Source organism: Copadichromis virginalis, linkage group LG14, assembly GCF_057382275.1.
Source record: "Copadichromis virginalis isolate Kocher_CV1m ecotype Utaka linkage group LG14, C_Virginalis_male_GT1.1, whole genome shotgun sequence".
Lineage (NCBI taxonomy): Eukaryota > Metazoa > Chordata > Actinopteri > Cichliformes > Cichlidae > Copadichromis > Copadichromis virginalis.
Genome location: NC_140631.1, coordinates 19,146,834 through 19,218,922, shown reverse-complemented (window position 1 = coordinate 19,218,922; position 72,089 = coordinate 19,146,834). Strand labels below are relative to the sequence as shown.

The following is a 72,089-nucleotide window of genomic DNA, read 5'->3' as shown; positions in this document are numbered from 1 at the left end:
CCACCCCACCCACCCACCCACACACACACACACACACACACCCCCACCCCAAAAACAAAGCTTCTCTCTAAACTCCTGCAGCTTGCTGAACTACTTAACCCACTATTACATCATCCTGGATGTATGCCAGACAATACTTGGCTACCAGCCAAGCTACGTTTTTTCTTCCATTCTCTCTCTTTTTTTTCTAGCACCACACACGGGATGAAAACAGCACTTTTAGTTCTTCTTATATACTTTGTGCTTTTCAACACCCGGCGTGCACGGCGCTTTGCCACTAGTTGCTGACAGCTGTTCTGTCCTCCTGGTAAGGTTGGCAGGTTTTCCTTTATTTATGCCACTGCTCACCTCGTGTATGCCACTTGAGAGACAGATGGACGTGTGGAACAACAGATTCTCCTGGATGGCAAATTGTATGTTTCTCCAAGTAATCCCTGCAGGAGAATGCATGCTGAAAGATTGCCTCCTCCTTATCAGTCAATGGGCATTAAGTCTATCAACAGCTAAGGCCTGCAGGAAAGTTGCTTTTTTTTTTTTTTAAGTTAAAGTCATTCTTCATTTTATTTTTTTCATTAACCCTCTTCCCCAAGGCAGGTGCCCTTAAATCTCTGTCTGATGACCAGAACCAGCACTCCTAAGACAGAAGGACTGAGAGAAATAAACCTGCGTAAGAAACTATGAAATACTAAGCATTTCAGTGTTTTACTTAGTTTTGAATGCTGAAAGGCATCTTTGAAGGTCTTTGGACTCCACTGCTGCTTTTGACTTTCAGCTGCAAACATGGCTAAAACCCCCCAAAACAGATCATGCAAAGCATATCTGTAAAGTGCAATAAATTCTTTCTTTCTTACTACAGCAAAAGCATGTATTGATAATACAGTATTAATGATATTTCATATAGCCCTGAATTAGGCACTTTGCTAAGTATGACACAGTAAAATCTGGCAAACTACAAAAAAAAATAATGTTCAAAAGTCCTCCTTTGCAAATATTACTAAAGTTAGTAACTAAGATTAGCTACTTTCTCATTATTCCATAAAGTCACCTGAAACGAACTGTCTCGTAGTTACCAGTTAATGACATAAAACTCTAGGCTTCAGTCACACACACCAACCCAAATCCCTATGCTAATGAGGACACACAAAGTCGACTTGGCTAGCTTTTTGTTAGCATGCTGTCTGTGAAGCTTGCAAAAAGCCTTAGTTATGTTAGGAGTAAAATGCAGTTGTTTATGTGTCAGATACAGTTTGCACTTTAAAATTGTGTTCATGTCCTTTTGTGCCATAAAAATAAAAGTAATGTCCCTATCGCTGCTGCAGACTGCACCAGCATTTTCCTTCCCATCTGTGTTTTTTTCTCTCCATCTGCCCGACCTGCAGATAACTGAAGAACCTTTGTAATGTAAGTAATGATACAGTTACAACTGTAATATTGTTACTATACAGTAATGCTTTATATCACTGTGGTACTTAAAAAATGTAGTGTGATTACAGTGATGCATTACTTTGTAATGTTTTACACCGAACACTTCACACAAGTGTGCTCCCCTGGAAAAAATGTAATAGCATATTAAGTAAAAGTACTCATAATGTAGCAGAATGACAAGTGATTGTGATATCACAGAATTAATCAGTCTAGTATTGGAACAAAGAAATATTCAAAGGAATTAGTCTCAAGAATGTAAGTGGAAAAGTTTTCTTCTGCCTGATCCAGTAAGGGACTGGAAATTCTATAACTGGACCTTTTCCATTAATATGAAAAGTATATAATACATTTTTACAGCGATACTTAATACCATGTGTTTATTTAATCACTGTTATGCTTTTATTTTATCTGGTATTTACCAGTCACTTTTATTCATTCTAACAACCATTATAAATTATTCAGTGTATTGTATTGTAAAGCAGTGTGATGATAAATGTCACTGCTGACTGCTGCAGTCTTTACTGTACACTGTTTGTATAGTTAGATGCATAAGTATAAATCTGTCCTCAATGGATCATTGAAACTTACCGTGAAATACATTTTAACTCTATCTACACTGGTATCAGAGAGTTCTAGTTATTCTCAACTATGCATATCTGTGCAAGGCAAATACTACACATTGTTTAGACAGGACCCCACTTAGGTCATATTTGTAAGTTTTCTTAACTTGTCAAGAAAAACAATGCCTGATGGCTCCAAGTGGAAATACTTGCAATGCTTGATTTATTAGCAATAACTCCTAAATTCCCATCACTCTTCCTGTCTTAAAAAGAAATGAGTGATGTGTATTAACGGGGAAAGATGGGATCCTGTGAATGCACTGGGAAAATTGGCATCACAGTAACAGTGAAAAATAACACTGAGCAGTGGAAAAAGACACAGTATACCTCTCTTGTAAAATAAAGACAACCTCTAATTCACCTGGTGAGAAAAGCATGTCCAGTCCTGAGTGTCAATGCCAATGCGGTGATCTCACCAGTCTGATCGAGCTTGTGGAAAACAGTTTATACTTGATAATAGGTGCCATAAGTGCCATAATCTTAATCTTTATTGATTTGAGATCAATTAAAAAGAAGTGAGGGATTACTGTAACTGTAAAGGAGGGAGAAAACAAGGGCAGCAGGAGTTCTTCCGTGCTAATATTTTGTAGGTGTCGTGAAGCAAAGCTCTGCCGTAAGCACAGAGAGGTTGATTTACAAACTGCTGCTCACACCCAGCATGATGTGTTGACAGCCATGTCAAAATGTCAAGCTTCGCACAGATGCACAAACCCTGTGTTTTGTCAACCAGTCGTATACTTGTTATTTAATTTATAGACATGCAATGCCTCAGAGGCAAGGCTGAAGCTGCAAACGCAGGCTGCAAGGAGCTTACAGACAGAATTTGACAAGGGGTTTTATGCATGACATTTTGCACGTATCACCCCAGCTGGGGATGACGGATGCTCCTGCTCATGTAGAAAACATATATATATATGCGTATATCACATTACATTCAGGACAGGTGTATCCATCCCACTGATTACATCACATCAACATTTTTGTGCTGCTTAAGGAATTCATCCTAGGTCCTCAGACACATTTCTTTCTGTATATTTATGGGGGAGTCACCTGGAGGCCAAACAGTAATGCCACATTACAACTCTTACATTTTGTTTTGCATCGCTTTCAGTGTTAATATTTGCATTACTACACCCAAAACTAATTTAGCTTTGTTTTTGAGTAAAATGTGCATGATTATAGTCAATACACTGTGTATTTGTGTGTTTAGTAACTTCTGATCAAATATGATATGACTTAAGAACACAGTAGAAAATCTGCACCTGAACTTACCGTGTTCAGCAGAGCAGTTGCATGTGCTAGAGACACTTCAAGGACCCTGCAGAGGAGCTCAGCGAGCAGCGAAAGCTCCATTTGAAGGATACACCTGGGCCTTTAGGAAAGACTTGTCAACGATTTTCAAGTAGAGCCATGAAATCTCAAGGGACACTCTCTCGTCTGAATGGCTTTATTAGTGCCTCTGCAGTCATTTCGGCTTCTCTTAAATGGAGCAACACTTAGAAGTGCGATGAAGTAACTCGGGGCCCATTAGCTCACTTCGCAGCACGGCACCATGCCGCTGGTGCCGAGTGATATTGCCAGCAGCTGGGTTAACAACATCCAGCTCACATGAGGTTAGGAGTGATATGGAAAGAAAAGCAAGCGGCACACTTCCTTTTCTTGGTTTTTGAACACAGAGATATTAAAGTGTGACTTGTAACAGGTTAATTGAATTGATAAACAAACATGTATTCATGTCTGGGGTTGACTTTTTCTTTAACGTTTCCTGCACACCAGCTTTGATAAAAATCTTTTTGCTTCCCAGCCTATAAATAGCACACATTATCAGTGAGCATACTTTTGTGATCACTAGAACCACGCGTTAGTTTGTAATCTGAGACTTAACTTCTTTGAAGTTTTATCTGTAAATGGGCAGATTCAAGATCAGAAAACAAAGTTGTTGTTTTTATTTTACAGTTGAAGATGACCCAGTTGAATATATTTGGATGTTAATACATGAAGTATAAGTTTCTTTTACTGACGTTATATAAGTGGTGGTTAATAAAGCATCTGTGTTTCAATGCAAAGAGGTGTGTGTGGTCATTTATGAACGCCTGTCACACTGTCACGATCCACATGTACTGTTTGTAAAAAAGAAAAAAAAACAGCCACTAAGCCTCCTCGAGGCCTTAACCATCTCTTCGTGCACATTTCACAGCTTAACATGTCAAGAGAAGAAACACATTACGAGATCTTGCTGCCTCTGTGGGTATAAATTAAGCTTGTGACAGGGGTGTGTGCAAGTATGTTTAAGAGTGCCCTGTTCATTTGAGGAATGTCCCCAGTCCATCCGGTCGAGCGGAACTCTCCAGCGAAACTGGAGAACAAGTATCACTTAAGTTGAGCAGAGATACCGAGAGGTTAAGAGCAGACACCTACACGTCGCGTGCTTTTCACTTTACCCGTTCAACTCTTCTGTCATCTGCTGGCGCAAGTTAAGCGAAAAGAAAATTACATGCTGCGAGATAAGAGCTGATGACTCGCGCAAAGTTCATGCGTTCTGCTGCGAGGCCGTTCTCAAATTTAAAAAGGATATCATATAGTTGTTTGAAGGGGTCAAATGAAATTGTTAACCTCCCACGTGCCGACGTGAAATGGTTTTGCTTTTAAACGCCCCAGAACGGGCTAAGTGAACAATAATTAAGATTTATGATTAAAATATGACAGGCTAATTTCAAGCTGCCACATTTCTTGAAGAAAGATTATTGCTGGAAAATAACTACATGGATTGGATGACTATATTTAGAAGCAAAACCCATCCCTTAATTGCACAGGCACATCATAAACTGCACTGTGCATCTTTTCCACTGATAAACTATTAAAAGTTTACACCCTCAAGCCAGCATGGGGGAAGTGATTAAGGACTCTTTTCCATAAACCACATTTTAAAAATATCAAATAAATGAAACTTATCATTACAGAAAAAATTGAAGAAATAATTATGCACTCTCATTTATAAGAGGAAATGATAACAAAGACTGATGGATATCAAGAAAAAGAGAACAATGGTGAGAAAGAAACAGGAAGAAATACTCAGCTAGGCCTTCCTTGAAACTGGCTCACTGCTTCAGTGACTGGGCCCTTGTCCCTTCAGGCTGATTTACACCCAACCACCTTTTGACTATGCTCTGTTTGTTTGCCAGTTCCTTAGCAACTGCCGGTTGTTTTCAGTATGTACTATTACCTGTCCTGTTTGTCTTTTGACAAGCAAGCTGGAATGTTTCATTTTATTTATTGCCCAATATCATTGTTGTTTGTGGGGACAGGACGACTGGTTACATCTCAGTGAAGAAAAAGCTTTTGTCTTTCTGCACTCGGACCATTTCTTGCAGACAGTTTTAAAACACCCTTCCTAAACACTACATGTATTACAAGTGCACTTCTATTTAAGTAGTTGTTTGATTTGGGGTAATTGCAGTATTTCAGTTAACATATACCTTGTAATTTCGTGTTTTTATAAGCTTTAACGCTCAAATAACTGTGTCATATGCTTTTAATTCCTTATCAAAACAACGTAAAAAGAGCAGCTACGCTCTGATTGACAGGCTGTGGGGCTCGCTGATTCAGCCGCAGTGCTTTTGTGTTAAACCATTACGTGCTTGCACAACTCATCTTGGCATGAGTTAACCGTTGTCCATGTAAATACTTGGTTGGAGAGTAAAGTTTTTGCTAGGGGTAGGTGCGGTCATTCTGAGGTTGTGAAATCTACATTTGTAGAGAAGGAAGAAAGCACAAGGGTGTGTTCAGTGGCTTTACTTCTTGATCCTTTAATGCTGTTATTGTCTTGTTATTTAATCGCTAAATCTAATTTTTTATTCCAGCCATTAATTATCCTCTCTTCACCAAGCTCTCAGTGAGTGAGCACAACGTGAGTCCACTGAGTTAAGTCTGCTTTTCAGCGCTGATGTCGTTGATAGCCCACCGGCAGGAAGTTTTTGAAAACACGTTGAAATGAAACTGAAAAGATATTGAAGACTACTTGTGTTCTTAAAAAGTGAAAGGTTGTTGAAACATAGTTTTGATTATGCAGACGCCTGTACAAATAAGCTACCCGTGCAACACACAATGAAACACAACACAGTGAGATGCATAATTTAAATGTAGACAGTCGGTGAGATAATGATTTGATTCTTTGAAGTTTACTTTGATAGGAACTATAAATGGACTGTAGCCGGGTGGAAGTTCGATATTATGGGACATGCCACTGGATGGCACTGTTTTTCTTTTGGGGTACCTCTGAGAGCGGAAGGGATCATGGGGATCTACGGAGACATGCACGAGTGCTAGCTTGCATTGGTGTTATGTGGGTGTGCAATGCCTTTTTTCGCTGCGTGATCTGTTTTGAACGCAAAGTGTGCAACAGTTAAGGCACCAGGAGTAGCTGCCACCAACTTCGCCGTTCGTCTCAGAGGGATCCATATTCCGTTTTCTGCTGGATTAATGCACTGTATGTATTTGAGTTCACACTTGTATTATACTATCTCTGTGGGTAAGAGGGAAATGTACCGTGTTAACTGTTTAATCTTGGCTCTGTATCTATGCAGGAGAAGCCACTACAGTTATTTTTGCACTGCTAAGTTTTGTTTTATTTATGTTTGGGTTTATATCAGACACGAAATGACGCTAGATGTCCTTGAGTTCCAGATGCTGATAAAGTTGGGGAAATAACCTGCAGTAGCAGTGGGTTACCAGAGCACAAAGCTGTTACTGGATAGGAGCTGTCTGTAACAATTTTATTTCTTTATTTTTACAACCTTGTTATTTTCTTCTGAGCACTTACTTTATCATTCAGATTAAAAGAACCCCAAAGATAATCTGTGTTCTGGGCTGGTTAATTTAGCCAGGCTACACAATTTGGTACCAGGAGTGGGGTATCTGCAAAAGTGGCAGCTCAGCGATTTTGTTTTTTATGGGTTTCCGTTTAAGTAGGTTATTTTACGGTGCAAGAAATAACTGTAGTGGTGGTCACCTGCGACGCGAGGGATTGGAAAGGATCGGACGATTGAGGCCATACCAGAGGTGTGCAGAGGAGCAGTGGCCAGTCTTTCCAGAAGAGGGTGATTTCGATTGAGGGAAGGATTCTTTCCAGAGGAGAAGAGGACATCAGTGGCACCTAGCTGAATAGACTGCTAAGGCAATTTCTGCATCCTGACCAAAGACTAATCTGGACACAGACATTTCATTATGTCAGACACAAACAGTGACGATGACCAGGGTTTGGCGGGGGCCACCGCAAGGGACCCTGTCACTGAGCTTCAGGCAAAATTGTCAGAACTGAGTAACAAACATGACCAGGCTATGGCCAGGATAACTGCTTTGAGTGACGGGGCAAGTAGGTCATATGTATATCTGCCGCGAGAGCGACCTATTCAACCCTTTAGTGGGGATGCAACCGTAGATGGACGTTCTGTAGAGGAGTTTATTGATGAAGTACAGAGGGGTATCAGAACTAGAGGCTTGGGTAATGATGATCAGGTTGACTTCATTTTTTCCCTCCTCAGGGGTTCTGCACTTGAAGAGATCAAGTTATGTACTGGGGGAGAGCAAATTGAACCCGAAGAAATATTTTGTTTTCTCAGAGAAGCTTATGGTGAGAGGCGCAGTGTAGCACAGTTACTGCAAACCTTTTTTAGCCGTTTCCAGCTAGAAGGTGAAGATTTCTTTGAGTACTCACACGCTCTGTCCCAGATCCTCCGCTTAGCCCTTAAACAAAGGCCTGATGCAGTACGAGACACAAAGATGGCAGTTAGAGACCAGTTTGTGGAGGGAGTAAGAGACTCCACTCTGCGAAGGGAGCTTCGCAAGATGGTGAGGGAAAAGCCAGAGTCTACGCTTTTTGATGTACGTCAGGAAGCAATTGCTTGGTCGATGGAAGAAAAACCTAGTGGCACCAGAGTTGCCAAGAGCAGGCCCATATTAAGTGACAGTGCGGTTGCAAGGGATCAGAGTACCCGTGAAGCTCCAGATAGGTCATCTGCAACTCTAGATGAAATCCTTAAGGTGGTTTCTGAGCAGGGCAAGGCTATTGGGGAGTTACTCAGTGTGGTTAGGGAGAGTGTTACATCCGGAGAAAGGGCCCCTAAACGTGGGATTCCCAGATCAAAGTTCCAGTTCACTGATGATGGGAAGCCCATCTGTTTCAAGTGTAAGGGAGTTGGACACATTGCTAGGGAGTGCAAAACCCTTAAGCAAGGAGCTTCTCCAGTTTCTGTTCCTGCACCTGGTCAGGGAAACTAGCCACCTCGGTTGCCAAGAGCCGGGCAATTCGAGGGGAGACTACTGGCTCAAAGACCCTAACTCGTGAGAGATTTTTTGACAGAGCAGTTGGTAAATGTCCTGAAGTTGAAATTGAGGTGGGAGGGATTAAGGCTAGAACCCTTTTGGATACAGGGAGCCAGGTTAGCACCATCTCAGAGGCATTTTTCCGACAACACCTAATGGGTGAAGATGATGATGTAACCCCTACAGCTAAATGGCTTAAATTGACTGCAGCTAACTCATTGCCAATTCCTTATATAGGTTACATTGAGCTGGATGTGCAGGTCATGGGGTTAACAGCGCAGGAGTGTGGGTTTTTGGTAGTCAGGGACCCCGCCCCAGAACCAGGAGGGCCACAGGACCAAGAGCTAATGTCAGCTAAAGTTAAGGTGCAGGAAAATGATGTGGAACAGCAGGTGGGAAAAGGTGCCAGCAGACTAGAGGGATCCCCCCCTGTTCTTGTTGGAATGAACATAATAAAGAGATGTAAGGAGCTAGCCATTGCTAGTTTTGATTCAACTCTCGGAGGAGAGTTAAATGCTGCTTGGGGAGAAGCTTTTCAGAGGGTGCAAGCCTGCGAAGTATTAGAGAGGTCATCCATCGCCCGGTTAGCTGGTAAAAATACTGTACACGTGCCAGCATCATCCGTGGCCACAGTATTTGCTAGAGGGCTTGGGAAAGTTTCAGATGACCAGACCTTAACCCTTTAAGACCTACCATAGAACCAAGTTCGCCAGAGCTTATATTATATTTTTACATGCTGTGGAGCCATTTTTGGGAGCATTTCAAGTTGCTATACATCAATACAACCATTATAGCCCAAACTTTAATAATATGTCTGCATTAGGTGCATAGTAATTACATAAATTGCAAAAAAGTGCAATAAACTACAAAAAAATTGAAAATCGTTTTTGTTTTTTTAACATATATTTCTAGTTAGAGAAATTTAAGAGGCTTATCCCTCAAAACTGTAAATACAAAAAAGTTACACAAACTAGTTTCCCACCACAGGAAATTTATTTTGAGTGTCTTCATAGTTTTATTTTTGAAATACACCAATTTTTATATACTGCAGGAAAAACGAAAATAAATATTATAGTGCAAATTTGCAAAATAACAGCATATGCATCAAAATAAACTATTTCCAGCAGTGCAATATGAGTCTTAAGCATCCCAGAAACGACACAGAAAGTCATAAAGTCAAACATAACTTTTTAAAACACATAACAAGTAAAACACAAGCTCATAAGGCCCCGATCGTAAAAAACTACATTTCCGCAAAATGACGTCACTTCCGGTTTCGGGCAGGTCATGCGGTCATGTGATAGTTCGCGCTGATGGACGTAGGAAGTGTTACAAACAGCTGATGGATCGGCGAAGCGTGTTTCTGGAATATCATGTTTTTGTTGCTGCAAGTGATTTTTATGCAGTTTTTGCAAAGCTATATGTGGAAGGAAACTGTGACCTAGGACAAGCTGATGGCATAAGATGTAAGTACAACTCCTCCAGTTTCATATGCAAAAAAAATTATTGCGCTAGCTTACTTGGTTGCAGAGCTACCGGGATTTAAAAATAGTTACGCAAAACAGAGCGTGCCCGCTCCGATCGGCTGTAAAGGGTTAATGTTACTTGAGCCAACCAACACGCTCGTTCCCAGTGGTTTGGTTGTTGTTCCTACTCTTGTTGAAACTGACAGGCACGTGTTTCCAGTTCAAGTTGTGAACTTCTCTCAGGAAGATGTGTGGTTGGCTCCCCGGACCAGACTTGGTATGCTTACTGTAGTGGAGTGTGTTGAAAATGCAGCTGAGGTGCAGTTTAATCGTATCTCTGCTGACCACGAGGAAGTGTCACTGAATAAGGAAGGGGCTAAAGAATCTGATGGTGAACTGAAATTGCTGATAGAGCAGCTGAGCATTAGTGGCTCCCAAGAGGAACAGACCAAATTAGCTGCACTTTTGGCTCAGTATGCAGATGTTTTTGCTTTCAAGGATGAAGATCTAGGTTATACAGAGAAGATCAGTCATGAGATACACCTAGTCGATGATGTCCCGGTCACTCAGGCCTACCGACGGATACCTCCAACACAGTACAAAGAGGTGCGAGAACACATAACCCAGCTTCTGAAAAAGGGTGTGATCAAAGAAAGCACTAGTGCCTATGCATCGCCCATTGTGCTGGTGAGGAAGACAGACAACAGCTTGAGGTTATGTGTCGATTACAGGCGGCTAAATGCCAAGACCAGACGTGATGCCTTTCCTTTGCCCCGTATAGATGAATCCTTTGATGCATTACATGGTGCAAGGTTTTTCTCGACTATCGACCTGGCAAGTGGCTATCATCAAGTGGCAGTTCACGAAAGAGACAGGCACAAGACTGCTTTTACAACCCCATTTGGGTTGTTTGAATATACCAGATTGCCCTTTGGTGTGTGTAACGGTCCAGCCACTTTCCAAAGACTCATGCAGGCCACTATGAGTGACTTAATCCTTCAGATCATGCTCGTGTACCTAGATGACATATTAGTCTACTCATCAACTTTTGAAGACCATTTGACGCGTCTTCAGACAGTGTTGCAGAGACTCAGGGAAACTGGGCTGAAGGTTAAGGTGGAGAAATGTCATTTTCTCCAATCTAGTGTACGCTTTTTGGGTCACCAGATCTCAGCTGAAGGGATAGGTACGGACCCAGACAAGATAGCTGCAGTGAGGCAGTGGCCAGTACCCACCACAGTTAAAGAGCTGAGATCCTTCCTGGGTTTTTGCAGTTATTACAGGAGATTTCTCCATGGATTTTCGCAGCTGGCAGGTCCTTTGCATGATCTGATTAATGCATGGGGCAAGGAGGACAGTCCAGCTAAATATAAAAACTTGCTGGAAAGTGTGTGGACGCCATCTTGTCAAGAGTCATTTGAACAGCTGAAAGAGAAGCTCACGAGTGCCCCCCTACTTGCTTATGCTGATTTCTCACTGCCATTTGTTGTTGAGACGGATGCCAGCAGTTTAGGACTGGGAGCAGTTCTTTATCAGGTGCAGGGTGGCAGGAAACGTGTTATAGCATACGCCAGCCGAAGGTTGAGAAATGCAGAGAGAAATGACAGAAACTATAGCAGCATGAAATTAGAGCTCCTCGCCCTTAAATGGGCTGTGTCTGAGAAGTTTAGGGGGTATCTCTTAGGCTCCAAATTCACAGTTGTGACAGATAACAACCCCCTCTGCCACCTGAACTCAGCAAAGCTGGGAGCCATTGAACAGCGCTGGGTTGCCCAGTTAGCGCCATTTGACTTTGAGGTGCAGTATCGTCCTGGTCGGTGTAACACAGCAGCCGATACCCTCTCTAGACAGCCATTAGCAGGGGAGCCCCAGCCTGCAGGAGATGAGGAGGAGTTTGATGGATGCATATCCATCTGTAACCTTGTCAGCAGAGGGACAACGCTAGGCCTGGACTTAGTAAGTGCAGGTGTAAAATGTTGTCAGGTGAGGCAGGCCCGGGTCACAGCAGTTGAGCAAGACACCCATTTTACTGATTCCCAAGGGAATACACCCACTCTGCCAGGGTATTCTAAGGAAGAGTTGCGACAGTTTCAGTGCTCTGACCCTACTATCAAGTCCTTTAGGCAGTTTTGGGACAAAAAGAAGAAACCCACACACCAGCAGAGGAGAGGTTTGGCTAAGTCTGTGATTTCTCTGCTCCGGCAGTGGTCACGTATCATGGAGTTGGAGGGATTGTTGTATCGGGTCATTGAGGATGGACATTTGGGGAGGTGTCAGCAGCTCCTTTTGCCAGCTTGTTTAAAGGAAGCTGTACTGGGGAGTGTGCATGATCAGATGGGGCATCAGGGGGTGGAGCGGACCCAGAATCTGTTAAGACAGAGATGTTTTTGGGTTGGTATGTATGAAGAAGTGGACCAGTGGATTAAGAAATGCTACAGATGTGTGCTTACTAAGTTGCCACAGCCCAAGATTCATGCCCCTGTCAAGCCTTTTTTGGCCACTAGACCTCTTGAAGTGGTTGCAGTAGATTTTAGCATGTTGGAGCCAGCCTCAGATGGACGGGAAAATGTGTTGGTGGTTACAGATGTTTTCACCAAGTTCACACAAGCTTTCCCCACACGCGACCAGAAAGCTGATACAACTGCTAAGATTTTGCTTAGAGAGTGGTTCATGAGGTATGGCGTACCAGAGAGGTTACATTCTGATCAGGGCAGAAATTTTGAAAGTGATGTGATTCAGGAACTGTGCAAGTTATATGGGGTTAAAAAAAGCCGTACTACACCACATCATCCCCAAGGTAATGCACAATGTGAACGTTTCAATAGGACACTTCATGACCTATTGCGTACCCTCCCACCTGACAAGAAACGCCGTTGGCCTGAGTATTTGCCAGAATTGGTCTATGCGTACAATGTGACTCCCCATGCCACCACAGGGCACTCGCCGTATTACCTCATGTTTGGAGTGCACCCCCACCTTCCTGTAGATGCTTTACTGGGGCAGGAGCAGGTGCTTGATAAGAGACATGACTGGCTGGTTGTGCATCAGCAGCGCTTAAATGAAGCACATAACAGAGCAAGGCAGTACACGGAGCAGAAAGCAGCGGAAAGGCTTGAGCTGGACAAAACCCGAGTCTATTGCCCCCCTGTTGAAGTAGGTCAGTTAGTTTATCTGCGACACTGGCCCCAAGGCAGGAACAAAATTCAGGACGCCTGGAGCCCTGTGGTTTATAGGGTTGTCGAAGTCCAGGGCAGCACACATGCAGTGGAGCCGGTGGAGGGTGGGCCAGTAAAACGGGTTCACAGAGCTAACCTTAGACCTTGTATTGGCCCAATTCCTGCACCCAGGAAAAAGAAAAATAATGAATCCCCTGTGGTAGTGAGTCCTAGGACAGAAGAGAAAACAGGCTGTTCAGATCCAGATCCTGAGTATGTGTTGTTCGGAGAAACCTCATACCCAAGTGCAGAGCAGGGGTCTGATGAAGCAGTTCAAAGCAGTGACATTTCTGAGTCTGTAAACACTGATGATGCTCGTGTTACTGTACCATCTGACTCTGAGCAGGTGTCCACACCAGAGACAGTTGCTACTGAAACTAACAGGGATATTGGGGTCATTCCACCAACACCAGTGCCCCGTCGGAGTAAAAGAGCTAATGCTGGAGTGCATTCAAACCCTTACCATGTCCCTGTATCAGCATGTCATGCCATCACCTTGAGCCCTGAGGTACTGTCTCAGTTGTTGACTAATTTGGGTACTGCTCTCTTTAAGGAAGCAGTGCATGAGTTGAGATATACCAATTGAGTCACCGGGGACGTTGACTCTTAAGCAGGGGAGTATGTAGCCGGGTGGAAGTTCGATATTATGGGACATGCCACTGGATGGCACTGTTTTTCTTTTGGGGTACCTCTGAGAGCGGAAGGGATCATGGGGATCTACGGAGACATGCACGAGTGCTAGCTTGCATTGGTGTTATGTGGGTGTGCAATGCCTTTTTTCGCTGCGTGATCTGTTTTGAACGCAAAGTGTGCAACAGTTAAGGCACCAGGAGTAGCTGCCACCAACTTCGCCGTTCGTCTCAGAGGGATCCATATTCCGTTTTCTGCTGGATTAATGCACTGTATGTATTTGAGTTCACACTTGTATTATACTATCTCTGTGGGTAAGAGGGAAATGTACCGTGTTAACTGTTTAATCTTGGCTCTGTATCTATGCAGGAGAAGCCACTACAGTTATTTTTGCACTGCTAAGTTTTGTTTTATTTATGTTTGGGTTTATATCAGACACGAAATGACGCTAGATGTCCTTGAGTTCCAGATGCTGATAAAGTTGGGGAAATAACCTGCAGTAGCAGTGGGTTACCAGAGCACAAAGCTGTTACTGGATAGGAGCTGTCTGTAACAATTTTATTTCTTTATTTTTACAACCTTGTTATTTTCTTCTGAGCACTTACTTTATCATTCAGATTAAAAGAACCCCAAAGATAATCTGTGTTCTGGGCTGGTTAATTTAGCCAGGCTACAGGACCATTAATTGCCCTCGGTCTGGAGCTCCATGCAAGATCTTCGCTCGTGCAATGAGGTTGATCATGAGAAAGACACTGGATCCCAAAATTACATGGGAGGAGCTTGTTAGTGATTTGAAGACAGTTCAGACCACAGTCACCAAGAATACGAGTGCTAACGCATCAAACCGTAATGGATTTGGAGCGAAAGGTTTTCCCTACACAAAAAGGCACATGTACAGGCCTGTTTACAGTTTTCGTTGAAAATCTAAATGATTCAGAGAAAGCTTGAGAGAAAGCACTGTGGTCAGAGGAAACCAAAACTGAGCTCTTTGGCATCGACTCAACTCGCTGTGTTTGGAGATGGAGAAATGCAGAGTATAACCCAAAGAACACCATCTCCACAGTTAAGCATGGTGGAAACATGCTTTGGGGCCGATAAGGGTACCCGAGGACTTGAGGAGCCAGTGCACGGGATTATATACCATAAAATCTTGGACTAGAACACGGGTGGGAAACTCCAGGCCTCGAGGGCCGGTGTCCCTGCAGGTTTTAGATGTGTCCTTGAAACAACACAGCTGATTTAAATGGCTAAATTAGCTCCTGCAGTTCTCCGGAGGCCTAGTAATGAACTAATCATGTGATTCAGGTGTGTTGACCCAAGGTGAGATCTAAAACCTGCAGGACACCGGCCCTCGAGACCTGGAATTGCCCACCCCTGGACTAGAACCTCCTTCCCTCTGAACACTGAAGATGGATCTCCCAGCAAGAAAATGGCCCGGAACCAAGACAATAAAAATTGAGACAGAGGAAGAAGCACATTAGCGTCATGGAGTGGCCTAGCCAGGCCATCCATCAGCTATCCATCAGCCAAGACACTTAAAAGATTTAGAGAATTTCTGTAAAGAGGAGTGTGCCAAAATCCATCCTGAGATGTGTGCAAACTTGACCATCTACAAGAAACATCTTTCCACTGTGTTTGCCAAGGGTTTTCTTGTCCAACTACCAAGTCACTTTTTCTCTGGGATCACATATTTATTTTAGTACGGGCATTCAAATCTTATACTTTTTTAATGAGTTTTTTTTCTGGAATTTTGGTTAACATTCTGTCTATGTCGGTTAATTCTGTTCATCTGGACGCAGTGTTTTAATCACTCATCCAAGTGACTTCTTCAGTCTCAGCTGACTGCAGGTTACTCCAACCTTCTAAACACTACATTGCACGATGACTGAAACTAGCACCACTGAATGAACAATGGGCTGTGAGGTCAGTTCTCCCACTGAAAACGTTACGTCCAAATGAACAGAATCAACCTTTCGGGATTTACTTACCTGGATGATTGAGCATGCATCAAGACATTCTGTCCCTCTCCATTAAAAGGAAACTGCCATGAAAAATTAGAGACTGGGGATCAAATAATTTTCCCCCTACTCTACATGACCCTTCTCTTCTTCTTCCCTTTCACCTGACTGATAGCTCCCTCTTGAGCATGCTTTGTCCAATATATCCACTATCCCTCCTTTGTACATTTCTTAACCTCCCCAACCTTTGCACTCTTAATTTGTCTTTGAAACGCTTGACCCGAGCTGTCCCTCTTATATACTAATTTCTTATCTTGTCTATCCTGGTTACTCCCAGTGAAAATCCTAGCATCTTCAACTTTGCCACCTTCAGCTCTATATTTATACAATGCCATCTGTGTCTGTGTACATGGAGTGAATGGACTGATCATGGCTAATTAAAATGTCAATCAAAGGTCATATTGGAAAGAATTCACATAGAACATAGAAAAGTAATGTGTGAGGTAAACATCTAATAAACTTAAATATAAATAAACTTTTTTCCTGAAATTTTTTACTTTTTGATTTAAAAGGGGCACGTTTTTAAAGACCTTGACTGGCAGGCCAACGTCCATGGTCATGTGGTGCTTGATGGGTGGTACAAGATCAACTATTTCACGTACACAGTAATATGCAATTTTTCTTTATTCCCCAAAGATGCACGCATTTATAGGGCTTTGCGTGTTGCAAGTGCAAGTCGGCAGCACTTTTAAGAGAAGTAGTTAATCGTGAGCGCTTGCCACCGCCTCCCTTCCATTACAGCAGCATTAGCAGTCGTTATCCATGTAAATAACTCCTATTTTTATTAACTTTTCTTGACACCATTTTCTTGAAATTGCCTTTTTTATGGGCCTCTTTTTCAAGATAATTGCATTCAAGTGAATTACTGCACATACAGCTGGTTTTAAAGTGCTTGCAGGGACAATAAAGAACCTCTTGGGCCATGCACACATTCACATACTCTTGGAGGCATCTTTTGCCAGGGAATGAAGTAATGTTATAAAATCCAAAACACGTTTTGCATACAGCGTATTAAAGTACAATTGCTCCTTTGGAGAGGAAATATAAAAGGTTAAAGCAACACAGAATTTTATTATATGAATAATAAATTGAGGTTTTCTTGCTTTAAAATGTCCACAATATTTCCCAAAAATGGGACCTAAACTGTCCCTTTCCATATGGCTGTTGGGCAACAGGTGCGGCCCAGTGTCTCCACTGATGGATATGATAGCTGCTCTCTGGCTGGGATTCTTAGAGGCGGCATAATCCAAGCCTAATCTCCCTATAATTCAGGGAGTATTGGGTTCTTCAGATGAGCAAGTGGAAACCTTTGCCTGTGTGTGAGAGCTGAATGTCTAAACTGAGCTTAAATGAAAACCTGGCACAAGTTTTCTTTTTTCTTTCATGTCTTTATGGGTTGTTTTTAATCTGCTTTAGTCATGTTCGCTCAAAAGCCACATATGGGACTTTAGGTGTCAACTGCTGCTGTGTTGTTGCTACTTTCTTTGTCCTTCTTCCTTCTTTTTCAGCCAATGCTCATATGTAAATATGCACTGATGAAAACGTCAGTGTCAATGATATAACTGAAAAACAAAAACTCCATGTAAAACATTTAATGGAAATGTTTTTTAATCTAATTACAACAGTAATAAAACTTTTTTCTTGTAGCAATTTTCAAAACAAGTAAACATAGTAAAAGAAAAAGTAAATAAAAACATGGCATAAAACAGCGAGAGAGAGAAAATATCGCTACAGGTAAAATAAAAAAAATTAAATTAGTAAAAATAAAGATAGATAAGGGAGGATGGAAGGATTTAGAGTAAAAATATGTTCAATTTAATTCAGTTATATATATATCACAAATCACAACAATCATTGCCTCAAACAATCATGTGACCACCTTTGAGCAAGCACTTTGGGGACTGTTTCCACAGAAGAAGGGGCTTGAAAGCTGAGGGCTCTACCTCCCATTCTACTTTTAAATACATTAGAAATTAAAAGTATTCACTGAGCAGCTACTCAGTTGCTCTGATAAAGAGGTCCACAGTTTTGGAGCATTTACCAAAAATGTCTGCCTTACTTTTATAAAGAGGTGGGATGTGTGAACCTTTAGGAGAGTATGAGGCGTAATCCTAAATATTGAATGTTATTGGGCAGCAAGCAAGATTGACAGCGCACAATGTGCTTTGAGGTAGCAGCCAAGAAGGGTGTAGTTTGTGTCTGTGAACACCCGTGTGTACATCTGTGTGGGGTGTGTGGGGAGCCATAGACCCCCGTACCCCCAGGGCATGAAGCAGGCATGGAGGAGATCCAGGCACCAGACATCCAAAGTCCCCAGAGAGTGAGAACCCAAGGAGGATCATCGGAGGAGGGGCAACTGTGCCACCCTCCTGGGAGGAGCTGAGGAGAGCCCCAGACGGGCCATGTAAGGCTTTAATGTAATACAAGTTTAAAATCAATTTTACATCTAAGAGGTAGGAAGTTTTTGCATTGAGAGTTATGTGGACTTAGACCTTTGAATTTATTATGAGGTCTAGAGACTGATGAAGGATTTTTGTCTGTGAACCAAGTAGAGGGAATTACAAAAGTCCAAAAGCGATGAGATGAAGGCATGGCTGACTTTTCTCCAAGATCAAATCAAATCAAATCAAATCACTTTTTATTGTCACATCACATGTGCAGGCACACTGGCACAGCACATGCGAGTGAAATTCTTGTGTGCGAGCCCCACAAGCAACAGAGATGTGCAAACACAACAACACAAACGAGCAAAATACAAGAATGTCCAACCTGAAACTAATAAATATATGTACAATATATAATAGTGTATGCATTTCTGGATGTGTATACTAAATATTTTCCTACGTGTGTGTGTGTGTGTGTGTGTGTGTGTGTGTGTGTGTGTGTGTGTGTGTGTGTGTGTACACATTTTTACAAATTAAATAGTAAAAAAATAAAATAAAATAATAATAATAATAATAATAATAAAATATATAAAATATACGGAGTTGAATATGTGCAAAAGATCTGCTTGATATTAGAAGTTTTAAACATAAATACATTATTCCAGCAATTTCGTTGCCACAGCAAAGCTTCGAGTCAAAGATGTCGTCCAGATCACAGATCATTTTTCCTTTGTTTTCCTTCCAAATTACAGATCAGTTTGATCTTCTTTCATTTTCTGAATAAAAGGAAATCAAATTTGGAATCATTGTGCTAACAGAGGTTTTGTGACACTTAACATCAGAATAGACAAACCAAATCTCCTTCTATAGCAACATCACTGCAGAGTTCAACTCTAGTTCATGTTTACTTTTTTATTTTATGTTTCATGTACTACTTGTTCGCTGTGATCTTCAAGAAATTATTTTTTGGATCAACATTTCACTATCACTGTGATAGTGAAACTGTAGCTATCTGGTTTAAAATTGTGAAATGATTTTGTTGGAACAAACATCTTTGTCATTCTAAGTATGTGCTACTTATGCCCAACTGTATGTTCAACCTCCTCAGTATGTGTCAGTAAGTCTTTACATAGTCGTAATGACGGAACAGGATGCTTTCAGCTGACATGTGTCACAGTGTCATCGGTGCTACTCACCCAGCAGGTTGCTGTCGGCACACAGGTGCCCAAACTAATTTCACGCTAACAAACACCAACATACAGCAAACGCATACACCTAAGTACACACACACACACACACAAACACTCAGATCAGCAAGGATTACTGTCAGAGCTGTTCGTACATCATGACTGAGCAATCCATGGACATGTGCCAACAATTTCCTTTCACCTGGGAAAGGAGAGGGGAGGAGAAGTAAGATAAAAAAAATTACAGAAGATGATGGGGACGATACCATTTGTTTATTTATATGGAACATCTTTACTGAGGGGAAACGAGTGAAAGAAAAAAGGCTTGTATACCCTTCTGTATTGTAGAGATGATAGATTTACTGCCTCAATAAAATAAAGAATTTGTAACAAGGATCCCTTTCTAATAGCTATTGAGAAACTGAAGACCTTAAGAGATGGAAATCTGCAATGATACAGCTTGCTTTTTCCATTGCTTGGATGTGGGAGGTCTCCAAACTCACTTTGAGGTTTTAATCCAATTAAGAATACAATGATTTATGTCTGCATTGTACCAGGAAAGTCTGCAGGACCTTTGTTCTCAATAACTCAAGCCTAATGCTTCTTTTGCTCCTTTTATAAATCTTGACTGATTAAACTGCTGGAAAAAAAACACTTAAGCAACTGAACACAGTGTTGACTTATTCCTAGAATCCAGATACGAAGAGAAATTCAAGACAATCAAATATATTCAAATCTCGACAGTAAATAAAGAAATTTTGCTCTCTGTGTGGAAAGTGTGGAGTGTCAAGATGACGGTTAATGGAAAACGCAGAGGAGTCGGGTGTTTTTGTACTGTATCTTTTGGCTGCTGCTCTGTTTGTATAACCCCTGTGCATGGATAAAGACCTGCAATGACATGCATGGCTCCTCTATAAAGCCATAATACCAAATATGTACATTGAATATAATGCATGTGTTTGTTAATGCATATGCCTAGTGCGCATCATTAAAGGTCTGTTTGTGAAAAGCACGTACATCAGTCTGTACACAGTCGTACTGATTCAGAAAGTATATACAGAAATTTGCATAATATATATCTAGTAATGATGTGCAGATTTGTAAATGCAGACACAGTCTATTAAATCCACTGCGGTGTACTAAGAAAACAGCAAATTAGTTGGTCACAAATGAGCCAATCGGGTGAGAGAGAGAGCAATCTGCTAGCAAAAATAATGCGGAGCAGTGGTCGGCTTTGCTATTGTCTATAACAGCTATAGGATCCATAGAAGAAGAAAACGTTATTTACCGTCAGATCCTGGCTGATCCACCTGTTTGTGTGGCTGCTGCTGCTGTGCCTCATACTGCTCTCATTGTGTTCTGCATGTGGTGTGATAGTGAAGGGATTGATTAGAGTCCAAGAAAAGAAAATCTGTCTCACATTCAATTATATTCAGTTACACTGGAACAATATACACTACATGGACAAAAGTACTGGGCCACATACTCATTACACCTAAAGGAGCTTCTCGGCCATGAAAAAACATGCCATGAAGCTCCCGACACACAGTTTTTGTGCTGATGTTAATGGTAGAGGAACCTTGGATCTCTGCAGTTATTGAATCAGCTGAGCCAGTTTCTAAATGTTTCCATTTTCCAGTAATACTGCTTATAGTTGATGGGGGAATATCTAGGAGGGAAGACATTTCACACAAGTGCACGTTGAAATCTTATTACAATACCATGTGCTTTAGAATTAGAGGTGTGGCCTACCTTTGTCCGTATAGTGTATGTCCTTAACAGAAAAGCTTTTGGTTTAGGCATGTACACACACCCTGACCTGCCTCACTTAGCTCTTTCAAGCAGTGAACTATGACACAGAGGCATTAATTCATACTGTTACTTATGTTCAGAATTAGAACTTACACACTGTATATCCAAAAAAGAGGTTTATAAAGTAAGATGCACTGCAATAACGTTTTAACAATACAATAATGTGTATAATCCAATAGGCCACCTTTACAGGCTGCTTCAAACTACATCAAGGAGAGGTGAGGTGAGCATAATTAAAACCATAAGTGCATACTTGTGGCAATAGGACTGAAAAGACCTGAATTAAAAGATTAAGAGGTGTTACCCAATGCTTTTGTTCACATGGTTTATCACAGGATCCAGACATTTATTCTGACATGATTCAGATCTGCTTCAGTCATATTGATAGATGACACTGACATTTCAATATGTCATGTAATTGATCGTTCAACAGAAGTGAAAACCTCATTAAATAAATAACATCTTCGTGAGCTCACTGCTAAGTAAAACACAAGTGTTTGTGATCGCTGCGATTTCATTAAAGGTGCACCTCTGTGTAAAAATGCAGCTGATGCTGCAAAACACCCAGCTCACTGTAAAGCAACCTTTTTGTGTTCATAGCTTGAATGGATCTTGAATTGCTGAAGTATCCTGCCCTTGGTTTGAGATACAAATATACCAGTAGGACCAGAAATGTATGTGCCTGTCCTCTAAACATTAACGATGAGGACTCAGTAAAGAACTATAGGTCAGTAGTCAGTCAAAGCGCCGAGGCATCCACCCATGTTTATGCACTCCTTCTTGTCCAAAACATAGGAAAGCTATGTTTGCATGATTAATTAAAATGCTGTTCACCAACAAATGTCCCTCATGAGGAAAAATCTTACACATGTATATACAACAGCACCATATTTAAAAGTAAGTCTCCCCACACATACCAGTCACCAAGCTGTCACTGCGTCATCAGACATGAATTAAACTACATTCATAAACTCTAACCGAGGAATGAGGCTACATTTTTCCCCGAAATATCTAGTCTGTTTGCATTACGATAGTAGCGGTGGAGAGCTTGTTGCACATGGGGAGAGCAGACGATGGTCCTAAATCTTCCATAGATATTTAATTGTACTGACATACTCATGAATCCATTCAATGAACCCTCAGGCCCTGTGGATGGGTTATCAGGGTCACCACTGTGTTGACCCTAACAATCACAGCAGTATAGCAGTTCAGGGTTCCAGTTTTCCCTTCAATTTTTCACTTAGCAGCATGAAAAGGTTACTCACTTCAATTGTTTTGCTGGTTTGTTACACTGCACAACTAGGGGTGCCCTGCCCTGGTATTTAAAGCTAAGTAAATCATTTATGTCTTACATATTTTGTCAGTCAACACAGAACATTGCCTTTCTTTGTGTGCGGCCACTCAAGCTAACAGAAACTTACCAGTTGTGTTTTGAGGTATTGTTGATAAAAAATAGCAACCATTAGTCTGTATCCAAGGGCATCTTTGAACAATAGTCTCCATTGTGCGTACGACAGTCATCATGAGAGCCAGATAAAATGATGCATTATGACTGACAAGATGTAATGCTAAATTTGTTTGAATATCTTAGCAGATTAAATAAACATTAAATTATGACAATCAAACCAAAAGCGTAATTCTGACTACCAGGCCAGGCCACCTGTAGCGTACAGTTACAGTATTACAATGAGCATAAATCCATGTTTGCAGAATTAGGCAATTCTTTTTTCAGACCAGCCTTAGGATTGTTTTTAATTACTTACGCAAGCTAAACTGTGGTTGAAACTAAAATTATTTTATATGCGATCTTCACAAAGCATAGAAAAATAGATGAGGTTTATGAAGAATATGATCGTCAATGACTGTCAGATGCAGTTCCTTTCTTATATGTGCATTAACTGAATTTGTTATGAGGTCTTGTTTGCATATCATTCACTGCTCCTGATGCAATAACAGTCTGCATAGAAATTTGCAGTTCTTTGTCTCATTATCTTTACTATGTATCAGCAACTGTGCTTATCTGGATGAAAGGGTATGAGCCACAGAAACTGCGGTGTTGACAGCTAAACAGCAGGAAGTAGAGAGAAAAGAGATTCAAATACCAGGGGTTAAGAAATGTAAGAAAAGAAGAGACTTTTGTCCCCCTTTGGATAAACCTAAAAGTTGCAAATCCATCCATCAAAAACAAAAATGGGTATTTATTTTCAGACTCAGTGAAAAACAACCACAGTAGAGGTGAAGAGGGGTCAAAGCCACATTTAGACAACTACAAGTGACAAGCTGACCTTTGACTTGAGCACCCCGTAACTTCAACTGCTGGATGAGAAGTAAACCTAAGAAAACACTGTCCCCTACACCTTTCTGTTATTTTTGATCTCATTCTTCAGTCTAGCATGAAATCAGTTTGCCCCAGAGCCAACAGTCACAAATGCCTCTTGGATGAATCGTTGTGCATGTGTGTGTGCGTGTGCAAAGTTTTGTGTGTATACACTGGAGGGCCTGAAGGGTCATCGGTGTCTGCAGTCCCCTTTCTTCCCTCTCCGACATCCCAGAATGCCGTAGCACATGAGAGGACTGAGGATTAGAGAAAGTGTCCTCTCAGATGACTCGTCCATCTGTGCCCAGGATCGAGTTATAAGGAGTTGTGATATTGGGCCGATGCATTTCAATCAACAGCAGATCCAATTCAAATAAGCCCCTCAACTCCAAGGAAAATCCCTCCTGAGGCTGTGTTGCCATGTTCCCTTAGTGGAAGAAAAATGTTGCAGTGACTTATTTTCTTCTCCCTTTCAAGCACTTTTTGTTTTTCATTTGTTGATTGGGTTGTGGATCAACAAGCCTGGTTCTGTCTTTGCTGTCTTTGCTTCCTCATTCTCCCCCCCCCACACACACACACACACACACACACACACATCCCCACCCCCTCCAGTTTACTCACTAATCAGGAAGCACTTGGTCCCTATTTATCACGTAAATTGAATCATTACCACCCACACCACAGGAAAGAAAAACATCATCATCGCCTAATGCATTTTGTGGCTGCATTTATAGTGATTGCCATAATGCATTATAACAGATGTGAAGGTTTAATGATAATGTTTTGATCTTCTTCAAACGAGATGGCTTGTGATTTGACCTTTGAACTCTTTCATCATTTAACCCAAAAAACAGGGAAATCCCTGCATAGTATTATATCCTTCCAAACATGTGAAGAAAACTAATAAAAGGTATTATATAATATATTTATTATCCCTTATCACATGAAGCTCATTTGAATGTATAGCTTGTACGATCGGGGAGGTTTGTCTTCTTGTATCCTGAGCGGAAAATACTGTTTGTAACTGACCCCATTGATTCTTTAAACTATACATTACAAGAAAGACAAAATCAATAGAGACAATTAATTTTAGAGGCAGAAAGAAAGAAAGGTTCTCTATTCCTGACCAACAACAATTGATTCTGCATCTGAAACAGCAACTGTGTGGGGCAGATGTTCTCACCTACTTTGAAACAATTTCACACACTATTTAAGACACGTGACTTACACGTGTCTTAAAATTATTTACAGCTTAATTAAATCTTCCCCCCCTGACTTACAGTAATCATTTACAGTATTATTTATGTTTTCTCTCGGACACTGTACACTCTTAAAATTACTTATGTACAATTTAAAAGTATTAACAGCCTAATTATATCTTATCTTGGTATCATTGTGGGGTCTTTACCTCACAATATAAATCGCCTTGAGACAATTGTTGTTGTGATTTGGCGCTATGTAAATAAAATTTAATTTTACTTCATCACCTATAAAAAGTTGAATCAATACCCCCTGATTGTAGTGTATGTACAAACATATACTTAGCTAAAAACTTACAGGTAAATGTAACTACATTGTAATTACACCCTTAGACATGAGCTGTCTTATAAAGTGTTACCAATATGTTTTAATATTATTGAAAAGTATGCTTATTTCAGGGTTTTACCTGTTTGTTTGTGGTTGGAAAATTCTGTGTGAAATATTATGTAACACTTCTCTCTGCCTTCCTTGCATTAGAAAAAATGAATACTTGGTGTCTTGGTCTTGTATTAACTGCCCATCACCATGTCTACTAAATGAAATCAGCACCAATTACTAGTATTTCAATGAGGAGTGACTCTTGGGAGCAGTGCTGTGGCTTTGTCTGGTGTAAAGCATGATTAAGTATATAAAACAGACAGATGAGCTAAAATTTGCTTGAGGCGACTTTAGGCTCCTCTGGGGGTCCACTGCTGATTCTACACTGGCTGTCAAGTGCAAGTCTTGGACCTTTGACGGATGTTTTTGTTCCTCTGCCCAGTGCTGGGATGGGCCTCATCTCTAATGGTGGATTAAGGGGATTGACAGGGGAAAAAAATGAATGAACAAAAGGATTAAGCAAGTAGAAACTATGAATGAATGACTGCTGAACAGAGAATCGACACAGCCCAATACAGCAGTGTAGCAGCCTATATGAGGCTGCAAAAAAATAAAAAGAAAACAAAGCTGAAACACAAAGTAGGGGAGATTAGACCAACATATATATATATAAAAAAAGAAGTAGTATTGTTTGGAGATGTGTTGAGTATTGTCAAGGTTTTTCTTTCACTTGCTTTTCCTTTTGGCACGAGTTGACACTATGATAAAGTGTGTCTGTCTTTATGTCAGTTACACCCCTATGTGTCACTCTTCAAACTGCCATGCCCTCATGTTTCATCACCTTTAAGTGCTTATGAAATTATCTATATTCAGTGATGGCTCAGAGCCCGTTCCCTTTGCTTCACCAGCTAGCAATGTTGTTTGTTCAGTCAGTCCTGGGGGCAAAGAGAGCTCACCTTGTCAGAGCCAAGGACAGAGATACCACCTCTTCATCCATGCTGCACTCCCCCCATCGTATTTTCCGACTTTTCCCTCCACCTTCTTATGTACGCTTCCAACTCGCGAATGTACATTTTTTGCATGTCCGTGATGAAGTGCTCGTGAGTTTCAGCTTGTGCTTACAAACCCGTGTCCGTGGCGCAGCGCCAGATTCAGGCAGATAGCATCTCGAAGAAATTACAGTATTGTATACTCAATTCAAATTACTCAGATGTTTATAGCAACCAGTGCCACAACAGGTGGAGAGGGATGAACCTTTGGCAGGCTGGCAGGTCTTTTTCTTCATGGAGCTGTGGTTTCTGATGCCTTATGACAGCAAGTCGAGAAGAACTGACTCACCTGAGTGTAGCACGTATAAAGAAGTTTTTGTCTGCAGCAGAAAGAGAGAGAGAACTGAATGTGCACAATAAACTTGCCTTAATGCACACTCCCATATTACTTATGTATAATTTGTGTTTGCGAGCTTGTATTTATGCTCAAAACCGCACCTTGTAAAACAAATTGCACGTTGCTGTTGTTAAAACATCATTTTCATTGTTGTTTCGTCCGTTTCCTTCTTATTTGCCACTTGTTACTCATGGTGCATGCCTGGCTTTAAAAAAAAACTTATTACAGAACTTATGAAAACATCTAAGTGTGAATAATTTAACTTAAACTAATCATGATTTGTAATTTGCACTTGTCGTTTCTGACAGTCATGAGTAATATGTGGTATTATTTCTCTTTGAATAACCCACAGATTAGTCATGCCTGCTTCTGCCTTGCAAGTAGCTGCGTGTATGCGCCTTGCCATAAGCGCAGATGTTTTGGAACGTCTTGCCACAGCTCCGCAATTACCTCCACTGAATATAACTGATAATTAACAAGTAGATTTCATGAAATTATTTTGTTTTGTTTTGTTTTTATTTCATTCATAAAGCCACGTGTGTGATTCAGTAGCACTTAGCAAAAAGATGCCACTTTAACAGAGTAAATGAGGGGGCTCCACTCCTAGAGTTGACAGCTGACCCCTAGCTGCTCCCTGACATCAGCCAAGGCAGAAAAGCAGAGAGCCACTTCTCAGCATCACTGGCATGCTTTGCTGTCAGAGCGACTGACAGAGGAGAAGCTAAACATATTGAGAAAATAGCAGCTCCTCACAGCATGCCAATCACCAATACCATCATCTCTTGCTTTATTTATTTTTTCCCCAAGTGGAAATATTTGACGAGAGAACAGATCCCTCACCTGAGCTCATCGCCTGCCTGCCTGCGGTCCAACATTGCTCAGATAAAGTGACACTAAGTCCTTTTACAAACACACACACACATACACACACACACACACACACACACACTTTTCTATGTATTAAAAGGACCTAAATATGAGCATTTAGATAGAAAAGAAAATCTGACTCTGTCAGCACAGGAAAGCATCCCGGTGTGTGTTTTCTTGTTTTCTTGAGTCTTGTTTAAAGAAATTTGAACAGGGAGGAAGTTTTCCTTGCTGCTCTGTCAAAGAAGAAAAAGACAAACATGAGCCAGATAAACAGTGTCACAAAAAAAAGAATCGAACCAACTGCAGACACACACACACACACACACACACACACACACACACACACACACACACACACACACACACACATTTCCTTGGTTAACTTCATTTTACTTTGGTCAGGCACAGGCCTATGAAATGAGCTTTCAGCAAATACGTAATTGCTCAGTCATTCTGCCACTCGGCTGATCCCACATTACACAGCGACCGCTGTTGCACTTTTTCCCCCCAACTCTCGTTGACATTTCCTTGGCTTTCAGAGCGCCTTCCTTCATAAACTCCAGTCTTGGTGTAAAATGTGGATTACAAGCATACTGAGCTCAGTTTGTCATGTAGCCGAGATTAAAGTGCATTGAAATCTGCTTTTTATGAACAGGGGGCACACCGAGGGTGCAGGACGAGAGGGGAGAAAGGAGAGAAATGTAAAAGAAAGGTCGGAATAAGTAGGAAATGATCTTTTTGATCAAGAGGTCCTTACATATACAATATGTACAAAGAGGTCTGTGAAATACTTTTACATACTATTACTTACTATTACTTAATTGGTTGTGCAACAAACTAAATACCAGTCAGGTTCAAATCTTCCACATCGCTATTGAATTTTATTTCGGATAGTTTCAGCTTTCAAGTGACCGTTAAATCTGGGAGGTATGGAACAAAAAAACTCATATTCAGCATCAGAGTCACTCCCAGCTGTAAACAATCTCTCCTCTAAGCCATTTTTTTTTTTAATCTGAAAGGTCTGATTTGTTACTGTAAAGCAAAGCAAGGAACAGCACCATAAAATCCCCTGTCTAAATGGCAAATGAGAGTATATCTCTCAAAGGCCAGACCAGGTCACAGTGGGGGGAAAAAGAGAGAGAGAAAAAAAAAGAACAGCAGGCTTTGCTGGATTTTGTATGGATGACTCCCATGTTCTCAGCTGTGCCTGAGAATGAGTTATGATCACAGTGAGAAACTCTGACAGTACCCACCACCCACATGGTGGCCCTCACTTTTTTTTTGTTTTTTTATTTGGCTTTTGATGTTTGCTTATATCTTGTCATGAATAAAATATAGAGAGACATGCTGTAAGTAAGGGAAAAATATGGCAACTGAAAAAACCTCGGGCACCAAGTTTATTGCTGATATATATCTGGAAAGCAGCAAACAACAGAGCATTTACAATATGTGGTTGGATGATGACAAATATCTGTGACAGTTTGATACACTGCTATCTAAATCTTTATTCTGATTATGATTGATTCTGATTATTACGTGAATCTAAAGAAACAAAATCTATAAATTCCCATGTACGTTGTGTGACTTTAGCCATTTTTAAAGAGCACATAGGGGATTAGTTAAAGACATTATCCAAAGTTGCCTTTTCTCTTAGGAGCTGGCCCACTGCTTTTTCTTGAGGGTGCTGCCTGTATAGATGTTAGTGCTGGAGGCGAGAAAAGCATCCACTCGGTCACTGTGAGTTCATCTGACTGTTACCTGTTCTATTAGGCACAATTGGACACACAGACTTTGCACTGTGTGAGTGAAGACCGTTAACGTTTATGTTGCGCAATTCCATTCTGATGTACCCGAGTCGGGTAATTTTTTTACAAAGGTTTCAGGGCAGAAGTGCATGCATAAAATGGCTCTGATCAAGTGGGAGTGGACGATTGTGCAAGATAATAAATAACATACAGTGACAGTATGTAATCCAAAGGATTCTATAAATCTTTCTCTCTATGGTGTGTGCACCTTGCATCAGCTGTATGGCTAAGATGTGGCTTTAGCTCGGCTTAGATACGAAAAACGTAGTTATTTTGCTGCTGGACCATTCACCAGCTTGTGCTTACCACAACCTTTATTTTTGTAGCACAGAGAGCACACTTCCTGCACGGGCATGCATTACTGGACGTAAACCAAGATGTGCACAACATTTCAACACAACGTCTTGGGAAAAAAGGTTGGTTTGAAAGCTCTGAATCATTAGTAGGTGAACACTTCACATAAACTGTCTTTAGTTTAAAAAGCTAAAAAAAAGAAAAAAGAAAAAAAGGAAAAAAAAGAAATGTCGACATGCATTTGAAAATTTTTCAGCACAAAGCCAGTGGTTACAGGTTAACTCAGGTTTTCTTGAGTTTAACTATTCCACAGTGCAAAGTCCCCCAAATCCACACATTTCTAGGCTGTTTTCGGTGCTCATTATTGACGAGGATCTTCTCCAGGGCTTTTGGGCTAGTTTGCAGTCAGTTGGATATGGCAGCACTCAACAGCTCCTGGCCAAACCTGACAGTTCTATTACCATCTATTTCCTCAGTAGGCGGATATACAACACTGAGCCAGTGATTATGACTTCTATAACAGGCCCCTCAATATCCTTGCAGCAAAACACATATACGCACATGCTCAAAGGCTGATTTATGAGCTTGAGAGCCTGGAGGTGGGAGGCAGTGTGTCGTTACCCCAGACATGTTGACCAGAGCATGAGCTATTGAAAAGACAGGGAGGCGGGCAGCACTGTAATTAAGTCACTAAATACATTAGGCTGAAAGATCCCACAGTACATCAACAGGGGATGCATTGAGAAATGATTTCGGGCACTTATTCTTCTAGAATCTTTCTTACGGATGATTGTACAAATGACGGAAGTGATTTAAAGAAGAATTCTGACTCACGAGGTCCTGGCAACATTTGAAAGCTTCTTTGGGTCGTTTCCCAGTTTTGAATGCGGATGCTTTGAGGATGCTTCACTATCACAACAGATTTAGAGCGTTGTTGAAATCATCATTTATGATTTAAAAATGATTCATATCACCAGTTCTCTTAATGCACATTTGTGTGCACAAATGATGAAACAGGCTCTCGTGAAGTGCACGCACGTTGAGTCTTTTACTGACTGACACAACTCCACAGATCTAACATAGCAAAGCTCTCAAAGGCATCTAGATGTATAATCAGAGTCACGTCAAAGGAATGACAAGTGAAATGGAAAAAGCAAACAAGCAAAGAGCACAATGCTCACTCAGTCCTTGCTGCGTATTGTATTTCTGAGAGGTGTGTGGCAAAAAAAATAAAAAATTTAAGTCAAACTTTGCCCCAACACAAAGTAGCATCTGCAGTAAGGCGGGGCAGCTGTCAGTCAACTAAGTCCTGGCACATAGTCGTGCTCCTACCGCCCATATTTCTTCAATTGTTGTGGCCAAAAGAAAAATCACTGACAACTTTAAGGTTAGAACAATCAACCGAGAAGTGTTTTTTATGTTTGATCAGCCTTTAGGTTCATAGATGTATCAATTAAAAAGGGTGTACTGAATGTTGTCTTCATAATGGGTTGGTCTGCTTTGTAAGAGATGTGTATGAGAGCATGTAATCATTAATACTTTCACATGGAAACATTACAGAGTTTCATAAATACAATTAATTTACTCATTTCTAAGCAAAGCATGTCTTTGGAAAATTGCTAACCCCTTTTTTACTCATCGGCGTTTCCAACGTGTTTTTATGTTGCTGGTGATTCTTCCTCTTTCTGTTACTGTTATTGAAATCCAGATACAAGTATAACTTTGAGAATTACACTGTAAAAACAATTACGTACTGAAGCATTTGTTTCCTTTTGTTTTCTATGAGAAGTAATTTGTGACACAAATGCAATAGCTTCTTACACAATATGAATCATAGCAGCAGCTACAGCTGTCTCTCGTGTGCACCTTAGAGAGGGAGGTGTCCTTCATCGCTGCAGAGGATGACTGGTTCTCTTCAACTGTTATGGAAGACAATGGGGAGCATTGTGCATGTCATATAAAGCATCCGCCTTTATTGACTTAGGTAAGTCTCGCTGTTGTTGCTAGCACTCAGCGTTCAGAGATAACTTCCTCTGTCAAAACACAAACGCTATGCCCACTCCACGTCTCACATCAGCTCGTGCTAATTACCTGAGCATACCCTAAGCTGACAGGTGAAGGTGTGCGATGGATGTCTTAGTGGGTGGGGGGGAAAGGGGCTGGTTAAGGTTGACACCACTCCGGTGACCTACAGCTGAACTTGGACCTGTGAGAAAATAACAGGTTTTCCAATTAGGCCCAAAGTGTCTCACCTCAGGCATTTTCTTTTCTGGAAGTCTTTCTTACCTCTCCACACAACAATTAGGACCGAGGAGCTCCCCAGCCTGTGGAGACCTGCATCCCTGCCTGCCTACCCGCCGGGGCCTCTACTTTCACAAAGATATTCAACAGGAAAATGTTTCATACTCATACACTGCAATTAACGCAGTACCTGTTCCAAAAGCTTTTGTTGTTTTAGTCATAATTTAACCAGGTGGAGAAGCTGAGTCACAGCCCATTCCACATAGGCCTAGAAACTGGTATGACAAATTCTGAATGATCAGCACTGAGTTCATTCTGAACAAGTAACCATTGTGTGCACCAGCAGTTGTTTTCAGTTAATTAATTCTGACAGACTTAATGCAAGACTGGTTACCTCAACCATAACAAATAAGACTAAAAAACAAAAATACAAAATAGAAATGGATTTTTTAGGGAAATCTATGCCCACTGTTTTCTTCTATTATTTTAGACATTCAGGAAGCTTTTTGTTTCAGGTACAGAGCTCATTAATAGTGGTAGTAATACTGATTAGCATGTTAACACATCCAAACTACTTTTAGCAGTGTTGATCTCTAATAAAGTTTGTAGTACTCCTAGAAAGACTATTATACCTGACAGATGTTTTAATTGATCCTAATTATCTTACATGTTGTTTAATCAGATTGCTTTGTTATTCTTGGATGAAAAGTAAATGAATATATAATCAATAATCATTTCTAAAATGTCAAAAAATAATGTGTAAGTATGAGTCATTTCCAAGGAAATGAAAGAAAACATTCACAGGAATGAAAAGAACTTGTGGTGTGTGTTTTGTGCTTAACTGACAAACAGCAGGAAAAACATGAATGATGAACCAAACAGAAACAGGAAGTTTCTATAACCATTGATTTTTTTTTAATCTTGTCTCTGATTTATGCAAATACTGCAAAAGTTACAAAGAAATTCAACAATACTTCCTTCTTCCATACTTCCTTGCCTTCTATAGATTAATAAGTACTATATGAAGCATGCTTAAGAGTGTTTACACAAGGCGTAAAAACCCAGTGTACATTACTCAATGTTAACCTGTGCTGTTGGCTTAAGAAATCATCCATGTCCGGTATCAGTCACTAAAAATACACTTAAGACTGTTCCTGACTCGCTCAGCGACAGAGAGGAGCCCTTAGGTGCACTACGGGCCATCGTGTTCTCTGTACAGATAAAAGATGATAAATGTCACAACACAGCGTTTAAATGCTTTGTTCGCTTGACTGTGATTTATGATGAACTTTGACTGCTTTTAATATATCTTCAAAAGCTCCAACAGTAATGGATCTGCCTGAACTTCAGTCTGACAAAGCTACTGTAACTGCTTGATTTAGACGTGCTTAACATGACGTGACGGTACGTTTAGAAACCGGATCCTCTGGGTGATTTTCATTTGGTTGATTTAACTTTATAAGAGATGCACCAAAACAAACAGCAGAACTCGTTTGTGGTTGCAAATATGTAAATAGAATAAAAACTTTAAAAGTGCATTACATTGTGCTGTTCTGGACTTTGGAATTGAAGGTTTAATCAAAAGATAAAAAATTTATTTTAAAACCCTTATAGCCCCACACGTGGGAAATTTTTGTAGCCCTCTGCATTTGATCCATTCACTCAATGAAACAGTGGGCAGCTGCCAAACTAGCACCCGGGGAGCAGTGTGTAGAGATGGCACCTTGCTCAAGGGCACCTCAGGGTAGCTGTTCGGTGGATTCAAACCCCTGACCTTCCTGTCATGGGGCAACCTCTCTACCTACAGAGCTCTCACCACCCATAATTATAAAAAACCTGTACCTCAGTAAGACCACACAAAGCTTGAACGATAGCTATTTTATTAAGTGCATTTACGTACATAAACACACACTTGTATATAGTAAAAATAATTTTACACAAACCTAAAAAAAAAACAAAAACAAACAACAAACAACAAACAAGTTTACCAAACAAGCATTATATACATCGGAAAAATACTGCACGTTTCATCTTAAACAATGACAAATTAACGTAAATCTGCAAAACTCAACAGTCGAAACTCTGAAACATTTGAGATCTGTAACAGAACAGCGCAGAGTTTGATGTACATGGAGAAGTCACAGGCAGTTTAAAACTGTTATTTTAATTCAGGTCTAACGTACCAATTGGGGTAATCATGCAGAGCCTGCAGGCTGAAGACATATTGGAGACTTTATATGTGTGACGGGTATTGACGTGTGAGTCTAAACTGCTTTAGAGTTGTGGTTTCCTTGTGGTTGAAAATCATATGTACTTTCATTGAAAAAAAAAAATCAGGAACAGCTGAAACATCACATATATATATATATATATATATATATATATATATATATATATATATATATATATATATATATATATATATATATATACTATTTTTCATCCAATCCAATTAAAAAACAGCAGTTTATATACTTGTTCATACGTGTATATATTTGAAAGACCATATGTTTTCTACATGTTTCTATTGCATGATACAGTGTATGGCTTGGCAGAAACATTTCCTTTGATCTTTGAAAAAACAAAATAAAAATGCAAGCTTATATGAGCAAATAATAACCAGAGCTCTACAATCTGACTCCAAACTAAAAAATAGAGGTCTTCTTGTCTAAACTTTACAAATCCGTCTCGAAATATGGCACTTACAGTTAGAAATGATTATAAAAAATATACTGCATTTGATATTATTTTATTTAAAAAGCTTTCCTCTGAGACCAAGAAGGCACTGTAACCGTTTCATATTACAGAGTTTTGGCAGTGAAGTAATGTATAATACAAAGATTCATAGACACCTTTTTAATAAGGCATTGGTTGATATTTTGGCACCAACGATGACTGCTGAGATACACGTTAAGGCCAGACCGACCTTTTTTTTTTTTTTGATTACTACTCCTTACGCTGCAGGCTGAAGGCAAAAGGTTTACCAGTGCAATCAGTATTTATGGAGATTTGCTCTCAGTATGGCACAATTTCCAGTGAACGAAAAACTCAATGCTACACTGGGTAAAAGCTCTAGGCCACTAACGTGAAGCCGACGATATAGCTAAAGCAACTGGCTCTTAACACCACACAGGCTTTTTTACAGTGATCCTGAGGCACTATCTGTTTTCAGGTTGGCATTAGTCTTTGGTTTGTTCTTGCTTAGCTGGCTGTGTGAGTTTCTGACACAAGGAGTGGCAGCTCTCGCTCGGATCCCTCCACTGCTCCGGCTGGATTGTGACTTTCCGAACTGAGATCTTGAGGTTCCAGTTGAGGTGCTTCTCCTCCACTCTGCACCACCGCCGCTTTCTCAGCTAATCTCCTCATCCTCTCCTCTTCTTCAATTTTCAGTCGCCGCTCTTCAGCCTCTATTTCCTCCGTGGTGGGAATGGAGTTCTTCTTGGGTCTTCCCTTGGGCTTAGTCGGAGCCTCGTGACCTCCTTTGAGCACCTAGGATAACACACAGGCGGTCTTAGTGGACTCCTCTGGTGATAAATGGCAGCAGAAGTCAAAGGCAATGCTTGCTATTATAGTAATTAAGTGAAGACATATCGCTACTGGCTCCGCCTTGTGCACTCATTTATCTTTAACGATTTCAGGTCTTTTTTGTTCTCTCAGTTGTTGACCCTTCTACAAAAAGTGTTTGCTCTCGCTGCCGTCATCATCAGTCACACTACACTCTGCCTCTCCGCACCCTCCACTTCCTTCCATGTTGCTATATTTACTTAATATTGTAGCATAAAATAGTAGCAGCAAACATTTCTAAAACGGTGGTGTACAATGAAAACAAAATAATCCAAAATGAAAAGGAAGCAAAAAACAAATATTACTGGCCTGCATGCAAAAAGCATTCATAATAACACATTCAGTTTTTGTACTTAATTACAGATAATCCTTTTTCTCATAAAAGAATCAAACAACATTTAATCAAAATGCTTTTGTCCAAATAATCTGAATTTAGATTTGATTTACCCAAAACTAACATTGCCTTTGGCTTCAGTATTATTACTTTATTGGCTCATTTTGGCAAAGAAGATCATACACATTATTGCCAGTTGCAGTGTTAGTATAAGACGTTGTCATTTTTCCAATTCCACTACCGACGGCCTTTCCAGTTAAGAATATTTGTTGAATCTGACTTGTACAACTAAAAACACATCAAGCTTTACTTCAGAACTTACCATTTTCTTCCACTTCATACGCCTGTTTTGATACCATGTCTTCACCTGAAGCTGTGTGAGACCAAGCGACTGTGCCAGGTCTAACCTGCAGAAGCACAAAAAAAACAAGATAAAGTTTACTTATGTATATATTTTAGTGTGCTTGTTCCAGTACAGTCCTGGAACCTATCCAGGACATATATCATTACTGTTGGCATGCTTTAAACATCAGTTTCTCTTCACACGAACACAAAAATGAAGAAATCTTGACACTAATTGTGCTCTGTGAATTATAGACTATGATTTCAACTATATAATGCAATTTCATGCCTAAAGGTTCACAACACTGAAAACTTAAAAAGAGCGTTAGGCCACACTCTGTTTAAGCATCTCACGCCAGAGATTATATGCCAGGAACTCCAGTCTGACACTGTACACCTGCAGCCATCTATGCCAACATCGGTAATCCCATCATAGCGCTCGTAGCTGGATAATTGAGACCGTCGGAGAAAATTCAGAATGCATCCACCACATGTGGTGATCCATGACTAATAGGGCTATTTGTTGGTGTGTAATATAAAACCTCAGGAAGGGCCAGATAAAGTGGACAAGGCATCCATTAGTAGAAAGAAAAGTTCTTTTTTTTCTTAAATGAGATTTCCTCTTCCCTGATCTTACTCCAGGTCTTTAACAGCCAGATGAAGGATTTTTCACGACCAGCACCCCCCAGGGACAGGAGCTGACTTTCATTTGATGGTGATAGTGAAAACCAAGACAGCAAAAAAGAGAGAACAAAATCTAAAAAACAGAGCTACAGAAAAACAAATCCCTGAGATTCATGGATCTATCTGCATTACCTTGTACTAGACAAGAAGCATGTGTGTCCGTGCGTGCCAGTGTGTCTAAAAAGACAAGACATGAGGGCAATTGAGCTGTCCATCAGATTTCTATAGATGTAGAGTAAAAACTGGAGGCTAGAAACAGTAATTGCAAAAAAAGCAAAACACCCCAATTATTTATAGTCATTAGTTCTCAATGGGGAAAAACCACACGCACACAGCAGTACAAACAGTATCTGAGTCACTCCCTCCAGGCCACTGCAAGGCCGCCATTTTGTTCTGTTCTCACACTTTTCACGGGACTCCTGGGTGAAACTGAATACCTCTTAACAAGGGCGATGATGATAAAGATGACGATCATTAGAACACTTGTAATAATACTCGGAAGTGTAACAAAATCATTACCGCTCCGCGATATAAATACTTTAAAGTCGTTTTTTTTTTCAGGAATATTTTTGGTTTTGCTTCTGTCCGCCCCCGCGCATACTCTCAGTTCGAGACCGCAGAGATTCTCGGCCAAGAAAAGGGAAGAGGGAAGCTAAGTTGTCTTTGGATCATAACAAACCTAAGTGAGGCGCATGCCACACCTTTGATGTGGGGTTTTAAAAGGGGATTTTCTCTGTTGATGTTTTTCCACTACCTGGGTGTTTAATTAATTTTCAACACAGTGTCAGAATCGGATATTTTGACAGGACACAGTATTTTGGCACAGTATTTCATACGGGTAGTTGGTTTTTGATCACTCAGTTGTACTCTGCCTCGGGGCCTCTGCTTAAGATGAGGCATGCCTTTCCAGCAGCTCCAGGCAGGCAAAGATGTGATACATTAAATAATGCATCGTGGGAGTTTTCCCCATGGAGAGGATGTAAATGGAATGACAAATAAATCTGGTTTAATCCAGAAATGCTAATTTATTTTTAGATCGCACGTAGCACACAGTTACACTGCAATGAGTGCAACGAGGACGATGCGTTTGCAACATGTTCCTGCAAAGAGGAGCTATGTCAGTGTGTAAACAGGTGAACATGTTGCAGCAGTTATTTACGTTTTTATCACCACTCTCTATGCATATTAAAAAATGAATAAGGGGGAATAAGGGGGTACAGAGGTGCACGAAATCTCTACGTGAAGGTTCACAAGCAGCTTAAAATTCCTGCTGCACATGTGAAGCTGCTTGGAGCGCTTTAAACAACATTTATGGCAAAATGCTCTTCTGGCTTATAATGGAAAAGCAGCCTGCAGGCCAAATATAAAGTCGAGCTCTACAGTTTTAACTGGAAAAAATACGGTCCCAAAAATGACCCGTAGAATGGAACTTAAGACACAGATATTACTTCATCTTATTGTAGAAAGCTTAATGCACTTTATGTACACCTGCAGATGTGTGAAATGATTGGCAGTAAATCAGTGTAATACATTTCTGTTTGCTTGTGTTGGCCACTGTCCCTGTTTCACTGAATAAGGCAGTGTTTGGTTGCTGGGGCCTTTTGCTGTTCTAGAGCTCAGGGTTAAAACGTTACTCGTGTCTCAACTAGAACGCTGAGGTAATGCTTTGGCTTTGACGAATTCACATTACATGAGACATGCCCCACAGGATAAATCAAAACTTATGATGCTGGGTTAACCGCCACTTGATAATTGCATCTGTGGCTTTGTGGATGTGCTCGAGGGTGCGCACGTTATGCACTTTCAAATTTTGCTTCGTGTAAGTTCGCATGCAGGTTGTCAAAATGCTATGGCTGAGTTGCACTTATATCACACTTGCTGCTGGTGCATTCTCGTCAACTGCATGTAGAGGTTACCTCTGACGCTTCAGAGGTTTGATTTCTTTTATGCAAAATGTTGGTGCGGATGAGGCGAAATCGTGACTTTGTTTCGTTTATGGGCTTTTATGTTGTGTGTCGTTTCAGTCAGATTTTAGTGTCTGCACCATACTGACCTATCAGGAGTGGACAAGTACTTCTGCTTCTGGAACTTCTTCTCCAGGCCCATCAGTTGCAGCTCAGTAAAAATAGTACGGCTGCGACGTGGCTTCTTCAGGCGGGGTGTGCTGCGCTCAGTCTCCGACTCGCTGCTGATACTGAGGGGCGTCTGGCTGGGTGACAGCTCGGAGCCTCTGGGATGCTGTGGGGAAAGCAGTGGCAGATGTGGATGGGCAGCGCCCGGAGAGGACGGCTGCGGGACGTGAGCAGGCAGGTTGGGCGGCTGCCTCGTGATCACTGAGAGGAGCGGGTAGGCACGTAGTGACGAGGAGCCTGGACACAAACATAGAGAAATGCATTAAAGTCCAGTAGTTAGAATACACATCCTTCTGAATCACCGCAGCTTTCAAAGAGAGCTATTTTGGACTGCTCAGTCACCTCGGTTATACCATTATCGACCGCCTGTAATTGCTTAGACAGGTTCGTTTTTAATTGGCCAGCGTTTGCCGTGAAAAGTGTTTTGGTTGTGACCTTCCTCATGTAGAGGGCTGTGATCCCAATGACGCAGGCTGTGTTTTACACTGATCCTCTGAACCGCTCAAATGACTGATTATTTTTCAGAGGTTGTTAAGCGCTAACTGCTTCCCAACACAAAACAACCACATGCACACCCACACACAGAGACGAGTGCAGGCACAATAAGCTGTAATAAAATCTAAAAACTAAATCGGACACCACTCAAATAATAAACTTTTCCCCTCTCTTATGTTCTCTCCCACTCTTGCAAACTACACACACACACACACACACTTTTGCTCTCTATCAGAGAAGACAGAAGCAGCAGACGCCAGAATCAATAAAAGCAGCACTTGTCTGGAGCCTATGGGGGAGAGATGGAGACCTGGAGGTTAGCACAGAGGATGCAGTGGGTCACGCAAAGCAAATATAATATCCGCCAGAGAAAAAAAATCTACACAGCTTTAAAGAGTAAAACCATTCCCTTAACCAGAAATCACACTCAATCTGAGCATGGTGCAGGCTGTAATGCACGGGCTGATAAGGAACAGTGGAAAGGGCACAAGTGGTATTATGGGAGTAGATGAGGAAGATACGGAGAGGGATAAAATGCTCCAGTGGCAAGGAAAAAATAGCCAGTTGTCACACACGGAAATGCCCAGCATGTGTGTTTCTGGGTGCCTGTGGCAGATTTGTCTTCTTTAGCTTCTCGTTAACCAATAGACAACCTCAACGCAGTGAAATATATATGCCAGAGCTGACAGAAAACATACTGTCTGAACTTTTTCTGTATGTTTTTTCAAGGTAGGTGAGAACAACATGAACCCAGAAAGAAAATGGAGCACACTTTCTGAATCTTACGGTTAAATGAGTCATACATACAGAGACTTAAGCTATAAAATGTGCATCAATTCAGTTAAACCTCTCTGTTTAATTATTAATTAACAGCAAGCATGCCACATTTAAATGCATATACGCACAGCCACTGTTGCCTTCCAAACGAAGAAAGGCACATACACACATGACACTCTGCCTCAGGCTCATCGTGACATCATGGTAAGACACTGAGGTCATCGCTAATCCTCCAATGTTAGATTGGTGGTATTGCAACAAGTCTAGACAAGAAGACCTCTCTTCTGTCCTTGTATGAGCTTGCCATATATTCATGTTTCTTTTACATGGTTTCTGTCTTTCGCTATGTATCATATCTATGTTTGTTTGAGTGACTCATCAGAGATAATAAATACATCATACATATTTACTGAACTATAATTTACAGGAAAAGTGGACCGTGTCAGTCACGGCTGTCCGACAAAAGAACACACTTTTGTTTGTCTTCACAACTAAAGAAAATCTTGTGTCAACAAAACTAAACGGTGTCTACCGAGAGTCCCCCAGAGGTGAGACGACTAACAAAGAATGGAGCAAAGAATGCTAGCCCTCATGGTGACTTTCCACTGACAGTAAAGCCATCCCTCTGACATGCTGTTGACAAGTGCCAGTGTCCTGTCAATAGTCTACAAATAAACTGTTTGAGTAGTTGCAAGAGCGCAGTTCAGCTCCATGCAAAAGCACACTGATACTCTTGATAATCACAGTTGGAATGCAGGCACTGGTACAAATGCTTGTAGTAACCATTACAGAAGACATACTTGCTAAGAATAGATCAAGAAGAGCAGTTTGTTAAGCACTCCTTTTGATACCAGCTGTTTTCTCTATTGATAACATGGTTATTATGACATAACACTTACTGAAAAAAAACTTTATTTTGCACTCATTTTCATTGAGTGAAGAGCAAGCGTGTTATTTTTAGAACTACATGGAAAATAGTTTTAATGCCACAATTTTAATGTCACAACCTGGAACTGCCTGATGCCTATCATAACATCTACACTCCTTCTGTCACTTGTTTTCTTTCCTCAATGGTGAGGAAGTATGGGTGAGTCATTGCTTTGCTATGACAAGTGTACGTGAACATTTGACATGTTCTGCATATAAACTATCTGATGACATCTAGGATGTTGCTCAATTAATTGTCTTTCTTTTTTGCTTGTTTGCTTTTGTCCTCGCTCCTTGAAAACAAATCAAACACTGCTGGGACAACCTGATGTAGTTTCTCTGTTTTTCCTCAGCCACAAATATTTAATTTCCGTTAAATTCCTCTAATCCTGACTGATCATAGGAATTTAATGGTCCTTCTCGGAATGTACCAGAGAAAAAATGTCTTGTATCTTATTGAGCGTAACTGTGTAAAAGTGTTTTTGCTCTAAGAGAGTCAGCCCATCTATCAAAAAGCATCGCGTTAAACGTGCTAAGCATTTAGCCTGAAACCCGATCTACAGAGGTGGCAGCAGAAATTAGCCCGTAGCATCAACTACTTTTAGAGACAACTTATTACTTATCCTTTTTAGAAACAGAAAAATCTCATGGCTATGCAGGAATGACAGCTTGTCATCTGACAAGCTGTCAAACATTATCCTTAATGGAAGATTGAAGACGTGTGTGCATTTTCTCTTTGTGTGTATGCATACTCGCCTGTGTGTGCCGACATGGGTGTAATCATACTGCTTAACTTGACTTTATGCTTAATGGGAGACTTTATTGTCTGCAGCAGATTAAGTTTTAAGATGGGATAAAAACCCTTTTGCTCACTTGGATTTCTCCTATAAGCCCTCAGCCAGTGCTAAACCAGTATGCAGCAGCCCTTGGGCTTCACACTACTCTTTTTTTCATTATGTTGTCAGGTGAGATTACACCACAGTTGATCTTAATCTCTCTCACCTCTTCCAGAAAACACCACTAAAAGCCCTACCCTAGGTCCTGCTGAGAGATGGAAAGCCAAATGAAATATTGTAAGCTGCCATTCTGCTGCTCACTGCTCAGCACCAGGTCAAGGCTCATTATCTCAGATCCCTCTGTAACTCACATGGAACAAATTCTATGAATACTGTACACCATTAAAAGCTCAGTTTATTTAACATTGGGAGGGGGGGGGGGGTGAAGATAAAAACAACAACAACTCTCAGAATAAATGCACTGAGAACATTAAGGTGGTATGTTTAACTAACACTGGAGCAATTAGAAAAACAAAAAAAACACAGTAAACTAACATCTCATTTGTCATCCTGCAGTCAACATTGATGGCATCACTGTCTTTCAGCGGCCTCAACTGGCAGCAGGAGGCTATAACATCTTTTCCTTCACAGAATGAAGAAATCAACTTTCACTGTTAGGGGGCCATTCAGCAGCCAGCCACCTCTCTTTGGCCCAGGACCTCTAAGCCTGCCAGCTTCCATATCAAGCTCTAAAAGCCATTGATGTTGGAGAATATACTGTGTCTAACACCCCCACAGCTACAAATAAGTAGTGGGCACAGTGTTCTGATATGCAGGGCGGGTTACACTATCCATCCGAACAGAGGGGTGCCAAAGCCCAGTCATAGTGCCTTCTAGCATACACCAACCATATCAGAGGGATGAGGGAATCGTTCCCCCTATTTTTATCCCCCCCATCGCTGTCATCATCAAATTGCAGTGGCTATTATTTCAGGCTCTAGAGCAATTATCCTAATGGTTACCAGAGCGTGCAGTAGCCTGTGAGTTGTTGTGATTCAGTGGAAAATACAAGTTAAGCGTCAACAAAAAAGTTGTGTTTTTGTGAAAGGTAACATGGTGTACCATGAGATCTGTCAAACTGTAGTTTGGTTCAGCGACTACAAGACACATTTAAGGGGCTGTTTTCAAACTGACTTCAAATCAATGGTCTGTCTATCTATCTATCTATCTATCTATCTATCTATCTATCTATCTATCTATCTATCTATCTATCTATCTATCTATCTATCTATCTATCTATCTATCTCATTTCAGCAGCATGAGCATGAAATACTAAAACACACTAAATAACCTCAAAAAGAGCCACGGTTATTCGTTTAAGTCATATAATTTAGCTCTATATTTCCTTCAGTATTGGTCTAAACACACCAGTACACTGTATTATTATTATTATTATTATTATTATTATTATTATTATTATCATCATTAGTGTTTTGTTTCCTACAACTTTTTCCATGTTACTACATCTATATTTCTAGCAACACATAATCATTTATCATCATTTAATCTGTAAATACCCACCGCGTAAGGGACATTGAGGGCAGCATTTGGCAAGCCAGAAAACTCATATTCATCAAAACAAATGAGATAAAATAGACTGAAGGTTGGCGCTTAGTTATGACGGGTTTCTAGCGTTAGATTTTTCTTTATCGTTTACTTTATCTGCTGCGCTCTTCGTTGACCTATCAGTTCAATCATTTATCCGCTCGATAAAAAAAAGTTCTTAAGCATCATTGAAATTCACTGACGAATGGACTTGAGTTTCAACACCAAACACTTAGCTGATATGAAACGATTTATCATGTAAAGTTTAGAATGATGAAGATGAAGTCACTGTTGTAGCAATAATAGAAAGTCCAGACTAACTGTGATTAAACGACACTAGAAAACAAATATGCAAGCCTTCAAAGAGATATGAAATCTGGCAATGCAATAATGTTTATATATATTTTTTTATTTGTACTATCGTATCAAATCAATTATCTATCTATCTATGATCATTAAAATAATAATAGAGTAACTGAACACAATGTGGAGCTACGTTACCATATTGTTCTGTCAACACAGACGCATAATCCTCATCACCATTGAGTGTATGTCGAGTTGTACCTGCCTAATATACCTCAGCCTGTGTACAGGAAATAACAATTCACCAATCACGCGACATTTAAATATATCATATTATTCTGATTATTATTTAAATTTAAAAAATCGATTACAGTACTGAAATACTATGTAAGTGTTTCCATTTTATGCGTAAAATTATCTGCAACCTACTAATGAGTGCGTCTCACATATATTTTAAAAATATCTGTTTACTTTATTTCTTTCCCAAGTAGACGGGAGAAACGTCTTACCCGAACACGAATGAAGAGGCTTTGGTCGAACAATGAGTGAAGGACACACCGAGTAGAGAGAGAGTTTCTCAAAATAATCACATGTCTCCTTCGAGAGGATCTCGTCAATCATGAAAGTCTTGTAGCGCCGCCTGGCAGCTTTCAGCTGCCCAGGGGAGGAGAGCCTCAACTCGGCTTGACAGTGCATGATCTGTCCCTGTGCGTCGTGCGCAATCGTCGCTGCACAAAGTCTTCAGTAATTTCTAAGCATATGAAGCTTCAACCGTCTTTTAAGCTTCAACTGTTGGAGTTCATGCGTTAAAACAGCTCATTGCTTATCTTTAAAAATGAAGTTTAGCTTTCCCTGAAGTGTCCCGGTGAGGATCGCTAGCCTTTAACTTGAGCTGCGCAGAGCGGTGCAGCGGTAATGAACTCACTACAATCTGTGCTCACACCCACTGCTATATAAACCATCCCTTAACACAACTCTGCTGCTCTCTCTCTCTCTCTCTCTCTCACACACACACACACACACACACACACGTACTGTACATACAATACCTCATGCCCGCATAAAAACTTGTTTCTCTCTCAGCTTTATTTTGCGGACTAGCCCACAACTTAGAGCGCAAGAGTAAAACCACAGTTTCCAGAACAGAAACTAATATTATCATTAGAGCTATACTATTAAAATAATATTAATATACCTATCAAACTCATACATTTAATATTATTAGCAGTGTTTCAGGTCAAGTAGACCTCGGTTTTCAGGCTAAGATTATTTATTAACACAAAACTGGTGGCGCTTCATGATTCACATGAAATCATTTGTAATTGTCTTTAGCTGTAGACTAGTGCGTAAGGATCTGTCCGAGAAACCGCATGCGGTGTAGTCTATTCGATAGTTTGTTTTATTCACTCTATCACAGGCTATAACCTCGGAGAACCATAAGTTCATTTATGTGGGAATGTCGGGATAACTTCTTTCTTTCTTTCTTTCTTTCTTTCTACATTATACGTTTTATACAACATACAGTTATGTGGTTTGTTATTTCTTTAAAACTATTTAATTATTTATATACACCGCAAAATCATTTTAATTTTTAACAAAACAACAGCATCAACAACAACCGTAATAATAATAATAATAATAATAATAATAATAATAATAATAATAATAATAATAATAGCACATAAAAGATATTTTACTTTAAAACGGTAAACACAAGAATTTATGCTATAACGGACCCCAAACCTTTTGTGGTTACAGGCCATGTCAGTTGACTTATAGTCATTATTCATATCGCAAACAAGCTGCGGCAGGTGTAATTTATCACAAATCAGCATGCATGGCAGGATCATACACAAAAAGTCTTATTAACAGTCACTTTTCAACAAAATTGGCTTCCACAGAATAAAAACATCCTTGTTCCTGCTTGGCACAGAATTCGTTTGGTTCAACGGTGAAATCTATTTTAAGAGAAGTATCTGTCATTAAGCTCGAATAAAGGTAGGATGAGTGTCAGCCACGAGCTGACAGCTCTGGCATTAATGCGTGGAAGGCTATAGGCACGTCCAACTCGCACAAACTAATCTCTGTATATTTTCTCAGTGTTTTATTTCCCTGTAATCTTCATTTTAGAATTGTTATCACACAGAAAAGAAAAGACAAAATCTAATTTTTGGCTACTCTTTTGTTTTTAAGTCCACTAACGAATAACTGTTTAAAAGAAATAAGTTTAAGAGTGCTTGCTGCATAATTTGATTTGGTTTTTATTTTCTTTTTTTTTTTGTGTGTGTGTGTACGTTATGATTGTAATAAAGTGAACAACAGTCTTCTGGCGAGAAAGGCTAGTACAGATAGTTTCAAACTGTCCGAAAAACGTCGAAAAGTCGGTGTCCGGGGGAAACAATTATCACAACAGGAAATAAACTGAACCCGGTGGCAACTCGCACCTCCACAGCCGCCGTGTCCAAAGTGTGGAGGGGGGAAATGTGGGACCTCTGCACGGGAAGCTCAGCTTTCTTTTTCAGAGGGTTGATGGCTTGATCAAAGAGGAGATGGAAACAACTGCTGAGGTGTCCGCAGAACACGTTTTACTTTTTAAGTCGTTGATGCACGAAAGAAAGAAGAAAAGTATTCTCTGGTGATATAATTTCTGAATATTTAAATGTATTTAACTTTACTTGTGATTGCAAATAACAACAGTAATATTAAAGTCAAATGAGATTCAATACATTGAAGGGAGTGGAGGTAGATTTAGTCCCCGGTGAACCCAGCAACCTGAGGTGGTGCCAAGCTCCTGCAGTCACGGCTGCAGGCATCTTGTCAGATGAGGCGGGGCACGGCTACAGGGGAGGCAGAGTCCCTTGGTGTTTGCAAGCGGATCATTTCAGGAGGCACGCTTCTATATAAGTCCACACAGCAGCGGCTACCGAGCGGCCTCTAATCCGCCCGCTCCAGAGCTGGAGACGCCAGGCAGATCAACCAATTAGAAGAGTTATGCCGCAGCCCGAAGCGTAATAAAGGCCTTCCTAGTACTGACACCGAACAGAGGATACTCTCTATTAGAGCGATTTGGGAGCATCAGGATGCAATCAGACGATAGGTAGATTACAAGCAAGTCAGAGCTTAGTTCAGAGGGTGCAAATACAGCTCTACTTTTGGACTCTGGGAGATTTACTGAGGGATCTAGTTGTCGATATTGCACGGGAGCCGCTGTTAGTGGCATAAGCGCTTTCGGAAGGGTAATTATGACATCTATACAGACATTAAGTGATTTGACGACCACTGCACGAGAAACAGACCGGGACACAAAGCCTGATCGCACCGTCAGATGGTAGGGATCAAAGTCCTGCTAATTTTAAGTTGGAACAATGAACTACCTTTCGTTTCTGCGAAGTCGCACAAACCTAAACCTGTGCCACTTGCTAACGGTGAACAAGAACCGGTTACGTGGGACTCTAGCGAATAAGCAGTAAACCCAAACATAACTGAATGTAGTCAAGAGTACAGAATGAGTGTCAAACCTATGTATAGACTTGAAAGCATCATGAACTGAAAGGTCAAATAGGAGCTGATCATGTGGCTCAGTTATATTTACCACCTTAATTGATTCAATAAAAGGATGTGTGTGGCGCCACCTGTAGATTACTTCATAACCCACTGCACAAGCATATTAGTTACACGAGGTCCATTTATAGGTGCAGATAAGGCCTTGTGTGCATTCATTACAGCATGTAGCATCAACATACAATAGCCTACTTACTTAACTTAGCTGCATACACAAAGAGCTGTAAATAGGTTCACGATGTAGAGCCAAGAGCCTAAAGTATTTGAGTTGTAGCCAGATGAAAGACAAGGCAGCAGTCAAATGAAAAGGGCTTTATAATAATAATGCAAATGTTCATTTTAAAACAGTCTTACACATAAGAGTAAAAAAAAATTCTGGAAAAGAGCAAGGTTAGACGATGTTACAATCAGAAAAAGTCAGTGCCCTGTTGTAGTAAGTGGTGCTGGTGGAATCTGAAAGTTATTGTTCTTTTTTTGCAAAGTACCTGAAGATTTTCGTTTTTAACTATGGCAGCACCGTTTAAATATTATCTGCATAACATAAAAAAACTGCCCAATTTCTTTTTTTAATACTTTCCCCCCTCGTATTCTAAAAATCGCTACTAATTATAGCTTTTGTCCTTGCTCTCATGACAAAATGACACCCTACAAAATATCTGCAACGTCTGTGATGAAAAGCTCACACGAAAGAAGAGTACAAATTTTAAAATGCCTTAAAAGTAAAATAAAAATAATTAAAAAAATGTGTCTAAGGCATGAGTTATTAAATCTTAAAACTGATAGGATCATTACAAACAACCTGAGTATACACAATAATGTTTTTCTACATAGTTCATCATCTTTAGAAAAGTGTCCTCAAATCTGAAGAACTTAAGTCTGTACAGAATTTTTTTTTTTTTTTTTACATCTCAGTATCGTTGCCATCTACTGTCTTGGTAGCCACGGTTGCTACCCCTATCATCATATGGTCTATTGCCGCCTCTGTTGTCATAGTGACGGTTGCCACTCCTGTTGCTCTGGTGTTGATGATGGTGGTGGTGGCTCTCTCGGCCGTGGCCGTGTTGCTGATGACGGCCAGAGCCCGGCTCCTCCGCGTAGCGCTGGCTTCTGCCAGTGCTGTTATTCTGGGATGCGTGATGCCGATAGGGAGTATTGTCATGATGCCGTGAGTCACCACTGGTGGACTTTCCACCTCCAAACGTCTGCCGCTGCGGAGGTTTTAAGGAGCCGTTTAACTGGTCCATTTGCTTCATGTGAGTCTGCCACATCATGTTGTTCATCTACAAATGGAGGGAAAATAAAAAGTCCTGTTTTACACACGGCTTACATATTGACTTATTTGTTACACAATAACAGAGCTAGTTGAACATAAAAGAAGCCAAGTGCAATCCTTGAATAACGCATATGAATTCTGTCCATTATGGCAATACAGTATTGTTTTTTGAAATAGAAACTTACCATGGCATGCTTCTGCAGATTATCGGGAGAAGAAAAGGATCTCTGTATTTGGTGTGGAGGAGTATATGGTGGAGAGCTGAATTGGGCTGGGGTTCTGTAGGAGTGTGGAAATAGCAATTTATAAGGGTCTTCAAATAAGATCAACATTAAGTTTTTATTAGAACTTTTTCTATTTTGCTTTTCTACTTTGAGCACTTAAAGCCCTTTTTACTACAAGCCTCATTCACCTATTCACACACAAATTCATGAGTGCTTTGGTCCTAACTAAGCAACACACACTCTGGATGCATTGGGGGAAGCTCAGTGCTTAGTGTTTTGCCCAAGGACACTTGAAGACTTGAGTAGCTGGTGATTGAACCGTCGACCTTTGGATTTCCAGATGACCCGCTCTATCTCCTAATCCACAGCTGCCCCAACAACTTACAGTAACTATTGTAGTTGAAGGGACCAGTGACTGAGGAGAACTTCAGTGTCTACGTAAACTTCAAACTACTAGAAGGTTCTACCAAAGCTGCTAGTTACTGCAAGGCTATAGGACAGCACCCATGACCACATAAGTTATTTTTAACATCATTATATTATATTATTATAATTTATTATAACTAGTTTTGCAGGATGAGCCAAAAATTATATTGGAGTACTTCACTGACACACTAATATAAAAATCAATCTACCTCTAACAACAAAATAACAAAAAAAACCTACAAAACATTTCGCAATTTATAATGTACTTTTCTTTTAGAAAAAGATTGCGGAAAGAAAATTTCACTAGTTGACTAATTTTAAATTAACAAAATATTTAAATTGAAAATTGAAATTAACAAAATATTTCAAATTGACCAAAATCTGATGCATGAGGTTAAAAACTGGTTTTAAAAGTAGTGCAAAAGTATGCAACAGCCATTTGAAACAGCTAGCTTCCTTCTTTAATGATTACATCACACTTCAAATGCTGCCGAAGTGTGTGACACTTTGTGCCACAATACACACCCACAATATCGGATTAATTTGCCAAGTGTGGGTAATGTTGGCAGTGCCAGCACCAGCCCCTCCCATTGCACACTAGCACTGACACACCTGTGCAGAATATCATTAAACATCACTCCAGTTTAGTGGCTATGCCTGCTTACTCAGATGCAGCCTGCATACAAACATTTTCACTCATTTTCTATGTAATCCAGACGTACACCAGTTTGCTCAGCTGTCATCTGTGTACTTTGCACCTTGCTTATTAACAACATCTCATAGAGAGACAGATGGGGAGAGAGAGAGAGGCTGATGTCTAATGGGAATCAAAGCAAATGACACAGTACGTTGATTAAATAAGAACATACTTGTTTCTGGCACCAACAGCAATATGTAAATGTCTACTAACTTAGTCGTGTGCACTCCTGTTTTCGTCTTCTCCAAGTGTAATAAAAATTATAAAGTTATGTGACTGGCTGGGACAATTCTCAGAATATTTGGGTCATTTTCTCATTTCCATTATCTACTCACAAACGTGTTTTCCTGAAGTGATGTAATGGAATAAGGCAACAACGACCAGTTCATGGTTTCCATGTGTTTACATCTGCACTTTGACAGACCTGTGCCAATGACTATATTCGTGTCACATGGACCACGTGGCATACATTTAGAGTTTAAATATGACTATTATCTTGAGGAAATTTTCGCCTCTACTACCATGGAAGGATATATTTGTGACAGATTAGAAATTATCTGGTGACTGTGATATCCAAAAGAACTAGGCATCACAAACATGAGCTTAACTCCATTTTCATTTCACTTTACAACTGAAAGATGCTGCTTTCACCAAACTAGCTTTAACTTGCTAATCAGCATAGGAAGAAATTTTAATGACTATTATTCATTCCATTTTACAGCCATACAAAAAGCAAAAGGGTCGTAAATCTTATATACACTTATGATTGGATAATGTTTTTGAATTCTTTAGTCCAACAGTCAGCCTGTTTTGAACAGCCTACACAATTTTTATTCATTTATTCATTAACTTTATAATTCAAAGCTCAGGTGCTATAGTAATGGTGACTTGAAGCACCTGACTTAATTCTACTACATCACAACTGTAGTTAAGTGTGACTCCAAAGTACTGATTTGTTTTGGGGGGGTTTGGTGACATATTACCACAGTCTCAATGGACTTTATTTTTTTAATGAATATTTTAATACTTGACAGTGAAACTTGTTAGTCTTTCCTCTTATTAACAGCATGTGAGCATCTTAATTGGTACAATAAGATGATAACTTTTGATGCTGTGAGACACTCTCTTACCTCTGGCCATGGGGATTTGGGGTACTTGCAGGACTTGAATTCTGTGAGTTCCCTGGATTGCTGCAATGACTGCTGCCTATGAGCGAGCAAAACAAAATTTATATTAAAAAGAAGAAAGCATATATATACTTGATCCATACCAAATGATATGACAAACACACACTCTTTAAGAAAAAGAAATATCATTGCAGTAATCTTAATATATTAGTAATATAGCAAATGCATGTATGCCATTAGGTTACTATTGTTGTTTTGTTGCTATATAAAAAAAAATTAAACTTAAAATGAATTGAATTAAACTCTTTCCCCTAGCTCCTCCTACAAGTGTTAATTAATCTAGATGAAAATGATAAGAAAAACTACCAAGGATACCAAGACTATAAACATCTATATAGCCGTTGGGAATTATTTTTAAAATACTTAAATCCTTACAAATCATATATATTACATATAGTAGCTGACTCAAAATGAATGGCTAAATTATGGCTATGTTACGTGCATGTTTTTGTTTGTAAATCAATTTTAAGTGCAGTGACATTTTTGAGGTCACTGGAACGTGTTATTACGCATATATGTAAATAACTGTTGATCAAAATGTGACACCTATAGTGTCTGCAATTGACTACTTTGTCTTATACAATGACTCACAAAGCAGAAGAGCAATAAATATATAGGATATAATTCACATAGAATTAATAATATTGATCATAATAAAAATATAAAGTTAACATATGTCTGTGTTTTCATACATGAGCAAAGCACCAGACACTAGTTGACACTAATTCATGCAATTATATAAAAATCATTTTAAATGACCCTAAACACTGACAAGCACAGAAAACTAACTATACGTTATACACACACTACCCCGTAGCTTTTAATGATATAGCATATTGTATTACTAGATTTACAATTAAATTATGTGAACACCTAACTCTCCAAAATACTTAACCAAAGCTTTAAAATAAATCTTTGTGGTGTAAATGCCACTAACATTTTCTTTTTTGTCATCAGCCTTTTAACGAGTGTTGGGGAGTAACAGAATACATGTACTGGCATTATGTATTTAAAATACAAAATATGAGTAACTGTATTGCGTTACAGTTACCGTTTAAAAGGGTGGTATTCAGAATACATTTACTTTGTTGAAATAAATGGATTACACAGCGGTCTTTTCCTGTTTCATATGTTAGGCTATGCCCTCTCTAGTTTTGCTAATTCCACACCGGCGGAAACCCAAACAAAACATGCATTAAGAGGCTCTAATGTCTGTGTCTCAATCCCGCGGCCCATGTCTCCTCTACTTGCTGCCCGCACAATAGGGCTGCCACGATTAGTTGACTAGTCATGATTACGTCGACTATCAAAATCGTCGACGACTAATTTAATAGTCGACGCGTCGTTTGAAGCTTTGTAAGATCACAAAAGGCGCAGGAATAAGTAGTAGGATTTAAGAGTGGCAGCACGGTGGCAAGGTGGTTAGCACTGTTGCCGCACAGCAAGAAGGTCCTGAGTTCAATTCCACCATCAGGCCGGGGTCTTTCTGTGTGGAGTTTGCATGTTCTCCCCGTGTTTGCGTGGGTTCTCTCCGGGTACTCCGGCTTCCTCCCACAGTCCAAAGACATGCACAGCTTGTGGGGATAGGTTAATCGGATAATCCAAATTGCCACTAGGTGTGAATGTGCGAGTGAATGTGAGTGCGAATGGTTGTCTGTCCCTGTGTGTAAGCCCTGCGACAGACTGGCGACCTGTCCAGGGTGTACCCCGCCTCTCGCCCTATGACAGCTGAGATAGGCTCCAGCGCCCCCCGCGACCCTGAAAAAGGATAAGCGGAAGCGAATGGATGGATGGATGGATTTAAGAGTGTAATAACGGACTGAAACAGAAGATGGCAGCACTGCATGTACAAGGATGCCAGCTGCCGTTAAACCCCGAAGAAGAAGTAGCTCTGTCCCAGAATTCAAAGCGCAGCCCTGCTCAGTTTCTAACAATGGCGGCAGCTAGTTAGTTTTAATATTATTCTTTATGGGTCACAAAATAAACGTTTAACATATTTTCAGGCGAGAATGTAGCTGTGTAAATCTCAAATATCTGCTCAGTTTATCAAGACACCACATATTTTCAAAAGCGCTCCGACGTTTTCAGAGATGTCTGTTACCCACTAGCTCGATAGCTAGCCGGGGGCAAAGCTCACTAGAGCCGGTGTGAACACCGGACTCCCGGCAAATCGTTTTCAAACCCACCACCGTCTTTCGCTACTCAGGTTAAACATATAGAAGTCACTTAGAGAACTTTAAAATGTTATTGTTTGGCTTTTTTTTAGTATTTTATTTGTTCCTGAGTAAATCGGTTTGGCTGAGATTAAAGTTGTAGTTTTTACACAGCTGAATAAACGTCAAGCAGACAACTGATTATCAGAAGCGTGAGATGCTCGAGAATATACTCCGGTGTCCCGTTATATTTTAGATAGCAAGGAGCTTATTAAACTTCACCGAAACAATCTGCAAATTTCATTAAAATTTAATAAACTATCATCTTGTCTTTATTTTAAGTTAGCACATACCTTAAACACTTAAAGCTGTAAGCTAATGATAGTTATATAAGAGCAGATGCTGCTGGTGCAATAAGCTGTACGTTTTACACCCAATGGATGATGATCTGATTAGTCGACTAATCGCAAAAATAATCGGTGACTAGTCGACTATCAAAATAATCGTTTGTAGCAGCCCTACCGCACAATGACGTAAATATTTTAAAAAATTATTATTCAAAAAATAATTGAATATACAGGCGTAGCCATAAAGAATGTAGACTCATGGGCAGTGTAGTCCGTGCTGCAGGGAGAATGGACTGCCGTACCCGTTATGTGTCTGTGAGCGAGGGAGGGAGAAAAAGGAGAGTCGAAAAGTACGAGTTGTCACCGAGCAGAAACGTGAAATGGAAGCATGTAAATATAATAATAACCACTGAAGCCAAAAAGAGTGCCTGACGAGCCCAGTTGTAAATAAGCTATTTAGACTCAACTGTACACTGTGTTCACATTTTCCTCCGAAACAATAAGTTCAGTTGGAGCAGCCTTTCAACGCCTCTCTCTGTCTCTCGCTAGCAAAAGTTGACGCAGACAACAAAGTAAAGATAGTTTTCGGCTACGAGCCCAACACACAACCCAACGTATTAGCCAGAGGTCCCTTTACTATGGTTTGGAGCCGCGGACCTGTTTTATATACGCGCGGAATAGTTTTCTATATGAGATTGCTACTAAAAGTGCAGCCTTACCTAATGTCCACCCTACTGTTATTCATTTTATATTAAGATTTAAATCTAGTTGGTATTGGTATGGCAAGCAACCTTCAGTAATAGTAATAAATCACACAGGAATAGTACATTGTACAGTGTAGTTGTAAAAAGCATGATAATATATTAAGTAATCCAAAGCCTGTTTGCTTTACATGTGAAATTGAAGTTATATTTGAACAGGCCCAAACGGGCTACTGGCTTGACAGCTAACATGTTTTTTTACTGGTCCTTGGCCGTCAGGCATTTGGTTAAGTCGCAAAGGTTTTGGAAAATTGGGTTGGGTCACACACTTCACTAACACTGCCAATAAATATCTGATGTGCCAAGAGGAAATACATTTTTTCCATGTGAAGTAATATTTTAAAGGGACAGGTTTGTCTTTGCTCTGGGCTTTAGAGGCAGTTACGCATCTAAATAATATTGGTTCTTGTTGCCTAGTTTTGCAGACATCTGCATAAAAAATGTATGGCTTCTTATGAGCACAATCAAAGTAAACACCACTTGAAATTGTGGTGCTTTACATGCAACATACCACATGTGGAAAGCACAGTGTGTGAGCAGTTTTAGACAGGAACTAACTCTACCTTTGCTCATTTTTTTAAACTTAAAATTTAAAAAAAAATAAAGAAATAGTAAAATAGTTTACCCGCGTTTAGTCTTGTGCATTTGTATTCCTTCAATTAATTGTAATGAAACAATCACAAGTGATGTTGGCTACCATGTTTATTGCCAACTATGTTTAGAGGAGTTAACTACCCAAAATGCTACAGCTACACTATCTAGTAAAATAGTTCCATACCCAAGTGCTGATTTACATGGTTAAATATAAATGTATACTAAAAATTACTTTCTGGAGGAAAACTTTGCAAACAAGGCAGTCTGCATTTCAGAGTGAGGTAGAATTATATAAGTCAGACAATGCAGTGAAAAAGAAGTGATACAACTTTTAACTATACTGTCTCATCCTAGTACCTTGTCTGAAAAGACATATCTTTATATGTTAAAAAGTCAATGCACAATCCATTCTAAGACTGAAACCCTTTGGTTTTCCGTAGACTTGAGTGATTTAATTCAACTACTAAGTCGCTCAAGGTTTTGTCTCACTTCTATTCCTTTTAACCTACTATGCACACCGACAACTGTGCACAACACCGAAACCAAAGAATCCCTATCGGGTGTAGGGTGTGGTGGTTACTGTACATGGGTCATTGCTTTTCAGTAACACTAACAGTAGTTTACTCAAGTACTGACGTCTACTTCTTTGCGTGAAATATGATGGTCGCAGCTTTGTCTGTGATAGCTTTTTAGTTACTTATTTCTGGATAGTCAAACATTAACTGAAACGTTCAGTGTTGAAACCACATAAATGCACAAAACACGTTGAAATATTTACGTCATAATTCAAAGCAACAAAAATGCCAGCTCACCTGATCTGAACTGCACATGGATATTTCTCCCATTCAGCATGGTTCCGTTTAGTAGTTGCACGGCGTAGGGCACGGACACGTCATGTTTGTATACGGCAAAGCCAAACGTCTTCTGTCTCCCATCCGAGTCCTTTGGAATTTTGGTTTTGACAAGAGGTCCTGCCTGCAGAAAGGATCAACGAATTTCGTAAACAAAAGCTTGTGATCAACGGCTAAAGCTAACGACAGCTAACTAGCTAGCTACTGTGATTCGGGGGTGAAAAACCACTACACACAACGCATGTGTAAAACACCAAAAGACATGTAAACGAGACACATTTGTTACCGCACAATACAGCTTACAGCTCCACGTGTTAGTACATTCCGGTGACTTTATTTGTAAGCGGTTTCTGTGCCACTAGCTAGCTATTATGCTACCAACAGTTTCTAGTTTTGTGCACAAGTGGCGAAAGCAGCACCTGTAAAAACAACTCGAACAAAAGCTCCTCCGTCACTTTAGTATCTAGGTTTCTTATGAAGACGGTGCGGTCCGTTTCCTCCTCTATTCCCATTGTATTTAAGCAAATCCCAAACCACTGTTAGCAACACAAACGCAAAAGTCCAGCCAAATTCCACTGCGACACACAAAAAGCGGAAGGCCAATCTTGCCGTAAAGTAAAACGCGTTATCCTTTCAACGGCTCTTTCACGACATCCACATACTTTTAATTTCGGGCCTTCACAACGTATATTTAAAAACATGCTATATTCTAAATTAATATAGGCTACATAATAAAATTTTAAATGTAATGTATTATATGGCACTTCTCAACAAAAACACACACCAGGAGAGCTGCTGAATTAATGACAGATTTTATACAAAATTAAATCGCTGCACGTTAAATTATAATCGATTTGTTTGACAGCCAAATTTGTAGTCATGCAATATTGTCGCACGTCACTGACCACGTCACTAGGTTGGTTGTGGATTTAAAGAGGACAAGAAACACTACATGTCGCAGAAGCCTAAATTTATTTGAATATGTTTTTTTTAAATCTTTGCATGTTCAGTTACAATTATTCTTTTACTTATCTTAGAACTGTAATAGGAGGCTAGGGTTCACATTGGTATCACAAGCTAAACCCGATACATTATGTTAATAAAATGCAGAAATATAATCATCAAAACACGTGAATTTTACTGCTCACATAGTGGTTACTTAATAGCTATACTTGACCACGCAACATTAATAGTAGATGACTATTATCTAATTTTATTCATGCTTCTGTGAGACAGAATATGTTGTCAGTTTTATACCAGTTATTATTAATATTATTATAAGTAGTATTTACTTTAAATCTTGAGATAAAAAAAAAAACTAAGCTGTTTAAATTCTAATCTGCAGTTGCAGGACCTCCTAAAATTGAAAAACCTTTATTAAAAAACAGATATGGTGGTGTGCTGTTCAACCCTTTTTTTCTGAGCCGACTTTGGGACTTATGACGGCAGGAGAAACACAGCTATCACTGACAGTGTTGACACTGTTAATAGAGAACCAGCATGAAAAATGACCTTGAAAGTGTGACATTAAAATTAGTTATTTAATTAGCTAAATATTTAATTAACTGCTATTAATAGGCCTTTGTCACAGTAGGAACAACATTGACATTCATTATTGAGTTATTCACATACTGTGACATATTCAATTTTCTTCAGTGAAATCGACAGAATACTGAATACTAAGAATACAGCTGGCCTGCAGATTGAAATGATTAGCTCCCACAAATGACTATCATATTTGCAGACATCATTTTCACCTGTTCTTTTTACCAAATCATTTTAAGTCTTTCTAACTAATTTATTTTTTTTATTAAAAAATCTGTAGGTCATTGGTACATGCTCTCGAAATAAGTGCATCTGATGGTGGTGATCTTGTTATAGTGGAGGTCAGGCAAGCAGCATGACAGGCTTTACTCTCATCTTAATCAGATAATTTTACAGTCAATGCCAGTCCTCCATATTAATTAGACCAGTTTAAAATATAATGACTTTCTCCTTCATGCCCCGGGAAGCTTTTCACAATTTCTGGTATGATTAAGCTTGAGTGGCAGAAGCAGGGATGGTCTATCATTCGCAATTGGAAAAGCAGCCACCCACCCACCTTTTGATTTTGTATATAGGAAATTTGTGGACTGCACACTAAAAAAAAATAAAAAATCCATACCTCCATTCATGTATCTGTGAGACATTGTATGTAAGGTGGTGTTTCCATCACTTCTGTTACTCATTTGGCAATAAACACTGCAATTTAACACCAAATCTTGGCTGTCATCGGGTCTCGGGGGATCAGTGCTGTGTTGCATAGCTGTAAATGCTTGATGTGTTCGGTACACTCCAACAAAATGCTTATGATTTATAGTACTGCAAGGTTGCAATGGAAGCAATAAAAAAGAGCCTAGACCATAAAACTACACCTGTGCAGTATGCTATTTGATGACTAAAGCCCTTGAATCTATTTTTGGATCCAACATTGCCATTACCCCATACATCTCCCTGATGCTATCCCACCCCTACCCAACACTATTGGAAGGAATTCAAGAAACCACTGCAAGAATAAAACACAGGACAAAGTGTGCAGTGATGAGGGAAATGGATAAATGAAGAGCAAGATGAAACAGGCACACCCGCTAAATCTGTAAAAAAGCTCATTAGAAACCCAGTGGGAAAAAATGCATGCTTTCTAAACCGAATTAGATATGATTTAAATAATTAACATTGCCTGAAAACAACCATTTCAGTAATTAGACAGCACTAAATACTGTAATGAGCTGTATCCTGACAAGTGTGGAAGTGTAGCAGTAGATGGCAGCATTGATCCAGTGATAGTGGGTTGACAGAGCTGCTTTTTATCTGCAGGCATGTGAGAGGGTTCCTGTGCTTCATAGAAAGGAAGGAAAAAAAGAAAGGGGAAAAAACAATGCCAAGAGAGTTTCTTTTTCTTTTTTAAGTGGAGGACTTTAAATCTATTGTCATAGGAATACTCTCTTTTATGTTTCTCCTTTAGCCTGCAGCCCACTTTCAGGTTTCTTCTAACTTTAAAGGTTTCTAAATGGGCTGATATTTCCATCACAGAAGCATTTTTCTACATTTTCAGGAACGTTGCATTATGTGGATACCAGAAGACTTTTTCTATTGTTGATTTAAGTATAAGAAAGGTTCACTATCGTGTTTGCCAGTCTGTACATATGGCATGATGGTCAGCAAAACTAAAATTTAAAATCAGGAAAGCAAGGTCCCAATTTGAAATCATGATATTTAACTTAAATCCATCACCTCATACCTTTACCAACATTAAGGTTAATGCATTCATTTCTTTTTATATGACTAGGTTTATGCCTTTATGTTAGACTTGGCTGCATTGGTTTAATTAATAGGGGAAGAAGAAAAACATGACAAAATGGGAACAATGCTCAAGGGCAAGACAAAATCCAAATGTGCAGTTGCCAAGGGGGAAAGTCACAGCAGGATCCCAGAAATAGGCTATCAGCAGCCACCCATGGTCTGGTCATATATGGGTGAAATCTTAAGGCCATTTAGCCACACAAGGCTAATTCTGCATCTGACCTCTGCCCTGGAGCGTTTGTTGTGACTGTGAAGCGATTGACTGGTGGCTGCGCACATCCTTGTGTAACACCAATCTTTCCTTTAGGCAGAGCATATACACAGCACACCCTTTCGCTGCCCTTCCCCCTGTTCATTAATATTCATAATTCATGTGGAATAAAGTGATTCTGGATAATTAAATAGGCATGAATATTTGTGGGATGAAAGTTTAGCTGAGCCATCCCTCTTCGGCAGCGTGATGTCACAGAGCGGCTTCAATGGATTCAGCACACACACACACACACACACACACACACACACACACACACACACACACACACACACACACACACACACACACACACACACACACACAGCTTAATGGCCTCTACCTTTTAAAGTGCAACTCAGAGCTTATCCAGCAGTAGCTCCCACCTATATGTAATCTTATTTTACACCTCCTGATCCGAGATTTAGCAGAATCAATGGACAGAGATGGTGTTTGTGTGACTCCTGTACTGCCAGTAACAATGTATGGATCAATTACACTTAAATCCACAGAGCAAGGAGAACCGGTTTTGTGCTAGATGCCATTTATTATTCAGGAGTGCAGAACAACAGTAGTGGTGCTGTACTTTGTGGAGACCACGTAGAATGCAAATGTGCTATGCGTGTATGATCCTGCATGGAGGTGACTCAAAGATTGATGGATTACAGCACATTAGAGCGGCAGAAAAGCTGCAGTGCGTATAGTCAGCCAAACAAGTTAAGCATTAGTCAGTCTATTCATTTCTGCAGGATTGTTTCAAGTATTAGGTGCAAGTCTTCGGGTATCCTGTCCTTACCTTGAGACATGCATCTGAGTCTCTCTGTTACACACACGCAGAGAAGATCTGAAAACTGGCAGCATGCCACCCCGTTTCAGCAGCCTTCTAAAACAAATGGATTCAAAAAGCTTTGGATGGGGTGTCCAAGCCGCTTTGTTACTTCACAGCTTTCTCTGTCTCTGCAACATGCTTGTTATCGCAATATCAGAGCTGCATGTTGCTGCCGCCCTGACATGCTGCGACATCATTTTCATTTCTGTGATTCCCTACTCATGGTCTCCCTCTCTCTCTCTCTCTCTCTCAAATAGGCCCACATTAAGGGAGATCCATCCCTTTGCTACAGTGCTGCAGTGCTGAGAAACAGTATCAGAAAAAAGGAAATGTCTAGCAACCCACACACACACACACACACACACACACACACACACACACACACACACACACACACACACACACACACAAAGTGCTGTGGAAGGGCATCCAAAATTCTTTTTCCATTTCCACTGCTTCATTCAAAAAGCCCCTCTTATTCTTCAGTTTCCCGCATTATGATGACTAATATTAACTTACAGTATATTATTAAGTGCAGAAACAACCCTCTGTTTTATTAAAGGGGAAAAAGCGGGACATTTCATTTGGATCCACTAATCATTCAACCCCAATCCCATCATTACCACTATTTCCTTTAACTGTTCCAGGAAGTGAGGTGTCAGCACATTTCAGATAGCAAGGGTCACCCTGAAGCCTGTCTGTTGGGGAGCAGAATAATTCTCTTTGCTAAAGGTACCATATGTAGGGCGTTTATTAGCTAGGGAACTGAGGAAAATATGGTCCTGGTGGAATAATTAAGAAATGGATCACTACTGTTAAGTTCTTCACAAATATCCAACCTTTCTATATATCCCATCGCCAACTCCTCCCCTTCTTCTTCTCTCTCGGCTGCTGCTTTTTAAAGCTTCGAACACCTTCAGAGAGGATAATGAGCTCTGTCAGAAAGAGACTGCTTCTTTTTTCCCCCTCTTCCCAAAGTAAGCTTTTGCCTTTTCCCCCCCCGCAACTTCATTATAATCAACAGTGGAGTGTTCCATATTCCTGCTGCTGAGCAGAACATGCCCTCAGAGACAGTCAATATTGCAGCTTATAACCTGTAACTCTGAGTTCAACCCCCCCGAAGAAGAAAGTTTTCCCTTTGAAGAGTCTCATCACTATGGTAATCAGCTGATCAGAGGATGCTATGCCAACTCCTTGTGATGCAAATATTTGTTTTACATGCAAAACTGCCAGATTAAAACCCTTTCTCTAATTCGCACTTGAGTTTTAGGCTAACAATCTGGCTCTTGTCACTGATGTAATTTTGCTGAGGGAATTACACTCACTGGATAAAGAACCCAGCAGTCAGTCAGACCACCATCTGTAATGTCCGTATATTTAAGAAATTATACTGATTTGAATTCATAAGGAAATTCCTCCACTTAGACAAGATAACACAGCTGTTCTGAAACAGGACTTCTGCTCTATCAAACGGCACTCGAGATCCCATAACTCCGCCGTAACGACGCTGGCATCGTTCTTGTATATTTACTATGGGTTTAAAAAAACTGCAGAAAGTAGACTGTATAAACCACGCATGGCTGTCACACAGTTAAGAGGCTGTTTAACTAGCCAAGGCTTGGGCTAAAATTGCCACCCTCCATGAAGCCAATGATGCAAATGAAATAAAATTTAATTTAGCCTTGTCATTTCATGGATAAGCTTTGCGAGTGGTTACAGAGAGCAAAGGAAGGTCAATTCTTTTTCAGTGCAATGCTCAGGGTGTTCATTAATTGCTTGCTGTGGCTTTGTGGACCACTTGAAGCAAATGCCAGCCTTACATTGGCATAAAACTGTGGCGCTAACCTTCATATTCACAGAAAGCTCTCTGGAGACCTGCGCGTTGTTTATCCACCCCCCAACCCCCACCAAGCCCAGGCCCTTTATCGTCACTGTCAGGGTAAAGCACATTACTTCAAACCCATGCAGGAGCTGCTCTAGGCGGTACTGTGTTCCTCACCACAAAATAATAGAAAGAAAAGTTCAAGAGGAGTTTGACAGATCTGGCAAGAAGGGACCATGTCAAATCTATTGAAGGCCGTTCCAGGGGTTTGGATCTGTCATTGTCACAACTAATATTCTGCAGTCCTTCTGTCCTTGGCTTGTGGGTTTTCTCTGTGCAAAAACATGCAGCATTTGCATTGGCATTCAGCTAATTGATAACGATGACAGAGAATTTTAGCTATGAAACTACGAACTGAGAAAAACAAAATGACGGGCAGGTATTGTGTGGCTGCTTATGTGTAAATATGCTTGAAACTTTTCTGTCTCTGTAACTTGTGACAGAAAGGAAACGAGCCTGAGTGGGATTTTTGTGATTAAAAATGGCCAGAAAATACCATATTTCATTTGTAAGTATAGTCAGCTGATTTTAGTAAGTGTGTTCTCCAAGTGCAAAACTAATTTACATTTGCTTTAGTCTTCTCCTTTTAAAAAACACTAATTAAAAACACATTTTCCTGGTCAGCTTTTAGATCTTTGCCTTTTCTGTAATTGTCCATTTTGAGTGTCCATTCTGGATTCCATGGATGGTTGTGGGCCTCCAGGCAACCCTCTGGGCACATGCCCCAGGACCTGCAGGTAGAAGACAAATGTCACAGAGGCACAGAGAGCTCATGGTAATTTCTGCTCATTAATCTTTAAAAACATGGTCTTTGTACATCTTAATTACAGAATTGAGTAAAAACCAGCTGGAGCTCGGCTGAAATCCTTTTCAAAATCTGGGTGTGAAATTCTGTTATATTCCAAATTAGGCTACACACAGTTTAGTTAGGAATTGGTTGCATTCACCTGTCAGCCACAGCTGACAAATGTAAATAACTAATAATACTGATAATCTCTTTACAATATTAAATGATCAGTCCTGTAATGGAACCCAATCTGAAACATATTGAATTGATACAGCAAAATCTTCATAATCTAACTAGTAGCTGAAAGAGATTCACTGCACTTCTCAACTAATTTGCAGTCAGTTCTCTTCCACATATAATTTTGATGCTGTATGATAGGTTTAGATAAATACTTGTGCTGATTAAACACAGTCATGTGCATGTTAGATGTGGTCATACACACACTGATACACAGCAAAATGGGACATTACGCTCTTTTGCTTTCACCGCACTGACGCATGCAACACTGCATTAGCTGGCTGCCCCATAGATTAGAAGAAATAACTAACAGTAAAACAGTATCAACACTCCCGCCAGCTGCTTCATGCTCCACCCGGGGACATCATATTCCATCAATCTTTCAACCATTTATTGACGGAACGTCCACATAAATTTGTCTGACAGGTTTGGAGCACTATGAAATATTAATTTTAGATTCTCTGCTCTGGGCCTCTGGCAACAAAAAGCAAAGGTTCATACATTAACTAGTAGATAAAGTTGATGAAATAGCTAACAATAGACGATGGACTGATGGCACTGCTCATATTCCATATATGCACACAGTCTAGCACAGGGACTAATTACAAGAACGTCACATTGTAATATGGGCAAAGGGGTGACCTAGTTATTTGAGAGACTGAATTATACAGTCATACATTCAATCCCCACAAAAGCAAATGTGCATTCACACTGCTGAAAGGTTCTTGATAAAGACACTGAATCCCTACCAGCACACTTATTGTATTACTTTAGCTAAAATCCCTCAAAAGGCTAGATATCTTTACTTCCCTGTATTCTCTAATTCAATGAACATGTCTTCATGAGTCATGCAATTTAGGTGTGAGCATGTATCTCGCACAGTTTAAACAACTTACACTGATGTTAGATTAATGCAAAATGAAAGCAGCTAACTGTGACCCTTGCATGGACAATTGAAAAGAACAGAAATGTACATTTCCACACTTTGCTTTCTTCAGAGCAGCAGCCTTGTAGCCGCACTTGCATCAAGGTTACTCAGTGGTTTGATGCTTCCTATTTAAAATCTGTCACAAAGTAAATAAATTGTGCAATCAATCCATGCAGCAAGTGTAGGGAAAAAATGCAGTTGAGTACAGTAATAGTAGTGGATATGAGGGCTGATGGTGTTCCATAAATCAAATCTGTACAGCCAAGCTTTGCATGCATGTGGCTGTCGTGTTGCTGCAGTCCTGCCTCACAGCCACTGCGAGAACATCATATTGCAGGATATTACATAAATACTCGGTTTATTGTTTTCTTTATCATCCTTTACAGAGTCTGGAGGAAGTCATAAAGAGTGAGGCTGTGGGGGTTGAAAAATAGATAACTGACTGGTACAGACGGAAATTCAAATTCAACAGATTCAGGGAGATGGTGAGTAGAGTGAGGAGAATTGAATGACAGAGCACAGATCCCAAAGCAATCCTTTATTCATCAGTGGGGTCAGGAATGTGTGTCAGGAAGATGGTTTGAGGCAACTACAGTGAAATGCAAGAATGAGAGAATAAGCAGTCCTTAGAATGATATGAGACTTTATTAATAGTAGATATTGGGAAAGAAAAAAAAAGTTGGGATAATTTCCGCTCTAGTAGCTTGCGCTTCTGCTTCTAATGCTTTAATTCCATTATGATACAGAGACAAGATAAGCAAGCTGTCGAAGTTAAAGACCAGCAACTCTGAAATCAATGCAGCCATCCACAAAGCTGCCCAAAGCTGTGATTTAGTCATTTTAAAGGACATCAGCATTATTTAGCAGGCTAGAGTAATTTTTTTTTCAAGCTGAAATCAAAAAATTAACAAGCGTTAAAGCACAGAAAGAAAGTAAGTCAAATATAATAAGTTTGTAAGTTGTTTACGTTCTCAAATTGGAATTGTGTGCTTGTGAGATAAACAGTTTTTTCCTTCTTATGAATATTCGTTGTTAATGTTCGTCTGTGGTAAATAAAAGCAACATATTTAACTTTTTCACCCCCGCACAGCCGTGCACTGAGGGAGGTCTTCTTATTATCTTATTTTAATAATTTCCATCTGGCTAATGAGGGCTTATTTTCATTGTGCCTGGAGGCTCACTTGTTTGTATTGTTGTATTTCATCACTTGGTTAAATGTTAATTGAGTTTTTTTCATAGCATTTGTGCTGAGTTAATGTCTCACTCAAAGGATTTCTCCCAAATTAGCTTTAAGGGTCTCTGCAGGTGTTGCAATTCCACTCGCAGTGCTAGGTTCTGTGTATAATCGTTTGTTGTTAAAACATGTTTCTTCTGTTAATGAGCCGTCTGTTAGGTTTGAAAGAGTGAATGGGAGTGACCGACCGACTATTCTGTAAGTTCAGGCCCTTGTGTTGACCAAGCATGGCATCCCATGTCTACTCACTGCAATCAGGGATTTTAAACCTTGTAATGTTGGAATTGCTGCTCCCTATTATGTCATTGGTGAATACAGCAAGTCATGGATTTCATCTTTTCTTCTTTCTTGTGGCATTATCTGTCCAAACAATTTCACCTGTAGCCAGCTTCAGCAAATACAAAACCACAAAGACACATCTGAGTTGTGTAAACTCCTGACTTTTAATGCGCAGGCTTAAGAATGTAGTATCCACAAACTCCTGATTTATTCTATGGATGCTGCTACGGGGCATACAGTTAACTACACAGAAATAGCAAAGAGCACTTTGGGAAAAACAAGGCACGTTCTGAAACAGAAGACATTGTATATTTTACTCTGTTCAATGGTTTTATCATACTTCAATTACTATGTAGAGACATATATATATATATATATATATATATATATATATATACACATATACATATATATATACATATATATACATATATATATATATATATATATATATATATCGGTGGGCAAGAGACGAAAACAGGGCGTTGTTGGAATGCTACTACGCAAGTAACCCCGGCGGCAGGGGCTACATGAATAGGATGACGGACCTATGGATTCTTCGATATATATATATATATATATATATATATATATATATATATATATATATATATATAAATCAGTCTTAGAAAATTAGATCACACTTCTAAAGCAGTATATGGATGAGCCAGGGTGTTAAAATATTAAACATTTTGACACTGAATGGATGGGTTGCATACACTGAGGGTGAAAAAGGTTACTCTGTGTGTTAAATATGGATAATTGTTATATTATACAATATTTTTAGATAAGTATAGTTAAATAATCCTAGTTCAATATGTGATATAAATATGTATATATCGATGTAACAAGGGACTGTGTATTAGACAATGACTATTAAATTGTATAGTACCAAGAAAAAGAAATATATGATGAGTTAAATAGGGATCAGAAACGTTTGTTTCTTCCTGCTCCTTTTCAAACAGGGCATGGTCAGTATTTCAGTACTTAATCTACAGAGTTTGGCTGAAAGGTTTTTGTTCATGTTGTCAACATATAGAAAGTATTATATAAAGATTTCAAACATTATTTCACATCTGACCTCTGACCTTACCTTCAATGGCAATAGACTGAGCTGAAGATCAAAGTGATAATAATGCTATAAAAAGATATTTAAAATTATATTTCTTGCTGCCATTGTTTGTATTGACAACATATAGGCATAAAGGGAATGAAGTATCACGTTACTTTGGATCTCTGGGCTCTTCTTTACGGTCAAATAAGGTCAAACTTGAATAAAATGTCTTTTTTCTTAATGCTGCGTTTGTTTGTATTTAGGAAATTACACTGGCATATGGGGATTCTAAACATCACATTATAGTCTGCATCCAAACATCAGGTCACATTTGACCCCTGACCTCACTTCTACATTTCACAGCTGCGTTTCTTTCAATTTGACCCAAAAATGTGTTTTATCTTCACAGAAAGTTTTGCTAAGAGAAAGAGAATGAGATGTCTGGTTAGTTACAAATATACTGTAGTATAATATTACACAGTTATTTTCATATCAACATCTATTTTTCATTACCTACTCCTACATAACATTTGTGTAATTAAAGTATATGTGAGTTTTACTGCACCACAAGCTTCTGAAAATACTTTTGAAAAGAAAAAAGTATAAAAATATAGAAAATGCAAAACTGTTCACTTAAAAGCAAAATACCAAAAGTACCATGAATATCATAATTAAAATACACTTGTTAGTAGCAGTGCTACTTGGCACAGGTAAAGAGTGAATGGGAATCCCTTGGAAGCTTGTGCGAAGAATGATAAACAACCACAACCCATGGCAGACATTGACGAGAGCAGTAACAGACAGGGAGAAGAGTGTTGATTGAAGAGTTGCCCTGAGCACTGCCTAAGTAGTGCTCAGGGCTATGAACATGTGGCTGAGGCAGTGTAGGTATTGCAGTGGCAGCAGTTGGTAATTACCACTATATCAGCAACACGTCCTCCGTGTCATCCATTTCATTAGGTGCGCATCGGCTCCCGATATATGGTGGTGAAAACATTATTACCGTCTCCCCTCCCCTCCTCTTTTCTTTTGTTACATCTGAAATAACAAGAGGTGAATAAAGAACACAGCAAATTTTAGAGGCTTAAAAAGGTAAGGGGGTTTGTTTAGTGGTATGGGCCTCAGAGTGGGATATCCCACTGTAAATGCTATAGTATGTGTATTTAGGTGATCCTTGTCTTCTCAGGTACACTAACTTACCAAAAAGTGCCTCGTTGATGTTCTTTCCCACTGAGTTGTCCTGTGTTTTTCTGTTATGCTTATTCTCTTGTTCAGGTTTTAACTGCCATAAATGTTAATTATGTCAATTTGTTTAATTTATTGTGTTTATGTATGTTATTTATTGTTGTTCCTTTTGGGGTAAGAACTAAGTTACATTCTGAGTTGCACACAGGCCCTTTTAAGTGACGCAAAGGGTAGTCAAGAAAGCATGTGCAAAGAAGCTAAGCTATAAGTTAACTTAGTCACAATAAGGATTAAATAAGCTGTTTCAAAGTAAAAGGAAGCTGTAAAGAAGAAGAAGTTGTGAATTATTTTTAAGTTTTTGTTTCTGAAGTGGTTCATTCCCTCACGGTTATGTGCAGCCAGCGAGGTATGTTAACTGTATTTTGTTTATCGCGCATTTGCTAACTTTGGTTTAAATGTTTATTTGTAACATTTATGTGTGGTCATTCTGTACATTTATGTAATCACAGTTTGACGGTGGATTTTATGGTGGTTTGGAGGAGAACTGTGATGGAAGAATAAATCCACTGGAGGGAGTGATACAGGTTAAATTTTAGTTACCTTCATGAGTAGCAGTGTTCAGCTGGGTTGATGATAAATAAATAAGAAACTTCAGTTGCACTCTTCCTGTTGATCTTTGAGTGATTCTCCGGCACAAATTGTCCCATTGTCATTTGTCTTGTGTTTTTTATTCATTTATTTTAATTTAAGGAAAATTGTTGTGCTGGAACCAAAGGGATTAAAACTGCACATCAGTCTCAAACTCCCACCTTGTTAACAATTCTACTTTTCCAATAAAATGAAGTCATTTATACCAGGACTGCATTTGAGTTACACCACAATTCTGTGCAAAAAAGCAAAAAATAATTTGTTTAGATCAAGCTCAGCATTTTATCATTGTAGCAAGTCATAGCACTTGCTTCATTAAAGTATTCAAAGACCTTCCTAGTTTAGTTGCCTGCAGAGCTGAATAAATCAAAAGCCTTTTGTGGATATATTTTTAAAGCTTCCCTAATGCTGCCATCTCTTCCTTATGCATGGAAGTACACCAGTGCAGCAAGCACTCCTTCACTCTTTACAGTTAGACATGGTGAGAATTTTTGCTCAAACAAGACCTCTCCTAGGACCTTCCTCTGAGGTGAAAAGTGCATCTACCTGAAATATGAGTAGGTTGCATTTTGCCACAAGCAGAATCTCACTGCAGGCAGAAGTGTGTAAAATACTAACTAAAGAAAAAAAAATCAAGAATGCAAATGGAAGTGTAAACATAGATCAGCACTCTAAGTTGAGTCAAAATTCAGAGATATGAGGAATTATATGGAGCAGAGCAGAAGATGAGCATACCGTATGAGTTAGTTAATCAAAGTTGAGTCCTACTTGAATAAAAAGAGAGTTCAGATTCAGACTTGATCGAGGCTCCCTGCACTCCAGGCATTTTTTCTTATGACATTTATTGATGTGTTTAATTATTTATTGTGTTTATTTCTTTTGGAAGAACAAAAGAAAATTCTGGACAAGGAACCAAGGAAATAGGGACTATCTGCTCGGCATGTTGTGAATGTTAAGTCCAGGTACATAATACTTTTGCACTGATAAGAACAGAAATCCAGAATGTAGAGCTTTAGACTTTAGGATATACGTGCAGATAGCAGATATTAGGCAAAACTAGAAAAGCCACAGGCTTTAGTTGTGGAACAATCTCATAACAAATGGCTTTTGAGCTTTGCAATGACTTGACACAATCATTTGCAAATAAAAACATCAGTCATGATAACATAGAACTCACTTGATTTAAAACTGTAGAATTACTGTATATGGCATATGCAAGAGAAAGGCTTTGAGTCTGGTGGTGTGTGTTGTGTGTGTGGTAAAGTAGATTAGGTGTCCCTCTCATCATTTCTCCCTACCAGGTATAAATCACTTTCATCCAATTATGATAAAGTCTGTAGTCTAGATTACGTAGTTTTAGGATGGGGCAGGAAAGAGATCATTCTTTACAGACATCTCCTCCGGTGAATAAAGGTGAGATTTAATTTGAGCTTCAACAGGGCATGTCCTTTTAATTAATGGCCTCGATTGGCTGCGCAAGAGACAGCGCAGCTATTTAAAATGCCAAATTGGGTTGGGTTTGTTTTTTTTTTCCTCTTTTTCGTGCAACAGGATCAGCAAACACATACACCTATTCACTATGTCCCTCTCTCTGCTGTCAGTCTCACGGTGGCATCTGTTATTAGCTTTTCCACTGCTGATGAGAATGTAAGGCAGGCCAAAGCATTGGCAGCTTGATAGATTGATGCCTAATGTTAGCTGCAATGTGCTATTAACCTTTTAAGACCTGCACCATGAAATAATTGCCAGAAAATTCAAACGTTTTTTTTAACATAATCAGTTTTTTTAAATTGAGCATTTATTGAACATTCTGAGAATTCAACAATTTACTACATACATATGTGCATTAAGCGCATGCAGCGGTACTGTTCAGGGAATATTAACATGACAGAAATTAGCATCCACAGTTACCATCTGTTGTCCTGGAGGAAGGAAAGGACACAGAAGTGACAGATGGAGGGTTAAAAATGTGAGCTGGTGACAGTTTAAATGTGAAAGAATATGATTTTTTTTTTTTTAAATAAATGGAAAACACAAACAAAACACATGTGACACAAATGAGCTTGACTGTGACTGTACTAGAGAGCTCATAACCATGAAGACAAGGACCTGAATTATTGAAAGGTCATTATATGTCTGAACAGTACAAAGTACAAACTGGCTCGTGGAGGACATTATTTGACGCACAAGTTCTGAGGGATTCCCTCTGGATAAACTGCAAGACTTTATGAATCATGGGAATGACAGAAGGGGATAAGTAATGACTTTCTATTAGTACATGAAGATATCTTCAAGTAAGTGTGTGTGTGTGTGTGTGTGTGTGTGTGTGTGTGTGTGTGCGCGCGCGCGTTAGCATGTGACTTAAAATAGTCTTAAAACAGGCAGATTCTCAATAGCCTCGGGATGCTAATGCCCTCTTCTACAGGGCAAGAGGGATCCCTGAATGGTTTAATGAGTATGAAAATGATGTGAATCATATACTTTCGCCTCTGCACTCACAACCCAGCTCAACAGCACTTCACCACCATCATCAAGATGACAAGCTCGATGTTGCTCTCATATTGTGGCTGTCTGTTAAATATGGGGGTCAGCCAATTAGCGAGCATAGACTGTACTGGAGAAACAGCTATCTTGGCTCTGTCCAAAAATCTCTCTGTCATCAATTCTAGAGCTCACTGATTCATAAGGTTATGCACATGAGTATTTCCTGCATGACTGGATCCTGACTTAATGGAGTATATTGTGGTTACAATGGGGTTTCAGGCACCCACTGCAGACTTTGGATTAAAAGGATGAGCATGGTAGCTCTCCCACACCTTTTCCCAGTCTCTTTACTGAGTTACTATAACCAGCAGTTGGGTAGATGTAACTTCATATTTGATGCACACAACACACTTTCCAAACTGTGCACATCGCAGATACTGACCTTGCTGCTGACCTTGAAAGTAACCTCCTGCCATGAGGGCTTCACAACAACTCAATATGCACAATGCTTTCCTCGTGTTTGTCTCATGTGAAGAGGATAGATCCTAAATACTGAATTGTTGTTGCATTACATTTGGAGCACAGTGGTAAAGGGACATTCCTGGCCACACTGCAGTTTACCCTCAGCAGCCCTTGATAACCTCCCAGCTCTCCCTCTTACTCTCCCCAGCATGCACCGTTACCCACTCGCCCCTTCCAACCACCTTCCCCCGAAACCCACGGGTCCCTGGGGCTACCATTTGTGAATTCATCTCTGCCCTCACAGCCCTGCTCAGCTGTCACATCGCATCTCACACACACAGACAGTCAACGATAACAGTGTTAGGGCTTTTCATATTCCATACACCCATTTTCCACCTCTGACTATATCGAAATGCAGTGTTACCCACAGTCTTTCTCTACTATTACACCATCAGAGACTGCCCGTGCACCCAACACCACAGCTGGCAAGGGTGGCAAGTATTTTGCTCATCCCTGCTGCGTCCTTTTTTTCCTCGTCTTTTAATTTGTCTGTAAAATGTCTGGGAGGTTTGTTTTTTTTTTCCACCGGGAATGATGGGCTTAAACTCTATATTGCAACAGCACAAACAGTTTTTCATTTAGACTTTACTTTAGCGCTGGTAGTGGTGGTGCTGCTGCTTTAAAAATAATTACAGAGAATTATGAATGAATCGTTTCTCTTTCATTTAAACTAAAAAGCCCCAAAACACACATACACACAAATGTCAAGAGTTTCACTTTTACATATTATGCAGAAATTTATGAGCATTGACTGCATCTTTTTATACAGATGTTAAAGAAGCAAATTAGGCCATAATTTATTTATTTTTAGCAGCTGTGGGAGTGGTAATACATTGAACAGTGCCT

General features: G+C 39.8%; 2 protein-coding genes across 2 annotated transcripts; both read right to left on the bottom strand.

The window, feature by feature from the left end:
* Positions 1-33,971: 33,971 nt before the first annotated feature.
* On the bottom strand, positions 33,972-44,286 carry barx2 (BARX homeobox 2). Its single transcript, XM_085429760.1, has 4 exons — positions 44,018-44,286; positions 38,547-38,862; positions 35,790-35,874; positions 33,972-35,058 (listed from the first exon to the last, which is right to left on the bottom strand). The coding sequence occupies exons 1-4, from the start codon at positions 44,202-44,204 to the stop codon at positions 34,771-34,773; spliced, it is 876 nt and encodes a 291-aa protein (XP_085285886.1). The 5' UTR covers positions 44,205-44,286; the 3' UTR covers positions 33,972-34,770.
* A 3,080-nt stretch (positions 44,287-47,366) lies between these two features.
* On the bottom strand, positions 47,367-56,221 carry rbm7 (RNA binding motif protein 7). Its single transcript, XM_085429759.1, has 5 exons — positions 56,002-56,221; positions 55,544-55,706; positions 50,820-50,895; positions 48,528-48,621; positions 47,367-48,349 (listed from the first exon to the last, which is right to left on the bottom strand). Exons 1-5 carry the CDS (start codon positions 56,092-56,094, stop codon positions 47,978-47,980), a joined length of 798 nt encoding a protein of 265 aa, XP_085285885.1. The 5' UTR covers positions 56,095-56,221; the 3' UTR covers positions 47,367-47,977.
* Between the last annotated feature and the right edge of the window lie 15,868 nt (positions 56,222-72,089).

Bases quoted from the DNA above. Each gene is read 5' to 3' on its own strand.
- barx2 (XM_085429760.1), bottom strand. From the start codon at position 44,204: ATGCACTGTCAAGCCGAGTTGAGGCTCTCCTCCCCTGGGCAGCTGAAA. The intron at 35,875-38,546 runs GTCAGTATGGTG...GTGCTTCTGCAG, and splicing joins TACTTGTCCACTCCTGATAG to GTTAGACCTGGCACAGTCGC. The intron at 35,059-35,789 runs GTAAGTTCTGAA...GTGTTATCCTAG, and splicing joins GTATGAAGTGGAAGAAAATG to GTGCTCAAAGGAGGTCACGA.
- rbm7 (XM_085429759.1), bottom strand. From the start codon at position 56,094: ATGGGAATAGAGGAGGAAACGGACCGCACCGTCTTCATAAGAAACCTA. The intron at 50,896-55,543 runs GTGAGCTGGCAT...GCTCGCTCATAG, and splicing joins CCATGTGCAGTTCAGATCAG to GCAGCAGTCATTGCAGCAAT. The intron at 48,350-48,527 runs GTAAGTTTCTAT...CTCCATTTGTAG, and splicing joins ATCTGCAGAAGCATGCCATG to ATGAACAACATGATGTGGCA.